General features: G+C 34.1%; 9 protein-coding genes across 11 annotated transcripts in view; all 9 read right to left on the bottom strand.

The window, feature by feature from the left end:
* The window catches only part of LOC135837747 (G-protein coupled receptor dmsr-1-like), a 3,186-nt gene extending 2,674 nt beyond the window's left edge, over positions 1–512 (bottom strand). The window contains exon 1 of the mRNA XM_065353129.1: positions 1–512. This exon is cut by the window's left edge and continues 397 nt beyond it. Coding sequence (XP_065209201.1) covers positions 1–262 — 262 coding nt within the window. The 5' untranslated portion in view covers positions 263–512.
* A 6,351-nt stretch (positions 513–6,863) lies between these two features.
* On the bottom strand, positions 6,864–8,746 carry LOC135837746 (sex peptide receptor-like). Of its 2 annotated transcripts, XM_065353128.1 has the most exons (3): positions 8,265–8,377; positions 7,789–8,080; positions 6,864–7,401 (listed from the first exon to the last, which is right to left on the bottom strand). In XM_065353128.1, the coding sequence occupies exons 1-3, from the start codon at positions 8,341–8,343 to the stop codon at positions 6,951–6,953; spliced, it is 822 nt and encodes a 273-aa protein (XP_065209200.1). In that variant the 5' UTR covers positions 8,344–8,377; the 3' UTR covers positions 6,864–6,950. The 2 variants fall into 2 exon arrangements, with proteins under 2 accessions (XP_065209200.1, XP_065209199.1); XM_065353127.1 differs by having other exon boundaries at positions 7,789–8,746.
* Positions 8,747–16,777: 8,031 nt separating this feature from the next.
* LOC135837745 (sex peptide receptor-like) lies at positions 16,778–18,946 on the bottom strand. The gene is made up of 2 exons (XM_065353126.1): positions 17,693–18,946; positions 16,778–17,231 (listed from the first exon to the last, which is right to left on the bottom strand). The coding sequence occupies exons 1-2, from the start codon at positions 18,334–18,336 to the stop codon at positions 16,787–16,789; spliced, it is 1,089 nt and encodes a 362-aa protein (XP_065209198.1). The 5' UTR covers positions 18,337–18,946; the 3' UTR covers positions 16,778–16,786.
* Positions 18,947–21,757: 2,811 nt separating this feature from the next.
* On the bottom strand, positions 21,758–25,976 carry LOC135837744 (sex peptide receptor-like). 2 transcript variants are annotated; one of them, XM_065353124.1, is made up of 3 exons: positions 24,795–25,783; positions 24,073–24,364; positions 21,758–22,334 (listed from the first exon to the last, which is right to left on the bottom strand). In XM_065353124.1, exons 2-3 carry the CDS (start codon positions 24,360–24,362, stop codon positions 21,896–21,898), a joined length of 729 nt encoding a protein of 242 aa, XP_065209196.1. In that variant the 5' UTR covers positions 24,363–24,364; positions 24,795–25,783; the 3' UTR covers positions 21,758–21,895. The 2 variants fall into 2 exon arrangements, with proteins under 2 accessions (XP_065209196.1, XP_065209195.1); XM_065353123.1 differs by having other exon boundaries at positions 24,073–25,976.
* A 3,693-nt stretch (positions 25,977–29,669) lies between these two features.
* On the bottom strand, positions 29,670–31,645 carry LOC135834486 (sex peptide receptor-related protein 2-like). The gene is made up of 2 exons (XM_065348370.1): positions 30,977–31,645; positions 29,670–30,701 (listed from the first exon to the last, which is right to left on the bottom strand). The coding sequence occupies exons 1-2, from the start codon at positions 31,621–31,623 to the stop codon at positions 30,251–30,253; spliced, it is 1,098 nt and encodes a 365-aa protein (XP_065204442.1). The 5' UTR covers positions 31,624–31,645; the 3' UTR covers positions 29,670–30,250.
* Positions 31,646–38,175: 6,530 nt separating this feature from the next.
* LOC135834484 (G-protein coupled receptor dmsr-1-like) lies at positions 38,176–40,021 on the bottom strand. The gene is made up of 2 exons (XM_065348367.1): positions 39,176–40,021; positions 38,176–39,095 (listed from the first exon to the last, which is right to left on the bottom strand). The coding sequence occupies exons 1-2, from the start codon at positions 39,868–39,870 to the stop codon at positions 38,648–38,650; spliced, it is 1,143 nt and encodes a 380-aa protein (XP_065204439.1). The 5' UTR covers positions 39,871–40,021; the 3' UTR covers positions 38,176–38,647.
* Positions 40,022–43,610: 3,589 nt separating this feature from the next.
* On the bottom strand, positions 43,611–49,677 carry LOC135837743 (sex peptide receptor-like). The gene is made up of 2 exons (XM_065353122.1): positions 48,777–49,677; positions 43,611–48,357 (listed from the first exon to the last, which is right to left on the bottom strand). Exons 1-2 carry the CDS (start codon positions 49,412–49,414, stop codon positions 47,955–47,957), a joined length of 1,041 nt encoding a protein of 346 aa, XP_065209194.1. The 5' UTR covers positions 49,415–49,677; the 3' UTR covers positions 43,611–47,954.
* A 4,413-nt stretch (positions 49,678–54,090) lies between these two features.
* LOC135834171 (uncharacterized) lies at positions 54,091–55,259 on the bottom strand. Its single transcript, XM_065348009.1, has 2 exons — positions 54,619–55,259; positions 54,091–54,541 (listed from the first exon to the last, which is right to left on the bottom strand). Exons 1-2 carry the CDS (start codon positions 55,257–55,259, stop codon positions 54,091–54,093), a joined length of 1,092 nt encoding a protein of 363 aa, XP_065204081.1.
* Positions 55,260–60,505: 5,246 nt separating this feature from the next.
* LOC135837742 (FMRFamide peptide receptor frpr-18-like) lies at positions 60,506–66,332 on the bottom strand. Its single transcript, XM_065353121.1, has 2 exons — positions 65,435–66,332; positions 60,506–61,203 (listed from the first exon to the last, which is right to left on the bottom strand). The coding sequence occupies exons 1-2, from the start codon at positions 66,082–66,084 to the stop codon at positions 60,723–60,725; spliced, it is 1,131 nt and encodes a 376-aa protein (XP_065209193.1). The 5' UTR covers positions 66,085–66,332; the 3' UTR covers positions 60,506–60,722.
* Between the last annotated feature and the right edge of the window lie 4,160 nt (positions 66,333–70,492).

Raw genomic sequence — 70,492 nt, 5'->3', positions numbered from 1 at the left:
CGTGGTCAGCACTGCGAGTATAGACTGGCCATATGCTCGGAATACGAACTAGTAAGACTAGAAAATCCGCCAAGGCTACATGAGCAAATATCAGGTTCGGAGGCGAAATCATGGTTTTTCTCGTGAATACCAATACGTTAAGTAAATTGGAAATCACGCCTACAAAACATATCGGCAAATTGAAGTATTTGTATACGTTGTCTTCGAAATAATAGGCGATTTTGAGTAACGTGACAATACAGTATGGTGCTTTGGTTGACATCTTGGGGTTTTAAAGATAATATGTAGGTAATAGGCATAGGTAATCATTACTTGAAATATGATTGTGAACGCAACTCGTCCAGTTTCTTCGCAACGATGCACAGTTGAAGATTTCATTACTCTCGTGAATGCAAATCCATTGAAAATTATTCGAGTTTTTTTACAACTGTGGGTAATTTCCACATTCAACACGTATCTACGAGTACTAAACACGAAACTGTGTTTGCAGAAGAGCGTTACTTCGCGATCAGTCTCGGCCACGTACTGGTTCATGGCTACATTGGTGCTATAAGTAACTATTAATTTTTTGCTGCCAATACTAATTTCCGGTACATCAAATCATATTTTTCGTAATTTTTTTGTTTTTCCAAGATTTACGACGATATCCCAGGGAGTGACTAAAATGTAAAATCGAAATGATAAATATTCGAAGGTAGTGCCTTCGAGATTTGTTTTGATGGTGTTTTTGAATTTTATATCTACTGCAGTACTTAATAGTTTGTGATTTCCATTGGAAAAAACAATATCGTGTAATTTAGGAACTCCGCGACTCCCTACTAGGCTATGATTCATATTGACACGAAGACTATAACTCGAAACAAATCGTATATTATCGTAATTTCACCGAAATTAACAATTTTTTAATAATTTTTTTATAAGTAATTACAGTGGTTAGATTTTTTTGAATAGGAAAAAATTAATTATGGGTGAAAATCATTGAGAAAATAATCTAAGATAGGTAGCTGGTCTGTCTATAGGATAGAAGCAGAAGTGTGTACTTACATGGTTTTGAGATTCCAGTTGATGTTATATTACAGAAAGGCTAATTTAAAGTGTTTCTGAGGAATAACCAACAACTGAACCTCTCGAGGTGTCCACTTCACATTTGAACAGGATCGATATTTTTGGAGAGAGCCAGATCTGGAAACTCCATAACCAAAACTTCTGCTGCCCAAATTTAACTATTTTTTGATTTTTGAAAAATTTTTGAAATTTCAAAACAGACCCGATTTTTTTTTAGAGAGCTCGATATAAAACCTCCATAATCAAAATTTCTGCTGCTTAAATTTATTTTTCGATTTTTATAACATTTTTGAAATTTTAAAATTAACTACATATTTTTGGAAATTTCTGCTTTAAAAAAAAAATCGATTTTTTCAGCAAAAATTATAAAAATTGGATCTGAAGCTGATATCAATTCCTTAACAGAACTGAATTTTACCTTTTTCGCTCATTTTGGAGCCTCCAGCGCGATTTTCGATTTCTCCAGAACTTTTGAATCTCTTCAGGAGGCGTGGAAATTGATTTGGACTGCCAAAAATCAAGTTGTGGGTTATTTTCAACTTGCTTGAAAGGTGTATTCTCATTTGAGTCGATTTTCAGGTGGACATCTCGAGGTATTTTTTGACCAACATTCTCCAGTCATTATTGAAAACATTTTTGTCAAAAAAAAACGCACTTGAGGTGTCTGCCATGAAAATGGAGACAGAATGTGGATTGTGAATAACTCTTTAAACGGGTACAGAACAAGCCACGACTCGATTTTCAGCTTCTAAATTGATTTCCATGCCGTCTGGAGTAATTCAAAGATATCAAAAATAGCGCTGGAGGCTCCAGAACGACTCGACATGGTCAAAATTTGGTTTGGTTTCCTAGTTTCACACAAAATAGAATCATTCGTGCAAATTTAAAACATTTTTTTTGCAAACAGAAAATTTTTGATCCTTTGAATTTTTTCCTTATGATAAAAAAAACATTTGGGGTATTCGCCTGGAGTCGGTTTGAATCTGGATAAGCCCTTTGTTCGCGAATAAACCAAAACTGTACTTTTTAGTGGCCCCAAATAAATTTTACACCCCTTTAGGAAAAATTCAAAAAGTCTAGAAAAATCAAAAATTGCACTATGGAGGCTCCAGAGTGACTCGAAATGACCAGAATTAGGTTTAAGGTACTAGTTTCAGACAAGATACAATCATTTGTGCATATTTCAAACATTTTTCTGCAAACAGAAAATTTTTGATGCTTTGAATTTGTTTCCTTACGATAAAAAAAAAACACTGGAGGTACCTCCTGGAATCGGTTTGAATCTGGATAAGTCCTTCGAACTAGTCGAGAATAAGTCGCTAGAGTAATTATTTTTAGTGGACCCGAATAAATTTCACACCCCTTATGGAGAAATTAAAAAATTTTGAAAAAATCGAAAATCGCTCTAAAAAGACTCTAGAATGACTCGAAACAGCCAAAATTGGGTTTAGGGTGCTAGTTTCACACAATAAGATAGAAAAGAATCATTCGAGCAAATTTCAAACATTTTTCTGCAGACAGGCAATTTTTAATGCTTTTAATTTTTTAAACTCGAGTGTATGAATATTCTGATGAAAAAAAAGCACTTGAGGTAGGTTATGATATCCGATTGGAATCGGTTTGAATCCGGATACTTAAGCCCTTTGAAAAGGTCGAGAATAATCCACAACTGTAATTTTTAGCAACCCCAAATACATTTTACATCACTCTACAGAAATTCAAAAATTCTGGAGAGATCAAAAACCACACTTGAGGATTCAGAATGGCTCGAAATGGTTAAAATCGGATTGGGGGTGGAGGGGTGGTTTTAAACAAGATGAGGTCATTCGTGATTTTCATATTCTGGTCAAAGAAAGGACTTGAGATGTTCGCCTGGAAATAGGTTTAAATTATTTTGAATAAGCCCTTTTAGCAGGTCGAGAATAACCACAATTGACGTTTTCAGCAGCCAAAATGAATTTTCCACCACTTTTGAGAAATTTAAAAATTTTGGAGAAGTCAAAATTCGCGATGGAAGTTCCAGAAAGCCTCAGCATGGTGAAAATCGGATTCGGAGGGCTGATTTTGGTCCACACAGCCATTCTAGTCCGGCATATGACAATAGGAGTAATTGCACCCCGCCCCCCCGCCGATCCTCCGGGACAACTTTTTTCTTAAAGGGGATATCCTAAGGAACATTTTAAAGCAAACTTGCCAAAAAAAAAAGTTGGCCTTACTTACAAAATGGCGGCCATTTTGATTGACAAGTCAGCCGAAATCGCAGATTTTGCGTTTTAACATAGGACTTGCACGAACTTTTTCAAACTTTACAAAGGTAGATCGAAAGATCATGCAAAAATTTATCACCTGTCAAAATTCCAAGTGCTAAAGTGCATTTTTCGGTTTTTGGTGAATTTTTGAAAATCAAATTTAGGCCAAAAATGGGAGAAAAAATTAAAATTTTCCCAAATTGACCAAGAAAGCTGACATTCGGGATATACCTTATTTTCGACATGTGAAATCGATTAGAAACGGTTTCAAGCCGTTTTGAGCAGTTCTGGAGCCTCCAGCAGATTTTTGAAACTCGAAATTCCCACAAAATTCCATCAAATTGGAGTTGTAAAGCTAAAATTTATTCAAAAAAATAATTTCAATACGCTACGAAGTACTGCAGGTATATTTAAAGTCGTTTTGGATCCTCCAGCGACTTTCTGAAAATTCCTGAAGCCTCCAGCAGATTTTCGAAACTTTAAATTTTCACAAAATTTCACCAAAAATGGAGATGGAAAGCTGAAATTTACTCTACACTCCAATTCTAACACCCTCTGAAGACGACTTCAGGTGGGTTCAAGTCATTTTAGAGCCTACAATGACTTTTTTGAAAATTACTGGAGCCTCCAGCAGATTTTTGAAAGTTTAAATTTTCACAAAATTTTATCAAGTGGAGATGGAAAGCTGAAATTTACTCTACACTCCAATTTTAACACCCTCTGAAGACGACTTCAGGTGGGTTCAAGTCATTAGGGCCTCCAGTGACTTTTTTGAAAATTACTGGGGCCTCCAATAGATTTTTGAAACTTCAAACCCCAAAACAATAATTTATCAAATGTTGTAAAGCTAAAATTTATTCTAAAAACTAATTTCAATACGCTACAAAGTACTGTAGGTGAATTTCAAGTCGTTTTCGAGCCTCCAGCGACTTTTTGAAAATTCCTGAAACCTTCAGCAGATTTTTGAAACTTTAAATTTTCACAGAATTTCATCAAATGGAGATGGAAAGCTGAAATTTACTCTACACTCCGAATATAACATCCTCTGAAGACGACTTCAGGTGGGTTCAAGTAATTTTAGGGCCTCCAGCGACTTTTTTGAAAATTACTGGAGCCTCCTGCAGATTTTTGTAACTTTAAAATTTCACAAAATTTCATCAAATGGAGATGTAAAGCTGAAATTGAGGAGCTTGGAATCAAAACTCACTTTTGACACCAAAAATCGATATACGTTTTTTTACGGATTCGGATACTTCTTCAATTTCTCTATCACCCTACAGAATCCATTTTTCCGAATTTGGCCCCAGGTCTTCACAATTTCATGTTAAAAAGTGCCCTTGGAATCAAAACTCACTATTGACAGTGGCAAAAGTGAGTTTTGACTCCAAGCTATAAAAAACCCTATATTTTCAAGGTCGCATGGCAGTCTACAAAGCCAAAATAATTCAATTGCAACTTCAGAAGCATTTTCTGTTAGTGAAAATTGCGAAAATGGTCATTTTGAATTTGGAAGTTGTGCAACTGAGGAGGTAAAAAATTGAATGTATTGAGCGCTCAAAACTTTTAAATCTCTGCGGAGGTGGAACAAAACACTCTACAGAAAAATGCGGCCGAGGAAATTTGTAGAGAATTAAATTTCCAATCGACATCAAAAGAAAGTAAAATTACCCCACCTTGGAATCAAAACTCACTTTTGCCAAACTTGATAGCCATACCGCAACGATATGGCAACTTGAAAAAAAAATTTCTCATGGAATCCTATTTAGTAGTCTTACTCAAGAGCTCGTCACTTTTTGCGGTGTTTTTTTCATCAACGCACTAAGCAAAATTAGTTATTGTCGACTTTCTCAAAACTTTGTCCGATGGCAAAAGTGAGTTTTGATTCCAAGCTCCTCAATTTACTCTACACTCCAATTTTAACACCCTCTGAAGACGACTTCAGGTGGTTTCAAGTCATTTTAGGGCCTCCGGCGACTTTTTTGAAAATTACTGGAACCTCCAGTAGATTTTTGAAACTTGACATTTCCCCAACATTAATTTATCAAATGGAGTTGGCAAGATGAAATTTACTTTGCAGACTACATGGTGGTTTCAAATGGTTTTGAAGCTTCCAGCTACTTTTAGAAAATTTCTATTTTTCATAAAAACATCATACAACCTTTCAAAAAGTTGCTGGAGGCTCCAAAACGACTTGAAATTCACCAGCAGTCACTTTCGTAGCGTTTTGAAATTAGTTTGCAGAATGAATTTCGACTTTCCATCTTAGTTTGATGAAATTTTGGGGAAATTTCAAGTTTCAAAAATCTAATGGAGGCTCCAGTAATTTTCAAAAAAGTCGCTGGAAGCCCTAAAATGACTTTAAATCCACCAGAAGTCGTTTTCAGAGGGTGTTAAAATTGGAGTGTAGAGTAAATTTCAGCTTTCCATCTCCATTTGATGAAATGTTGTGAAAGTTTAAAGTTTCGAAAATCTGCAGTCGCTGGAGGATCCAAAACGACTTGAAATTTACCTGCAGTACTTCGTAGCGTATTGAAATTACTTTTTAGAATAAACTTTAGCTTTACAACTCCAATTTGATGGAATTTTGTGGGAATTTCGAGTTTCAAAAATCTGCTGGAGGCTCCAGAACTGCTCAAAACGGGTTGAAACCGTCTCTAATCGATTTGACATGTCGAAAATAGGGTATATCCCAAATTTCAGCTTTCTTGGTCAATTTGGTAAAATTTAAATTTTTTCTCCCATTTTTGGGCTAAATTCGATTTCCAAAAATTCACCAAAAACCGAAAAATGCACTTTAGCACTTGAAATTTTGACAGGTGATAAATTTTTGTATGATCTTTCGATCTACCTTTGTAAAGTTTGAAAAAGTTCGTGCAAGTCCCATGTTAAAACGCAAAATCTGCGATTTCGGCTGACCTGTCAGCCAAAATGGCCGCCATTTTGTTAGTAGGGCCACTTTTTTTTCGAGCACAAGGGCCAGAAATGTTCCTTAGGATGTCCCCTTTAAGAAAAAAGTTGTCCCGGAGGATCGGCAGGGGTCGTGCAATTACTCCTATTGTCATATGCCGGACTATTCGTTTAGAGAAACATTTCTCCATTTCCCACCCCCTCCCTTTATTCTGGCCAATAGTGTGTCTCCTGTAAATCGATTCTAACGTGGACAGCTCTTTGCATATTAGTTCGAGAAAACATCGACTTTTAGCTGCCCAAATTAATTTCCATTCCTTCTGAAGAAATTCAAAAATTCTGGATGAAAAATCGATGATCGCGCTTGAGATTGCGCAATGATCGAAATTAGCGAAATTTTGTTCGAGGAAGATAATATTTAGTTGCAGATCCAATTTCCAACGCTCTTACTGAAAAAATACATTGATATTTTTTTTTGTTGAAAAAATCATGCTTAAAACTGACCGAAATAAACAATTATGAATTTTCAAAAATCTAAAAATTTTGTGCTGCTGAAAATTTTCAAATTTAGCCTTTTAAACGCAGAAAAAAATTTAAAGATGTTTTTCGTTTAGGTATTCAGTGTTGAAAATAAAACAACAAGAATTACATTATAATCAATTTTGAATCGATTATTCAATCAATAGGTATACTTAGGTATAATAGGTATAAGTAACTAAAGCTACCTAATTATACATTTATCGAACTACATACATCAGTAGTTGTACATGAAACATCAGTTTCTTTGATATCATCCGAAACAACAGTGGTTTGTTTATTGGAAACTGATTTACAACTAAACATAGACTTGAAAGTGATTCTGAATTGATGACTCAGTGTGTAATATACTACGAATGTGATGGAAATATTAAAATTAACTATAACCTGGAACATTGTTTGGAGCGAGGTGAAACATTCTTTACGAATTACGGTAGCTTTTTCATTGTAAATTATTCGCAGCAAACTTAGTATTCCTTTTGGAAATTCTGCTATGAAAAATAAAGCCACGACTGTGAACAGTATGCTCGTTGATTTGCTGATTTGTTGGTTCATTTTGGCTGTTTTCATTTGATTTCCAACGCTCGCGGATTGAGTTAATTGTTCTTGGTGGGTTTTTCTTGCTATTAAAATGACGATGAGTCTAGAAAAAAAAAACACCAAAAAAAAGAGAAAAAAAAATGAAAAATTACAATTTTGTCGTACATATTTTAAGATTGTGCGATGTATAATTTGAGACTCAGACAATAAGTTTAATCAGAGAATGGATCTCATGGGACAGCGTTCTGAAGACAATCAGATGACCGCCAAAAAGCCTGACAAGAAGCAAGTCTTTAGACTTGAGTCTCAGAATTAATTGCATTGGGAAACAAATTCGTCATCATCGATTATTCAATCCTTCAGTTATTTTAATTTCCAGTTGGAGTGACTTTTTAATTTTTTAAAGCTGCCCTATGGGTTTCCATGCTCTGATGATTAGAAAAAAATCATTGACTGAGTGAGTGAAAGGTTGCTTTGTTGCCCTACTTACCTATAAGTTAACCAAGCTAGCACAACTGCAGGTAATAATCTACCCATTACTCCTTTCACGATGTTCGGTGTTCTGCGCATAATGGGACTTTTTTTATACTTCGGTTTATAAATGGTGGTTTGATTTACATTTTCCGTGACTATTTCACGCGATAAATACGTCGGTATACCCAGCACAATGATGCATATTATGTAACCAGCAATCACCAAATTTCTCGTTATTTTCATACTGCACCATTGACGTTCCTTCAGCGGATGCACAACAGCTATATATCTCCATAAGGTCAGCATTACTGTGAGAAATACTGACATGAGGTGAACCGTGGTTACGAGAGTATTATACCATATTTTAAGCACTGCCCACCAGTAGTAGGTTAATTGTTTTTCAGGATCGTGATAATACGTAAATTTCAGCCCAGCGAATAAAAAACGAGCCAACAGGTCTAGAAAATCGACTAAAGCTAAATGAAAGAATACCAGGTTCGGTGGCGGTGTCATTGGTTTCTTTATGAACACCAGTAAATTGAGGAGATTGAAAATGGTGCCGAAAAAACATATTATTATGGTGGATGGAACGTGCAGATAGCGTCCGTAATATTCGCCGATTTCTTGTAATGCAGCTGGACAATACGATGCTGTTGTTGACATCTTGGGTTTTTGGGGAGCTATTAATTATTCACATTTGAAAAATAATTGATGTGTTGCACTTATGTTAGATGTAGACTATAGTTTACTTGTTTAAAAATGGTTGCATTCAAACTGAACGTAAATTTTACTTTATAACAAATACGTATGTTTTTTACACCAACGAATATAATTTTTCATACATTATTATCAATAATAATCAAGCACCGTACACTTTTTAGAATTTTATATAGAAAACCATGTTTTGATATTTTTTTTTTTAATGCTTAAAATGTTTTCAATAAATTCAAAATTTAACACATACACATACCTATCGTCAATATATTCGCGATTAAACTGAGCTATAATGGTGGCACCCAGTATTGATGTTATTGAGAATAGTAGTTTTTACTGCTATACATGCATATACTTATTTAAATGCGATAATCATACAAATTTCATGAGAACAAAAATTCTTAGTAGGTACCTACCTAAATGTCATGTTATCGCGATCATTCTCAGTCACATACAATGTAGTATAGGTTCAAGTTCTGGAATGTTTGCCAGTAAATATTACGTACTTATCCAAATTTTTGTAATGTTGGCTTATTTCCATTATCCCGTCGTTAATTACTTACAACGACGAACTGCATTTTTAAAAGAAGTTTGGTTTATATATTTTCTATACCTACTTAAACTAGTTTTCGTTGATATAGGTACTCTTATTTTAATCTCTAATTATAATTTTGCAATCGTTCGTTTGGACGAACCATCAAACCGATTTTGCTCGACGATGTCTCATAAAAAATCTTTTGACCCATAGATACGCAGGTTTTTATCAAAAGTTCAAAACGTTCTGAAAGGAAGCTTCAAAAAGCTCAAAAAGTTCAACACAGTATGAAAAACCGAGTCGATGGGTACGCGAAAATACGTATAGTGTACCTAGAAAGAGCTTGCCAAAAAATACTTTTCGACCACATTTGTAAAGTTTTGAAGATAACTTAAAGCTGAAAAAAGTTCAAAAAGCTTCAGATATAATATAAAAAATTAGAATTCTCCACTAGTTACCCAGTGAATATTTTAAACTACGTATGTCTACTTAGAAAGAGCTTCCTAAAAAATACTTTTTTATCACATTCGTAAAGTTTTAAAGAAAGCTTAAAGCTCAAAAAAGTTCAAAAAGGTTATGATATACAGTGGGCCACAGCCCTTCCCCCCTATGAAGATTGGTACATATCGCACCTCGGGAGTAATAAGGTCACATCTCAAAAAAAATTGATTTTGATGTTTTTGCATTTTTGGGGTTTGTATGACCCCCCCCTCAACCAAAAATTACACTTTGAGTTGTGTACATTATGTAGATCTTGTAAAAAATGCAAATGGCCTAACTCAAAATCTCAACAACATTGCAAGTTGTTTGGAGTTACGAGTTATAAGGGTACATCTCAAAAAACTCCACTTTTTTTGAGCAAATTTCGTACATACAAAGTGTTAACAAATAGTTTTGATTGTTTTGAATGTTTGTCAGTTAGAAATAGTCACAAGGAGTGCATTTTTTATTGGTTTGTACCAAATGGAAACATTTTTTTAAATTGATCACTTTTCAGAAAAATGAATTTGCACATATCATGAAATTTTAGTTTTTTGAGAAAAACTCAAAAACTAAGCACTTCAGAAAAAAAACTAACGACATATGTCGATTGGAAATTTAATTCTCTACAACTTTGTTAACGTGAAATTTTTTGGACGCTTCCTTTCGCCTCCACATCAACTTTAATGAAAGGTTATAACTCAAAATGTTTTCCAAACATTGAAATGAGGAGCTGAGAATCAAAACTCACATTTGCCAAAAAAAAAAAACCGTTTTATGGCAGAGTTGGATATACCGTTTTACACTCTATAATGTGACATATTCGGTTTTTTTGGATCAAAGTCATTTTGGTGTGAAATTCGCCTTCAAAACCAAGGGTTAGAATCAAAACTCACATTTGCCATTGGCAAAAGTGAGTTTTGATGAAAACTTAGTTTTGTTTGCAAAATTCCATAGGGAAAAGTTTGATAACAAGCTGAATCTTGGTACTCGGGGGTTTTTTGATACGCTGAACACGAATTTGTGGTGTCCAGGTGAATCCGGTGTACGCTTCCCCCTTTTTTGTGGACCTTAAGCCCCCAAATTTGTTTTTATGCGTTTAAGTCCGAAAATATGCAATTTTATGCAAAATTTATGTTTTTTGGGTCGCAGAATACGAATTTGACAATATTTTTTTTGTAGGGGTGGGGGATGAGGGGGTGAGGGGGGCGAGAAATTCAAAATTTGACTATAATGATGTGTGATATGTCGAAATGTATGTTTTTGAGGGCGTAGATCACGAATTTGACAATATTTTTTCGTAGGGGTCAATGGTGGGGGCTGAGGGGTGAAAATGGTTAAAAATTCAAAATTTGACTATAATGATGTGTTTTCAAATAATCTTTACCACCTTTTTCGCACACATTAATATAGAGAAAAAACACCTTTTACTTGCACGAAACTTTTTAATAAAAATTGAAAAAATTAGTAGACGCGTTTCGGTTATTAAAAAGTTTCTTGCAAGAAAAAGGTGTTTTTTCTCTATATAATGATGTGTGATATGTCGAAATGTATGTTTTTTGAGGGTGTAGATCACGAATTTGACAATATTTTTTTCGTAAGGGTTGATGGTGGGGGATGAAGGGGGTGAAAAATTCAAAATTTGACCATAATGATGTGTGATATGTCAAAATGTATGTTTTTGAAGGTGTAGATCACGCATTTGACAATATTTTTTTCGTAGGGGTGAATTGTGGGGGATGAAGGGGGTGAAAACGGCGAACAATTCAAAATTTGACTATAATGATGTGTGATATATCGAAATGTACCAAGTATGAATAATTCAACTGAAAGTGAGTAATTTTCATCAATTTACTCGATTTTAGTTGTTATAAAGTCATTATAGAGGTTTAATTTACGTTAAAACTCCGTGTTTTGCCTACTCTGCTACATAAATAGGAATAGAACAAATTTTTGCACGTAGATGCACGGGAAATCCCAAGGGCTAGTACTGAAGATAGTGTATTTCTAGATGTCGTTTGCCATTTTTGCCCCCGAATGCCCCGGCGACCACAACAGTCAATTATAGTGAAAAATCATGGTGAATTTTGTTTAAATGTTACAAATTTTTTCTTCCAGGGACTTTGACGGCTCTCCAATAGAAAATTCTCCATCCCCCACCTCTCACCTTTTCTACACCTTCAAAAACTTACATTTTGACATATCACACATCATTATGCTCAAATTTTGAATTTTTCACCCCTTCATCCCCCACCATTAACCCCTACGAAAAAAATATTGTCAAATTCGTGATCTACAACCTCGAAAACATACATTTTGACATATCACACATAATTATGGTCAAATTTTGAATTTTTCACCGTTTTCACCCCTTCATCCCCCACAATTCACCCCTACGAAAAAAAATATTGTCAAATTCGTGATCTACACCTTCAAAAACATACATTTAGACATATCACACATCATTATGGTCAAATTTTGAATTTTTCACCCCCTTCATCCCCCACCATCAACCCTTACGAAAAAAATATTGTCAAATTCGTGATCTACACCCTCAAAAACATACATTTCGACATATCACACATCATTATAGTCAAATTTTGAATTTTTAACCATTTTCACCCCTCAGCCCTCACCATTGACCCCTACGAAAAAATATTGTCAAATTCGTGATCTACGCCCTCAAAAACATACATTTCGACATATCACACATCATTATAGTCAAATTTTGAATTTCTCGCCCCCCTCACCCCCTCATTCCCCACCCCTACAAAAAAATATTGTCAAATTCGTATTCTGCGACCCAAAAAACATAAATTTTGCATAAAATTGCATATTTTCGGACTTAAACGCATAAAAACAAATTTGGGGGCTATATTCTTGCGAGACATGGACCATGAGTGCAGAATGCGAGAACAAAGTATCCGCTTTTGAGATGTGGTGCTATCGAAGGCTACTACGAATCTCATGGAAGGACTTCATTACCAACAAGGAAGTATTAGCAAGAATAGGAGAGGAGCGGAAAGTCGTAGTTGAAGATATCAAAACTAGAAAGCTAAAGTATTTAGCTCATAAAATACGAGAAAACGGTATTTTCATGCTAGCGGTACAGGGGAAAATCCAAGGAAGATCGACGAGAGGGAGGAAACGATCGGAGCTGTTAACAACAAACTTACCAGCCAACTCTCCCTGTAAGACCCTGAAAGAAACAATCAGATACGCTAGATACCGGCTAATATAGATGGACATATACACTATCTCCTGTAAAGGAGCGCGACTACGACGACGACGAAGGTCCACAAAAAAGGGGGAAGCGTACACCAGATTCACCTGGACACCCCAAATTCGTGTTCAGCGTATCAAAAAACCCCCGTGTACCAAAATTCAGCTTGTTATCAAACTTTTCCCTATCGTCGTAATTAAAACAGTGAAAAAAAATTTGATCGCAAATCTCGGAGTCAAAACTCACATTTGCCATTCTTTGTCTGAATTTTAAAGCAGGAGGGAGCTAGGTGAAAATCAGCCAACACACGGAATCGTGTGCTAGTAGCGCTATCTAATGATTCATTTTGGTATTATAAGTTTTTTCAACTGGCAACACTACTAACTCAGTTTTTCGCGTTTTTCTCAAAATCGTTTATGGTGGCAAATGTGAGTTTTGATTCTCAGCTCCTCAAATATTTCCTCTTTAAAATTTTATTTTTCACAGTGTTCTTATGGTAAATGAAGGTAGGATACCAGATCTTTAAAGTGAGGTGCTATTCATTCCTCACAATTAATTATAAGTTGATAAAAATAATGAATCAAGTTTTTAAAAAAAAAGAAAATCACTCTCCTGTAAAATTTCACTTTTTTGAGATATCACCTTATTACTCCCGAGGTGCGATATGTTTTCGAGATTGTAGAGTTCGAATCTGGAGTTATTTTTAGGTGGAGGTGTGGGGTGAGGTGTGGAGAGAGGGAAATTTCAAATTTTGCTTATACCCATATTATAGTATAATTTGTCAATTGAGAAATTTTAGAGGTCGTAGAATTCGAATCTGGCAGCTTTTGACCCTGTGTTTTTTTTCTATGAGTAAATCATAATTTGAAATGAGTTTTGCGAAATTGATTCATTTTTTTTCTGGTAATGTTAACGGAAGCTTTTCCAAGAATTTCCCAATTAAATTAAGATCAACATTATTGTAGTGGAAGAAAACCAAATAAATACTTTAGCGATCCTATAGGTATAAATTCTACCTAATCTATTTTTCAAACAGTCAGCTGTTTCACTTTATATACCTGATACCATTAGCGATCCTATAGGACATCTAATGAAACTATTCATCATAACAATCAGCTGATTTATCAACATAAACAAACTGTCAACTATTTTATCTACTTAGCGATCCTATGGGAAGTCTACAATAACTAATTTCAATATGCTTAGTCAGCTGTTTTATTTTACCTTTAAGGAGCATACTCAATCAGCTGAGATACATCTTAATCAGCTGATACAAATCTCAAACAGCTGAGATAGATTCCTCATCAGCTGAGAAGCTAGTGCACCCACCTTTTTCTGAGTATATAAACTCAGCCAACTCACTGGTAAAATCAGTTCTCTTCGGGCTATCGAAGTCTCTTCTTTAGCCTAAAGAGCTAGGGAGGTCTACCTTAACATAGGTGTAGAATTTCGCTTATGTGTAGACCGCACTTCATTGATTCTCATAGTGGCTGCTTCGGTACCATTTGAGATCTTTGGTTAGCCTTTTAGGGATCTCATTGATTCTTATTGTGGATACTTAGTACCTATTTGAGATCTTTGGTTTGGCCTTTAGGGATCTCATTGATCCTCCCAGTGGATACCTAGTACCATTGGAGATCTTTGGTTTGGCCTTATAGGGATCTCATTGATCCTCCCAGTGGATACCTACTTAGTACCATTGGAGATCTTTGGTTTGTCTGAACGTGCAAAGGTTAAGTTAACCTAACCTAACCTAACCTTACCTACATTTGGGACCGGTTCCCTTAGAACTGTTCGCGACTAAGTATAAGCCATGTAAAGTTCGGTTAAGTATAATTCGCGTATAAACCACGTATTTCGTGTTTCAAAATAAAAACATTAATATAAAAACTTGAAAACATTTTGTGTGTTCTTTCTTCCACTACAATTATGAAGAAATGAAATTGATTGTCTCAGCTTTGATACAGAAATTCTTAAATGATTTTGAATTTTTTTTAATGCCGAGAAATTTTTGAAAAATATACCTATTGTTGAAAGCCTGAAAAAAGCAACGAAACTGTCTTTGAAAAATTATGATTCGAAATCAAAAATTGAATATGAGTGACTTTTTTTTGTACCTTTTGCAAAATCTTATGCAAATTTATTGTTGTCGGCTAGCCCGCTTAAGGATCTATTGCACCTCCCCTGGTCCATCCTTCGGGACAACTGGGTTCAAATCGTTTGGAAGCCTCCAGCGACTTTTTGAAAATTAAAGGAGCCTCCAGCGGATTTTTGAAACTTGAAATCCCCGCAACATTTTATCAAATGGAGTTGGCAAGCTGAAATTTACTTCGCAATATAATTTCAATACGATATGAAATCGACTACATGGTGGTTTGAAATGGTTTTATGAATGATTTTGAAACTTCCAGCTACTTTTTGGAAATTTCAATTTTCCAAAAAACACCATACGACCACTCAAAAAGTCACTGGAGGCTCCAAAACGACTTGAAATTCACCAGCAGACGACTTCGTAGCGTATTGAAATCAGTTTGCAGAATGAATTTTGACTCCCCATCTCCGTTTGATGACATTTTTAGGAAATTTAAAGTTTCAAAAATCTACTGGAGGCTCTAGTAATTTTCAAAAAATCGCTGAACGCTCCAAAACGCCTTCTAATCCTCCTGCAGTTGACTTCGTAACGTATTGAAATTAGTTTGCAGAGTAAATTTCGGTTATCCAACTCCATTTGATGAAATTTTGTGGGAATTTCGAGTTTCAAAAATCTGCTGGAGGCTCCAGAACTGCTCAAAACGGCTTGTAACAGTTTTCAATCGATTTGGCATGTCGGAAATAGGATGCATCCCAAATTCCAGCTTTCTTGATCGATTTGGTAAAATTTTGATTTTTCCCCTCGTTTTTGGCCTAAATTTGACTTTCAAAAATTCACCAAAAATTGAAAAACGCACTTTAGCACTTGAAATTTTGATAGGTGATGAATTTTTGCTTGATCTTTCGATTTACCTTTGCACAGTTTGAAAAAATGTTGTGCAAGTCCTATGTTGGAACGCAAAATCTGCGATTTCGGCTGACCTGTCAATCAAAATGGCCGCCATTTTGTAAGTAGGGCCACTTTTTTTTGAGTACAAGGGCTAGAAATGTTCCTTAGGACTCCCCTTTTAAGAAAAAAGCTGTCCCGGAGGATAGACAGGGGGTGCAATAGATCCTTAAGCGGGCTCCCCGACTATTATTGATAAAATTAAGATCAACATTGTGAAGAAATTGTTGAGTTTTTGATTTGAAAATTATGAATTATGCAAATTCATTAATAGGTAAAATTAAAATCAACATTGGGAGGAAATTCTTGCATTTTTCATTTTAAACTCTTGAAATAATTTCAATTTTATAGAGTCACCTTTTTCGCAAAAAATCCCAAAAAGTTTCAATTTTTTCTCTATTAGTCTCTTTTTTGCCAGAAATTGCTACTTTTAAGTTTTAAATGCTCTCAAAAAGTTCCTTCTTCAGCCCATGCTAACATTCTTAAACCCTTGCTGTTTGTTAAACAGTGTCAAAAGTTCTTGCTTTTTCAAAAATTGACAAAGAATTCAACTTACCAGCAAAATGGTTGAAAATTTTGAGTTTTTTTTTTTAGAATAATATTCAAAAAGTTTCATTTTTTATAATATTACTTGAAGTCTCGTTTTTTTGACAAAAATTGCGAAAAAATATCGGTTTTTTGAACAAAAGTCCTGATTTTTGGTAAAATTATCAAAGTAGATAAGTACATTAGCGATATTTGGTTCGAGCGAGGTAATATTAGTTTCAAAGCCAATTTCAAAAAAATCATAGATCTTCCAAAAATAGTAAATTTTGAGTTTTCGAAAATTCGCAAAAAATCTAAAAATAAATTTGTGCTGCTAAAATTTTCATATTTACCCTTATTGTACCTAAATGCAGGAAAAAATTCAAAGATGTTTTTTGTTAGGTATTCAGTGTTGAAAATACAACAAGAATTATAAACGATTTTGAATTGATTATTCAATCAATATACAAAATGACTAAAAGCTACTTAATTAGATATATTTATTGAACTGCATCAGTTTTTGTACATGAAACATCAGTTTCTTTGATATCTTCCGAAACAACAGTGGTTTGTTTTTGATTGGAAACAGAATTATTACAACTAAACATAGATCTAAACGTGCTTCTAAATTGATGACTCAGCGTATAATATACTACGAATGTGATGGAAATATTAAAATTAGTTATGGACTGGAATATTGTTTGCAGCGAAGTGAAACATTCTTTACGAATCACGGTGGCTTTTTCATTGTAAATCATTCGCAGCAAACTCAGTATTCCTTTAGGAAATTCGGCTATGAAAAATAAAGCCACGACTGTGAATAGTATGGTTGTTGATCTGTTGATTTGTTGTTTCATTTTGGTCGTTTTCATTTGATTTCCAACGGTTGCAGACTGAGTTAATTGTTCTTGGTGGGTTTTTCTTGCTATTAAAATGACGATGAGTCTAGAAAAAAACACCGAAAAAAACGAGACAGAAAAAATTTAAAAATTCAATTTGGTCGTAATGAAGATTGTGCGATGCAAAATTTGAGACTCAAACAATGAAATTGATCAGAGAGTGGATCGCTCATGGGACAGCTTTCTACATACATAAATAAATGCCAGCTTGATGATTTTGAATTTTCCAGAATGTTTAAGTTTGAAAATTTGATGATTTGATGAGAAAATCAGATGACCCCCAAAAAGCGATAAAAAACAAATTTTTTGTGAGCTTAAGAATTATAGTTATGTCCGGGGCGGGGGGGGTCATCATTATAGGCTATTCAATCCTCCAATTATTTTAATTTTCAGTTCGAGTGACTTGAATTTTTTAAAGCTGTCCTATGGGTTTCCATGCTCTGATAAAAATATTTAGAAAAAATCATTGACTGAGTAACTGAATGGTTGCTTTGTTGTCCTACTTACCTATAAGTTAACCAAGTCAGCACAACTGCTGGTACCAATCTACCAATTACTCCCTTCACGATGGACGATGTTCCGTGCATAATTGGACTTTTTTCATAAGTAGATTTATAAGTGATCGTTTGATTTACATTCGTCGTGACTATCTCACGCGATAAATACGTCGGTACACCCAGCAAAATGATGCACATTATGTAACCAGCAATCACCACATTTCTCGTTATTTTCATACTGCACCATTGACGTTCCTTCAGCGGATATACTACAGCTATGTATCTCCTTAAGGTCAACAACACTGTGAGAAATACTGACATAAAGTGAGCCGTGGCTGTCAGAGCATTATACCATATTCTAAACACTGCCCACCAGTAGGTCAATTGTGTTTCAGGATCGTGATAATACATACATTTCAGCCCAGCTGATAAAAAACGAGCCAATAGGTCTAGAAAGTCGACCAGAGCTAAATGAGTGAATATCAGGTTGGGTGGTGAAATCATCGGTTTCCTTGTGAATACCAGTAGATTGAGGAGATTTGAAACGGCGCCGAAAAAACATATTATTATATTGGATGGAACGTGCATGTTGACTTCGTAGTATCGGCCAATTTTCAGTAATGTAGGTGGGCAGTATGATGCTTCGGTTGACATCTTGGTGGTGTTTCCTTGTGATGTTCGTCAATTTTTGCTGATGTTACACCATAATAATCCTGGTGTTGATAAAGTAGCAATATTCAAAAAAATGGTTGCATTTAAAAACTGAACGTAAATTTTACTTTATTACAAATACGTGAGTTTTTTCTACCGACGAAAATAATTTTTCATACATTATTATCAATGATAATCAAGCACCGGACACTTTTTAGAATTTTATAAAATTATTTTGATATTTTGTTCAAATACTTGACATGTTCTCAAAGTTTTAAACACATACACTATCGTCAATATTCGCGATTAAACTGAACTGTGGTGTAGGTAGGTAAGTAGTAGGTATCCACTATAGATATTATTGAAAAAAGTAGTTTTTACTGCAGTACACATATGGTATGTACGTACTTAAATGCAATAACATCATACAAATTTCACGAGAGAAAAATTTTCTTAGAAAATGCCAATTTATCGCGATCATTCTCAGTCACATACTGGTATAGGTAAAGGTATAAATGGTATGTTTGCCAATGGAGTAGATATTATAACTTATCCAAATTTTTGTAATAGTGGCTCATATTTCCATTATACCATCGTTAATTACGACGACGAACTGTATCTTTAAAACTAGTTTGGTTTATATTTTCTATACTTAAACTAGTTTTCGTTGCAATACTCGTATTTAAATATTTTTATTTATTGTGAAGTGTGGCACTATAACTTGATGCATAGTTGACCTTCGCGTACGTATCACCCATCAATAGTTGGTTGTTTTCTACCAGACGAAGGCTAATGCTCTGACCAACATGCTCCTCATGTAAGTGACCACTTGTACTTTCATTCTGTGATCTGTGCTACTGCCATGCCAATTTCGGTAGTAATGTACTGAAGAAATCTCTTCGATCTTGTAACTACGTATTTGCACAGTTTGAAAAATAGGAGCTCACGTGGGATTTTTTCGCAATAATTCAGTACACATTTTATAAACGTTAAACGTAATATAAAAATCTTATTGGTATGAAACTTAATCGAAAGCTTATACGAGTATGTATTACTTACAAGAGAGCGTTTTGAGCAAGCTAGATCGAAAAATCATGCCTTGTAACTCCTTTGACCAAAATTTCGAGTGTTGAAGTTCATTTTTGGAGACTTTTTTGAAAATTCAAAAAGTTCAAAAAAGCTGTTTTAAAGGAATTTTTTTAAACTTTTTCATAAAACATAATTTTTTTGGTTACTTTTGGTACCATATTTAACCAAACTAAAAGTATGTAACTGTTGACTATTTTTTTCAACGTTTCAGTTACTAAAAGTGTTTTTTTTCTTTTTTTTTTTTTTTTTTTTTTTACAAATTTTCAAACATTCTACTTTTTATATACACCTTACCTTGATAAGTTGTCAAAGTCTCGCTTTCTGCCCTAGAAGAAAAATCTCTACCTTTGTCGAAAAAGTCGCGTTTCTTGCTGAAAATGGTCACTTTTTTCGCAAAAAATTTCAAAAAGTCTTGATTTTTTCACCTTTTTTTCACAAAAGTCTCTTTTTTGCCATAAATTGCCAAAAAACTGCCACTTTATTGAAAATGCTTCCAAAAAATTCCTGCTTCAGCTTATACTCAAATTGTCAAAACCTTGTTTTTTGTCAGAAATTTTTGCTTTTTCAAATTGACAAAAATTTCAACTTCCTAGCAAAATGGTTGAAAATTTTTATTATTTTTTTTGCAGAAAATTAAAATATTACTCAAAGTCTCGTTTTCTTGATGAAAATTGCGAAAAAATATCGTTTTTTTGGCTAAAAAGTTTTGCGTTTTGCTAAAATGATCAAAGTATTGTTTTTACTTTTTTTGTGCAAAAATTCTTGCTATTTATCAAAATATTATGTAATTGCTAAAAAGTAACTTTTTTGTTTAAGAATTACTTAGAAGTTTCTCCTTTTTGTCCAAAACTGCTATTTTTTGGTCAATTATTCCCAAAAAATTCTTGCTTTTTGCTAAAATTGCCAAAGTATTACTTTACTGCTTGTCAGAGAAATATTCAAATGTTCTTGTTTCTTCAAGAATTGAAAAACAAAAATCCCTTTTTAGACAGGTGGCTAAACATTATCCTTTTTTGTGAAAAATTCCAGTTTCACGTATTCTAAATAGCCTATTGTTTGAAATCTCACTTTTTGACTGAGAAAAAGTGTAAGTACGTAATTTTTGCCAATAATTATTTCCAAAAAAATAATCCTGTTTTTGCTAAAATTGTGAAAGTCTGGCAAAATTTTACACCTATCCGCATTTCAGCGGAATTTGTAAATATAAATAAGTTTTACTCGCCCAACCCCCCACCACCAGGAAAATCCCGGAGTTGAATTAGACGGATTTTAGAGCGCCCCCCCCCCTTCTCCAAGAAAAATTGCTGATAATTTGTATTTAAAAAAAAAATGTTTTCAATATTACTTCAAAAGTACTTACTTAATGTGTTTTGTGCAAAAATTCTCGCTATGGAAGTATCAAAATTGCTAAAAAATCACTTTTTTGTTCGAGAATTGCTCAGAAATCTAGCTGCTTTTCACCCAAAACAGCCATTTTTCTGTCAATCATTCCCAAAAATCGCGAAAGTCTTGCCTTCATGTTAAAATAGGTAGTCAAAATTTCTTGTCTCTTCAAAAATTGAAAAAATTCTCTTCTTAGCCAAATAGCTAAAAATTGTTGTTTTCAACAAAAAAATTCCAAAAAATTCTCACGTTTTTTTATTGTTGTTTGAAATCTTATTTTTTGACCAATATTGCAGAAAAGTGTAATTTTTTTGTCTATAATAAAATTGTCAAAAAAATACTCATGATTCTTGCTAAAATTGTGAAACTCCGAGAAAAATATTCGCTTTTCAGCAGAATTGGTAAGTAGAAGTACAAATAAGTTTCACTCCCCTCTCCTCCCCCTAAAAAATTCCAAAATAATACCTGTACGAGCTGAAGTTGATTTCATTAAAAAAGTGGAATTTCCAAAAAGTTGCTGGAGACTCAAAATGGCTTGAAACCATTTCCAATCGATTCAGCATGTTCAAATTAAAGTAGAAAATGAATTTTTAATTTTAAACTTCATTTTTAAAATTTTTTTGGAGGCTTTAGAACTGCTCAATTCTGTTTGAAATCGTTTCGAATCGACAACGGAGGAGGTAGAAAATGAGCTGTGTTCCAAATTTCAGTTATCTATGGCAATTTGGTGATATTTCAATTTTTCATACACATACACTAATGGCATCCTGTACGTGTAAATTTGAGAAAAATTGTGCTTCGGAAATTCTTTTATTCGTACTTATTATTCAAAAATTTCGAACCCGTAATTTGAGCTGCTGTAGAACTGCAAAATTTAAAAGATACTCAGCCTGAATTCTTTCAAGAGTCGTTGAAAAGCGTCTTCACAAGTTATAAATATTTAAATTCAACAAAAAAAAAAAATACGATTTATTTTAGTGTTGGAAATAAAATGATGAATAACATTTCAATTTTACATGAATAATTAAGTATGTACTTATCTTAATAGGTACCTAGGTAAACCTGCTAAAAAACTTAAAACCACCTAATTTTATTGAACTGCATGATTATTTGTGCCTGTATCAGTTTCTTTGGAAACTTCTGAAGCAACTAGGGTTTGTGTTTGATGGGAAACAGTTTTACAACCAAACATAGATTTAAAAGTGACTCTGAATTGATTACTCAATGTGTAATATACTACAAACGTGATGGCAATATTAAAATTAGTTATCGACTGGAATATTGATAACAGCGAAGTGAAACATTCTTTATGATTTCCGGAGGCTTTCTCGTTATAAATCGCTCGCAACAAGCTTAGTATTCCTTTAGGAAATTCGGCTATGAAAAATAAAGCCACGACTGTGAACAGTATGCTTGTTGATGTGTTGATTTTTTGTTTCATTTTCGCAGCTTTCACTTGGCTTTTAACGCTTGTAGAATGAGTTAATTGTTCTTGGTGGGTTTTTCTTGCTATCAAGATGACGATGAGTCTAAAAAAAAAAAAAAAAAATGGAAAAATGTCAACTTTGATGTATGTTCAATTTGAGACTGACAAGGCAACTACCTGAACCGGCAGAAACGAAAATGAACGAATCAAAGCTAGATTGAAAGAGGACCATCTCAGGACCCCAAATCCAAAATTTCAAGTGCTAAAGTTGATTTCTCGATTCTTGGTGAATTTTTGAAAATTGAAAAATCCGAGAAATTATCAATTTATATCAAAAATAGAAAATATTGATGAAAAATGGAATTTTCTCAGGAAGTGGCCCAGATGATGTCCCTAACTCATTTATGACTATCGAAATTCGTAAAACCTCAATTCCAGTCATTCTGGAGTCTCCAGCAATTTTTTATTTCTCCAGAAACTTGAAATTGCTGTGGAACGGCTAAAAATCAACTTTAGCACAAATAACTTTATTTGATGCCTATGTGGGTTGCCTTTAACCATTTTTTGCGGTTATCGCGAAAATCGGCGTCTGCCGGTTCAGATGTGTATTTTTGGCCACTGGAAAAAATGACAAAATTTGAAAATGTTAAATATTCCATCTTTTACGATGCTACCTATCCAAAATCGAGCTCTGACCTTTTTTCGACGTTCCGAATAGGTGAAACCTCCATTTCGACCATTCTGGAGCCTCCAGAGATTTTTTATCATTTCTCCAGAAAGTTGAAATTGCTGTGGAACGGCTAAAAATCAACTTTAGCACAAATAACTTTATTTGGGGCCTATGTGGGTTGCCTTTAACCAATTTTTGGGGTTGTCGCGAAAATCGGCGTCTGCCGGTTCAGATGTGTATTTTTGACCACGGGAAAAAATGACAAAATTTGAAAATGTTGAATATTCCATCTTTTACGATGCTACCTATCCGAAATCGAGCTCTGACCGATTTTCGACGTTCCGAATAGGCAAAACCTCCATTTCGACCATTCTGGAGCATCCATTAACATTTTCAAATTTTGTCATTTTTTTCCAGTGGCCAAAAATACACATCTGAGTCGGCCGGCAGACTCCGATTTTCGCGATAACCGCAAAAAGTGGTTAAAGGCAACCCACATAGGCCCCAAATAAAGTTATATTTGTGCTAAAGTTGATTTTTAGCCGTTCCACAGCAATTTCAAGTTTCTGGAGAAATAATAAAAAATTGCTGGAGACTCCAGAATGACTGGAATTGAGGTTTTACGAATTTCGATAGTCGTAAATGAATTAGGGACACCATCTGAGCCACTTCCTGGGAAAATTTCATTTTTCATCAATATTTTCTATTTTTGGTATTATTTGATAATTTTTTGGATTTTTCAATTTTCAAAAATTCACCAAAAATCGAGAAATCAACTTGAGCACTTGAAATTTTGGATTTGGGGTCCTGAGGGGGTCCTCTTTCGATATAGCTTTGATTCGTCATTTTCGTTTCTGCCGGTTCAGGTAGTTCCCTTTGTGAGACACCCATTTTCATCACTTTTTTCATCGAAGAATGGGTCTCTCGGAGACCCCCCCCCCCACAAATGTCATGCTATGTACTTCATCGGAAAATAGGAAGTACCTTGGGGGTTTGAATTTTAAAATGGCCGAAAAATTGTATGTTAATCTTTTTTCAGAAGGGAAATTAGGTTTGGTCAGATTTATTCAGATTTTCCCCATCCCATGCTCTATTAAAAAAATGAGAAAAATCAATATCTGACTATGAGTGACTGAAACATTCCCTCATAAGTAGGTATTGATTTACTTACCTATAAGTTAACCACGTCAGCACAACTGAAGGTAGCAATCTGCCCAATACTCCGTACACTATGGATGATGTCCTGTACATAATGGGGCTCTTATCGTGAGTCAATTTATAAATGGTCGTTTGATTTACATTCTTCGTGACTATTTCACGCGCTAAATACGTCGGAATACCCAGCAAAATGATGCACATTATGTAACCAGCAATCACCGCATTTCTCGTTATTTTCATACTGCACCATCGACGTTCCTTCAACGGATGCACTACAGCTATATATCTCCATAAGGTAAGCATTACTGTGAGAAATACCGACATGAGGTGAGCCGTAGCTATGAGAGCATTATACCATATCCTAAACACTGCCCACCAGTAGGTCAATTGTGTTTCAGGATCGTGATAGTAGGTACATTTCAGCCCAGCGGATAAAAAACGAGCTAATAGGTCTAGAAAATCGACCAAAGCTAAATGAGAGAAAATCAGGTTCGGTGGCGATATCATATGTTTTCTTGTGAATACCAATAAATTGAGGAGATTAAAAATGGCGCCGAAAAAACATATTATTATGGTGGATGGAACGTGCAGATTATCTTCGTAATATCTGCCAATTTCTTGTAGTGTAGCTGGACAATACGATGCGGCAGTTGACATGCTTGTTTTTTTTTTTTTTGAAAGTATGGTTGATTTGTTTGGATTTATGTTGAATGTAGATGTTATTTTATGACGTACCTTGTGTAGTTTTCTGGTTGTTACTCCACAATATATCTTCTTGGATTTTTTTGGAAATTGAATCGCAATATTTTTCAAAACGGTTGCACTTAAACTGAACGTAAATTTTATTTTATGGTAACAAACGCGTTTGTATTTTTTTCCAACGTCCAACGAATATAAGTTTTCAAATAAACATCACGAATAACTAGAATGGTAATTAAACATCAAACTCTTCTTAAAATTTTACATAGAAAATGATTGTTTATGTACTTGTAACATCGTGTTCTGAAAATTTAACATCATATCTCGCGAAATATATAATCAGAAAAAAAAAAACTTTAATTTGCCATTAAACTAACTGCGTACGACCGATGATAGATAGTCTATTGCTTAAAGTAAGATAGGAGTTATCTATCCATATTTTTATGACAATTACTAATTTCTGAGATATCATATTTTTAATCATAATAATGTATTATTTATCTGCGAAACCAGATAATTCAACGTATGAATCGAGGAAATAAATAATTTTCACTGGAACCTCTAAATGCTATAATGATCGATAACACTTAACAAAATTATTAAAATTATTCACTCTCAAATAACGGACACTATTTATTAATAATAGCAATTAAAGGCGATTTCGATAAAAATTATTAATTTAAAATTGAACACACGTGCTCGGAAAGAAGTTTTAAAAAAGTGTATTCTCGCGATTGTTCTCAAACATCTACTGTTGGTCTACGAGTAGGTACCTGTGGTTTTTTTGCCTGTATTATCGAGATTTTTATTACAGTGGCTCATTTTTCATATCGCATCGTTAATTGCGGCGACCAACTGTTTATTTTTGATACTAGTTTGGTTTCCCAGTTCCAAAAACTGGTTTCCGGGATGAAATTAAAATTTTTTTAGCATAGAAAGTGGTACTCGATGCATGATTGACCTTCGTATATCGCCGGTAGACAGTTGGCTGTTTTCCATGAAGTTCACGATTATGTTATCGCAGTACCTAACGAGTTGACCAACGTGCTCTTATGGCTGTATTGATGCTTTGGAGATACTGATGGGGTTTTTTAAAATCACTCAGGGATGAGAGGACACTAATCTCCATAGAAAATTGACTTGGCTTTCGTTCTAAACATTATTGAAATTTTGTTCGGTGGAAATGATGCTGGAAAAGTTGAGGAAGATTGCCGAGGTGCTCATCTTGGATTTGAACAGAACTGTGATTTTTGAAAAGGGTACTCTCTAAATTTGAAACAGTCAAATCAAATTTCACTGCTTAGCAGTCACGACATTTTGCCTTTCTGAAAGCAGTGGGTTTTTACTGCAAAACAGTAGAAAATCTACTGAATTGGTCAGTCAAAATGATTTTTTACTGACCAATTCAGTACATTTTCACTGTTTTTCAGTAAAAAACCACTGCTTTTAAAAAGGCAAAATGTCGTGACTGCTAAGCAGTGAAATTTGACTGCTTCAAATTTAGAGAGTATGGTCCAAAACCTCCATAGCCAAAATGATTTCTCGACTATTGGCGAATTTTTGAAAATTCAATACAGATCTTTTTTGGTAAATTATGCTTTCACAAAAAATGTATAGGTACATACTTATTTAGTGAAAATTGCATAGAAATTAGTCCTAAAACTGATGTCGGCAGTTCTCTCGATCTGAATTTCACAATTTTTGGCTATTCCAGAGCCTCCAGTGTGATTTCCGATTTCTCCAGAATTTAAAAATGTCTCCAGCTGGTGTAGAAATCAATTTGGGCTGTTTACAGTCGAGTTGTGGCGTATCCTGGAAATATTTGAAAGATTTATCAGTATTTGAGATGATTTCTAGACAAACTATCGGGTGTTTTTTTGAACAACTTGAAAATTTTCCAGCCGGAGAGAAATGTGCTGATTTTTTGAATTTTTCCCTCGCGCATATTTTGGTAAAAGACGAAAAGACTAAAAAACGAAAAGATGTAAAGATGAAAAGACAAAAAGAGGCAAAATAGAAAAATGGAAAGACCCGTACAACAATGACCATGCTAATTTCGATGTGAATGTCGACCCATCCACATCCGTCACTTTTGGATGCCACATGTTGATGTGAATTTCGACCCTGTGTCGAGCTAATTGTCGATGTAATTGTCGACTGATGTTAATCTACATTCGTGTCGACAATTGGCTCCACACAGGGTCAAAATTCACATCGACATGGGGCATCCAAAAGTGACGGATGTGGATGGATCGACATTCACATCGAAATTTATGTCGACCTCCTGCTTCATTAAGTTTTAAAATTTGAGTTTAAAAATTTTCAATTTTTTTTTCTAAAAATTATGTTCCTCTGATGTGGCTATGCTAGTGCTGAAAACAGCATCGATGCAAAGTCCACTTCCGAAGAAGTACAGACGAAAAGTCTGTATAATCAAGAAGTTCAACAGAACTCCCTTATATCAAAGATGGTGCAATACTTTATCTGCGAGTACTAAACTAATCCATTTTCATGTCGACATGTCGATGTTAATGTTGATGTGAAATTCGACATCAACAAATACATCCACAATATCAACATCATATCATCTACAACTCCAAACTGCGAAAAAGTGAATAATTTCATAAATTCCCTAAAAAATTTGTTTTCCACATTGAACAAGATCATATTTTTGAATGTTTACTAAAATTTTAAACACTAAAACAGAAATTTTAATTCTGAAAAATTGGTTGACATAGTTGTAGATGTAAATTTCGAGCATCGAATTTTACATCTACATGTCGAGATGGCATGTCGAGGTATCAGAAATAATGAGAAAATTTTGAAAATTTTCATTTACCTGGCTTTTGTATGGACAGAAGATTCCTACTAAATAATTAATTGATCACTTTTCTATCATGTGTTGGAAAAAAACGTAGTCAATGTAAATGGCGACGTCGACAATTGTTGTGCGGGGAAAAGAAGAAATGACATAAAGCCTTAAAGACAAAATGAAAGATGGAAAGACAAAAAAAAGAAAAGACAAAAACACAAAAAGACAACGATACAAAAAGACAATGAGACTAAAAGACAACGAGATGAAAAGATGACAAGACAAAAAGACGACGAGATGAAAAGACAAAAAGACAATGAGATAAAAAGACAAAAACACAAAAAGATGATTGACGAGATGAAAAGATGACGAGATAACGAAACAAAAAGACGACGAGACGAAAAGATGACAAGACAAAAAGAAGACGAGATGAAAAGACAAAAAGACAATGAGACAAAAAGACAAAAACACGAAAAGATGATTGACGAGATGAAAAGATGACGAGACAATGAAACAAAAAGACGACGAGATGAAAAGACGACAAGACGAAAAGAGTAAAAGACAAAAAGACAAAAAGACTAAAAGACAAAAAGACAAAAATACAAAAAGTCAAAAAGATGGAAAGGCAACGAGACGAAAAGACGACCAATAGACAAGACGACGAGACGAAAAGACGACGAGACAAAAAGATGACGAGACGAACAGACAAAAAGACAAAAACACGAAAAGATGATTGACAAGATGAAAAGATGACGAGACAATGAAACAAAAAGACGACGAGATGAAAAGATGACAAGACGAAAAGAGTAAAAGACAAAGAGACAAAAATACAAAAAGTCGAAAAGATGGAAAGGCAACAAGACGAAAAGACGACGAATAGACAAGACGACGAGACGAAAAGACGACGAGACGAACAGACGACGAGACGAACAGACGACGAGACGAACAGACGACGAGACGAACAGACGACGAGACGAACAGACGACGAGACGAACAGACGACGAGACGAACAGACGACGAGACGAACAGACGACGAGACGAACAGACGACGAGACGAACAGACGACGAGACGAACAGACGACGAGACGAACAGACGACGAGACGAACAGACGACGAGACGAACAGACGACGAGACAAAAACAAAATGAGAAGAAAAGATGGCGGGACAAAAAGGACAAGAGTAAAAGATGATGAGACAAAAAGACAAAAAGGGATGAGACGAAAAGACGATGAAACAAAAAGACAACAAGACGAAAATACGAAAAGACGACAAGACGAAAAAACTAAAAGACAAAAAGACAAAAATAGGTACAAAAAGTCGAAAAGATGGGAATATAAGACTGTATGTAAGAACCGAATTTCACATTTCGGCCATTCTAGACTCTAGTGCCTCCAAAGCGATTTTTGATTTCTCCAACAGGTGTGGAAATCAATTTGGGCTGTTGAAATTTGACTTTGTTAATTTTCTTTTGTGTGTGTGTGTGGGGTGGGGGTGGGGGGTGAGAGAGGGGTGAGTGGAGAGCTTCCTGAAAATTTTGCTGAAAAAAAAACTAGTGAAAAAGGTGATGAAAAAGTACCTGGTGATTTTTTTCAAAAAAAATTAATTTGTTATACGTAGATACCATGTATTGAGATGTCCGCCTGGAAATCAGCTCAAATGTGGATTACTGGTCAAGAATAGAGCCACAATTCAATTTTTAGCCATACCCTTATTGATTTCCACACTTTCTAAAGACATTTTAAAATTGTGGAAAAATTAAAAATCACACTAGAGGCTGAACAATGCCTCGAAATTGCCAAATTCGGATTCGAAAGGCTGGTTTGTGGACAAGAAAAGGCGATTTGTGCAAACAAAAATTTCTCTGTTTATAAACAGAAAGATTTTGATTTTTTGAATTTTTTCCTCAAGGTAAAAAAATGCATTTGAGGTATCCGCCTCAGTAAATCGTCTCAAATGTAAATAAATTCTTTAATCAAGTTGAGAATAAATCACGATTCGATTCTTAGTTGCCCAAATTAATTTCTGAGTCTTGTGTGTAAATTTTCAAATTCTGGAGAAATCGAAAATCGTGCTTGAGGATCCAGAATGGTCACAAATAGTGAAATTTGTTTCAAGGGTGTTATAGTTTTTCTTTCGTGACTAATTTCCATCATTTTTACAGAATAATTAAAAATATACCTGTATTTTTTTTTCTTTCCAAAAAAGCAGAAATCGTCAAAGATGGTCAATTTTGAACTTTTAAAAATTCGCCAAAAATCGATTTGACAGCTGAAATTCTGGGTTATGGGGATCTCAGACCATAATTATGCTCTTTGCAAAAATCGCGGTTCCATTTAAATCAGAGGTGAACACTTCGAGAAGTTTTCTCAAGATACATATCTACCTACGTAAGTATTCAAAAGTTTATAACCGTGGATGATGTCTAACCTCACGCATTGCCAATTACAATAATGAATCGGTTTTACTTTTTAAATGAAATTAGCTCTCTAGCGGATCAAAAAAAACTCACCATTAACAAAATTATTGAAATAATTTACATGAGTTCAAGCTACTGCATCTGTGAAACTGAAGTAGGCATGCCTCGTTTTAAAAATATATTTAGAAAAAATGAAAAAATTCGAATGATCTTGACTTTGTTTTTGATTTGAGTGACTGTGAAATAAGTGAAGATCGTTTTAGCTAAATTTTTACAATTGAGGAACCTGTATCGATTTTTTTAATACTACTTAAAGTTAGATAGGTACTCGTTTGTGTTTGACGAGAAGCATTACTACAACTGAACAGCGATTTAAACGTGAATCTGAAATGTTCACTTAAAATATAATATACAATGAAAGTGATCGCTAAATTGATATCAGTTATCGTGTTGAATATTTGTATCAGTGAAGTGTAACATGTTTGATGAGCTGTCGTGTGAAATATTCCATCGAACTCGTAAACTGCTCTCAATAAGCTAAGGATTCCTTTTGGAAATTCAGCGATGAAAAATAATATCACTACTGTCAGCATTATTGTCGTCGACCTGTTGGTCTGCTTCTTCAATTTTACGTTTCTAATCCTGTTTCGAGCGATTGTGGATGGAGTCATTTGTTCTCGATTAGATTTTCTTGTTAATAAGGTGACAACGAGTCTGAAAATCGGAAACAAAAATAGTCAAGTGCTTTAACAATTCACATCGGTTCACTTTTCACAAATTTTTATCTTCTGAAAAAGCTACAAAATCGCTCTTGAAACAACTTTTTGATTTTCAAAAATCCAAAAATTAACCTAGGGACTTGAAATTTTGGTTAAGTACGTAGGGTGTATGACAAGTTCTTTTTTTCTAGCTTGATTTCAATTAAATCGCAGAGGGTCAATTTAGAAGATTCTCTTTCAATTTGACATCAATAACTGAGATATACTCACTTAATGGTCAATACAGCTAGCACAATTGCTGGCAATATCCTGCCCAGAAATCCGTACATAATGAACGCCACCGGAAAAGCTATTGAATTTCGTTTATAATCGACTATATAAATACTCGTATGATTTATGTTGATGGTTTTAACATTACGCGACAAATGCATAGGTACTCCAAGCAAAACGCAGCACATCACGTAACCAACAATTATCACTTTGAAAGTCATTTTCATATTGCACCAGTAGCGTTCCGTCAATGGATGCACTACAGCTATATATCTCCATGCAGCCAATTGCACCGTGAGAAATGCTGATATGAACTGAAAAGTGACTATGAAAGTATCGCAATAAATTGTAAATACTGCCCATCCGTAAGTTCTTTGTTGGCTGTGGTCATGTTGGTATCGGACGTATTTAATCCATACGAGTGGAATACGAGCCAGTAGAACTAGAGAGCTCACGAAAGCTAAATGGGCGAAAATCAAGTTTGCTGGTGAAATCATAGTTTTCCTCGTGAATACAACCAGGTTGAGTAGATTGAGAATGGCACCGATGAAACATATTTTCGTACTGATGAATCCGTGTATATTCTCTCTGAAATATTTACCAAATTCTGGTAACGTTGATCCACAGTATGGTTCTTCAGTTAACATCTTGGTGTTTTTGAAGGCGATTGTCAATTTAAATTTAAATTTTACTTCATTACTGATGCGTCTAAACTCGATTGTTTCCACTTTTCAAATAGATTTAAGAAAGAGGACATTTTTTTAAAAAATGGTTTCAAAATTTAGCCACATATTACGCGAACTTATTATTTTATTAAGAAAAGAAGAGCGTCATTTTGCGAGTAATCTCGACTATGTACTGGTCTATTGCTAAATAATTGGTGTTTAAGTATCAAAATATTCATCAACACACGCTGATTTCGGGTAATTAACTTGGATAGGTACATCGTGAATAATTGCACTACAGGGTCTTGCAGAAGTCACGCAGCCGATTTGTATTTTTAATTAAAACACTTTGCACTAATTGTTTTATACTTTGAATAATAATTTTACAACTAAGTAAGTATAGGTAATAAAGTACAAAAGAGTGTAATCTGTCTGTGCCATGAACTACTGAATACGTTTCTCCATTCGTAAAAAATGAAAATATAAAAAAAAAAGTGAGCGTTGCATGACTTATGCTGAGCCCTGTATTTAATCGACTATTTTCTTATGAGATAAGCTAATTTAACGGAGAAGTATTTGAATTATCTCATTTCAAACGTAATTTGTAAAAATGTTGTTGAGTAGGCAATTGATCATAAAATATTAGAGGATGTAAAAACGACGATTTTCTGAAATATTCTTTTTTTTTTTTCTTAATTTAGTGTTTTTTAGTAGAAATTGTGGAAAATGGTTCTGAAGCTAATATTGACTCCCTAGAACCAAATCACTTTCATCGTTTCCGCTCATTCTGGAGCCTCCAGCGCGGTTTTAGATTTTTCTAGAACTTTTGAATTTTTCCATAAAATACAAAATTAACTTGGAGAGCTATCGAAATCGAGTTCTGATCTATGTGTATTCTCAATCGTATGAACGAGTTTATCTACAATCATGGTGATTTCCAGGTGGACAATTAGAGTACTTACCTTCTTTTTTATTTTGTCATGCTGATCTGAAAAACATACTCGAGATGCAGTTCAAGGACAAAGCTAATAAAGATTCGTGAGACAGCTTGCTTTCTTAAATTCTGATCAATTCGGAAAATTGGGAAATGGAAATGCTAGAGAAGTCGAAAAAATCCATTTCTAAATTTTGTGAAGGCTTTTTGAAAAACTAAGAAATTTGAATATCAAGTATCTGAACCCTAAACCGTTTGAAAATTTTTAAAAATTAAGATTTAATGTGTGCATTTTTTCCTGAATTCTCTCTCCGTTGATCTTCGTTCGATTATTTTTCAATTTTTGGTGATTTTTTTTAACGTGGGTCGAAAATGGAGAAAAAAAGTCAAAATTGTACTAAATTAATCTGGAAATCTGATATTTGGTCAGATTCATTGGAAACAGATTTAGAACGATTTTTAGGAGTTTAGAAGCCTCAAGCAGCAGACTTTTGAAAGTTGAAATTTCAACCGAATTTTACCAATAATGAAGTTGAAGAGCTAAAAGTTGCATTAAGTATACCCCAATTTCAGCTTGCTGGATCGAATGAAGCTGGGTTTAAGGCGTTCTAGAGCCTCCAATCATATTTTGAAAATTCTCCAAATCAGCTAAAAGACCTCAAAAATACCCATTAACGTTCTTGAAGCCATTTTATTACAGTTTATTAGGATAATAAAAAGTTTTTTTTTCAACTTTTTTTTCAAAAATTCGATGTTTCCAATTCTTGTCTCTACTTCTTGAAGAATAAGAAAAGAGAATGTCTACGATATCAACGGTGAATAATTTACAGAAGTATTCAATCTTTCAGTCTTTTCAAAATGGTTTTCATGCATTTTACGGTTGCAAAGGGTCATTCCATGCCAAATCGGCGGATTTTTGCACGAGGGGTCTTCGATTTTTTTCAAATTCAGATCATGTGTAGAGGTCATCAAATAATGACGAATGACGCAAACCGGACATTTTTTCGATTTTTTTTGACGGAGCTGTGGCGCTTCAAAGTTCTGCAAAATGCCCGAAAATGGAAAATTTCAGTTGCAAATTGCTCCGGTTGTACGTGGTATAGAATTTTGAACTTTTTTTCAAATTGTAGTACTTTGAGAGGGTAATCGACGAATGATGTCAAAATCAGTGTTGCCACTTTCAAAAACCTAAAAAATTGATTTAAAAACTTATAATTTAAACATAACCACTATGTCCACCAGTAAAAATTCTGAAAAAATTCTCAGTTTTAGTACTTTTCAAGTAGAATAACATATCAAAAAATTGGAGAGGCCTTTTTTTTCATTTTCGAGAAAAAAAATTACAAGTTTTACAATTGTTGCAAAAGTACCATCAGAAACCTAAAAATTGAAAATTTTTGCATTTTTAAAATATTTTACCAATTTGTAGACGAATTTGTGAAAAAAATCCCCCTCCCCCGCAATTTGTCAACAAATTGACGAAAAATGCAGATATTTCGCTCTTAAAATAAAATTACAGCACGAAAAATCGAACTTTTTGTCAATTCGTTGACAAATTGCGGGGGAGGGGGATTTTTTTCACAAATTCGTCTACAAATTGGTAAAATATTTTAAAAATGCAAAAATTTTCAATTTTTAGGTTTCTGATGGTACTTTTGCAACAATTGTAAAACTTGTAATTTTTTTTTCTCGAAAATGAAAAAAAAGGCCTCTCCAATTTTTTGATATGTTATTCTACTTGAAAAGTACTAAAACTGAGAATTTTTTCAGAATTTTTACTGGTGGACATAGTGGTTATGTTTAAATTATAAGTTTTTAAATCAATTTATTTTAGGTTTTTGAAAGTGGCAACACTGATTTTGACATCATTCGTCGATTACCCTCTCAAAGTACTACAATTTGAAAAAAAGTTCAAAATTCTATACCACGTACAACCGGAGCAATTTGCAACTGAAATTTTCCATTTTCGGGCATTTTGCAGAACTTTGAAGCGCCACAGCTCCGTCAAAAAAAATCGAAAAAGTGTCCGGTTTGCGTCATTCGTCATTATTTGATGACCTCTACACATGATCTGAATTTGAAAAAAATCGAAGACCCCTCGTGCAAAAATCCGCCGATTTGGCATGGAATGACCCAAAGCCTTTGACTGAAATTATCGAATTTTTGCTTTCTACCAAAAATAGAAAAAGATCTTAAATTTTTTCAGAATTGTGATCTGTCACGAGAAAACCAACCTAGTGTCCAAAACGTAAATTTTACAGGAAGGGCATTTAAAGTTTTGAGTCTTTGTATCAGGCGATCTAAAATTTTTAGGTCCGTGAAACTTGCACCACTTTTGGCCCCCATGAGTGCCAACATAACCCGATATTTTTTTTTCAGAATCATCACATTCAAGGTTGCCAAGTCCAATAATCAAAATTTCCCAAAATCAATTTTTTCAATTTTTTTGAATTTTTCGCCAAAAATGTTGCAAAAACTACCCGAGTATGAATTATTAATGAAGAATAAGTTATTATTTTTAAATTTATCAAGCCTTACTCGAATTTCAAAATATGGCACAAATCCTCCAAACGTGGGCCGATTGTTGCAAAAATTTGCATTTCGACTCCCCAGAACATACCTTTCAAGATGATCAAAAAAAATGTTTTTTTCAACTTTTACTGTAGTTGCTCTATTTTGTGACGTCAGATTTAGGGTCAAGAGAATCGTTCGCGAACGTTTCAACCCCCACAGTTGGATTCAGCACCCTAAGTACAACTAATATCTACTTAATAAATTGAAGTGGTGTTTTCTTGGTAACGCAATCACTGCAAAACGGCTGGACGGAAAATTTTGAAAAAATACTCGAAATGTTCAGCGTGATGCGTAGATGGTTGTACTGGAATTTTTTTCGCGATTAGAGGCCTTAAAAAGCTGTAATTAAGCGTAAAAGTTTTGATGACGTCACCAATATCTTTGAGCTTTCATTTCGCTGCCGAATATTTCGGATTTATTGCTAAGCATTTTACAAAATCATCAAAGCTTCTCTACTTAATAAATTGAAGTGGTGTTTTCTTTGTAACGCAATCACTGCAAAACGGCTGGACGGAAAATTTTGAAAAAATACTCGAAATGTTCAGCGTGATGCGTAGATGGTTGTACTGGAATTTTTTTCGCGATTAGAGGCCTTAAAAAGCTGTAATTAAGCTTAAAAGTTTTGATGACGTCACCAATATCTTTGAGCTTTCATTTCGCTGCCGAATATTTCGGATTTATTGCTAAGCATTTTACAAAATCATCAAAGCTTCAATTTTTAACATAGGTATGTACTTAGAGAATAGGAGATCGAAGGTGAATCTATTCCTGAAGAAACTCGAAATGTATGGGTGAGCTCATTGGCCAATCATATCTCTTCAACTTCATTTTTTTTTTTTTTTATTTAGTCAATTTGGAATTTTTACTCCTTGCATAAAAATCAGTTTAAAAACGGGAAATGTGATAAGTATACCTATCCAAAATGGTTAGATTTTTTTTTTGATTGTCAACTTAAAATTTTCACACAATACAAGAAACTTGATAAAATTGCCAAGTTGCCTTTATGTAGGTAAAATGCTAATCTTGCCCTAATCTCATGAATAGATGCACCATTATGCATGGCAGAAAAGATGCAAGATTGAATTTGGACATTCTAATTTTGATAATTGAAAGAACAATGTTTTTGTTATGGGAAGAATTTGATTTTTTGGCTTGAAAATAGAAATTTCAGTTCTAAAAAACGAAAGCAAAAAGACCCAAACAAAGTGAGGGTAAATGCTCTCAGAATTGTAAAAAAAATTTCTATGTGAGAAATTTATTTATCTATTTTTTTGAATTTGAATAACTAATAGATTTGGGAAAAATTCGAGTTTTTGGCTTGAAAATTTAAAAATTTGAGTGATTTTTTGTAGAAATTTCAGTTTTAAAAACCATAAGCTAAAAGACCTAATCAGGGCAAAAGCTCTCAAAATTTTGTATTTCGAGAAGTAAAAAAACATTTTTTTTCTGGTAAATAAATCCCTTTATTAATACTAAAAATTCTCAAAACTTAACGATTTCGTCGAGTCTGGCAAAACATTTTCAAGATTTAACAAATTTGGGGAGGGAGGTCTGATCAAAGTTTATCCCCTATAGTTTCGTGTATGTCGACCTTGAAGGATCAAAAATTAACTATAAGCTTCAAAACGAGTTGGAAGCACTTGCACTAGATAATACATATAAGGTATTGAAATTAGTTTGCATATTGAATTTTAGCTTTCTAAATCCATTTGATGAAATTTTGTGGGAATTTCAAATTTCAAAAATCTGCTGAAGGATCTGAAAATTTTTTAAAAATCGATGGAGGCTACAAAATGACTTGCACCTACCGATTGGAAAGATGGGTAAACTTATAAGAAAAAGTCAATTGCGATGCTGCGATTTAACTACAACGATTCACTTTTGTTCTGAATACGATTCAGAGTCTGATTCTGAATCCGATTCAAAATTAATTCGCAATTCATTTCTGCGATTCGAATCACACAATTTTTAATTTTGACTATCGACTGAAGTTGGAAGGGGGATACTGGATATGGTCCAATGGACTTTGGATTTTCAAAAATGCCATCCAAATTTGGGATTCGTCCAGGAGAAATGGACCTTACGATGAAATCACAAATTTTAAAATGTAGCCAAAAATGAAAAAAATGTCAAAAAATACCAATTTTTTATAATTTCTCAGTAACTATATGATATTTTGCGAGATTTTCTTCCAATACTATATTTATGTACTACATATCTTCATAAAAATTTGAAGGTTACTTCAATACGTACATTATCAAATTCTATTCCCTGCCCGAAGGGCAGGTAATTTTGCTTGTCCACCATAAAAAAGATTTCGATTTTTTGGACACTAAGCTGGTTTTCTCGTGACAGATCACAATTGTCAAAAAATTTCAAAAAAAAAACTTACATTTCTGTATTTTTCCCAAAAGTCTTGCTTTGCCAAACATTTTCAAAGAAGCTCTACCCCTTATTAAATTTGCTAAAATCTTAGATTTCTGCCTAAAATTGTCAAAAATTGCAAAAGGGTAGGTACCTACCTATATACCTACTCATTAACATTTTGCCAGTTATTTCTAAAAAAGTTTTGCTTTTTTTTAGGAATTGACAAAATTTGCTTTTTTGCCAAAAAATGCCAAAAATCTCACTTTTTTGCTAAAAATGAATGAAATTTTATGTTTTTTTTTTCCACAAAACTTCCATAAGGGTTCAACTTCTTTTCTTCAAAAATTGGTCAAAAGTCTCGTTTTCTTGAAAAAATATCCAAAAATTTCATTAAAATAGTCAAAATTTTACTTTTTTTGCCTGAAATTGTCAATAATTTTCACGTAAATGTCAAAAATTTTCAAAAAATCTTGCTTTATTACCAAAAAGTTATGAAATAATCTCTGCTGTTTGGCAAAAATTCGGAAGAAGTATCATTTTTTCTTATCAATTGCCAAGATCAAAAATAACATAATAATTTCATAAAATCGCTACACTTACCTACACAAGTTTCAAATTTCAAAAAAAAATTAATGCATTTGTTGTGCAACTTTATGCGCTTTATTGAAAGAAATAAGAAAAAAAATGAAAATATCACATGAAAATAATCAGTATAGTTTAACTATAACTACTCTTTAAAAAAATACACCAAATTTTACAATACATTCAAAGTTACTAATCAAAGCCATCTCCATTCAGAAAAATACAAATATCACTGGACCGATTTAGTAGGTATAAAATCAATAATTTTTGGCGAACTTGTTGCCAAATTTGGAAGCTTTTATTTCCAATTCCAAGCTCACTTTTAAAAAATGTAAAACTGCATCATTAGGGTTATTAACTACTTTTCATAAGTGATGAGCCTCAATTATTCCAAAATTCATAGTGTTAAAATACAAATAATTCAGTCTCGGTTCGTAAGAATCGATTTGGACTCAAAACACGATAAACTTAATTATTGTAAAGCCATAATATTAGGTACCTACCTACCTATTCGATTTCGATTAATATAGAAATTGCATTCGTTAAACGTCATTCATCGGGTAATTGATCTAAACGAAGTTCTTCGATATGACGAGTACGTGAACCTAGAAGGGATATTTTTTTGATAAGAAATTGTATTTTAATACTTAACAAGAGTTTAAACGTCAACCTGAATTGTTGACTCAAGATGTAATATACTATAAAAGTGATGGATAAATTGATATCAGTCAATGTAGTGAATATTTGCACCAACGAAGCGTAACATCGACCTTGAATTTCTTCGGACTTTTCATCATACTCGTAAATCACTCGCAGTACGCTTAGTATTCCTCTGGGAAATTCGGCGATGAAAAATAAAACCACCGCCATTAACAATATCATCGTCGACCTATTCGTTCGTTTTCTCAATTTGAGGTTATGCAAATCGCTTTCAACGCTCGCGGATTGAGTTAATCGTTCTCGATTGCCTTTTCTTGCCAGTAAGGTAAAAACGATTCTAGAAACAAAAAAATAAGAAAAAATCAGCTTATTTGTGCCTTTGTTCCAATATCGATAAGTAACTCGATACCTACTTACCTAAACGTGAACCCTGCCAGTACAATCGATGGAAATAATCTGCCTATTGGTCCATAAACAATGAATGCCACTTTGAACATAATCCTACTTCTTTCGTAATTGAACGAATAAATATTCATCTGATTCATTCTCGTCGTTTGAATACTCCTTGAAAGAAGCATCGGAACACCGAGCGAAAAGCAGCATATTATGTAACCAGCAATCACGACATTTCGAGTAATTTTCATATTGCACCAATGACGTTCCATAAACGGATGCACTACAGCTATATACCTCCATGTAGCCAAATGCACTGTCAAAAATATCGATACGAACTGGAAACTGACTATGAACGTATCGCAACATATCAGAAATACTGTCCCTATGTAAGTTCGTTTTTCTCCAAAATCACCTTGATCCTGAATATACAGCATCCATACGAATGGAATACGAGCCAGTAGAACGAGAAAATCCACCAAGGCTGAATGAGTGAATATCAGGTTAACTGGTGAAATCATTGCTTTCCTTGTGAATACCAATAAGTTGAGTAGATTGAAAATCGAACCTATGAAGCAGATGGTTATGGAAATGCAACCGTGCATGTTCTCTCTGTACAGTTCCCCAAATTCTGGTAAAGTGATTCCACAATATGGTACTTCAGATGGCATCTTGAGTTTTTGAAAACAAGGATCAATAGTTGAAAAATGAGGGTTCATTTGACCTACTTTGAATATACCTGTTCAAATTTTACTTCACCACTGATTCCTTTACCTAATCATTTTGGAATCGAGTTTAATTTTCTGATCACCGGATCACGAATATTTTCTCGAGTTCAATTACAAATGCGAATTCAATCAAAATGTTCATTTTTAAAAAATATTATTTCAAAATTGACACAATTCTCGCGCACATATTTTGTACTGACGATCGTTAATTCGCGATTAATCTCTGCTACGATACTGATTTAGGGCTGTTGGCGTCATTAAAATGTTTATCAACAGTCACGGATTTCAGATAATGTTTTTATCCGTCGCATTATATTTTTGTTATGATATTTTATTTTTTTTCAGCGAGAGAAAAGTTTGATTTGTCTAATTCCGGGAAATGATGAATATTATTCCGGTTATAATATTTTAATCTTTGCAAGATTATACGATGAAGGATTCCCCAAAGTGTCACCAATCCCGGGGAGAAGGGGGTTGCGATAAATCCTTAGTGAAATTTCATGATGGATTTAATTGTGTCAACTTCAATTTTTTTTCAAATTGGGCTCATTTTCCTTGAGAAAATTTAAACATGACCATTGACCAAAAAGAGGCAGAATACTGAAATTTGTACTTATGCCATGTCTCTCTTTTGGCTTCTCAAATCGACTGACTGCAGTTTCAAGCAAATCTACAGCATTCAGTGGATTTTTAAAAAGTCATCACTCATCACATTGATGCGTAACGTAATAATGAGGATAAACAATAATTACATATGTCGATTTTCAAACCCGAATTAAAAAATGCACATAATTATGTAAACCTTAGATCCATGGAAGTTTGGTTGAAAATTTTATCAGCTGAAAATGTTTCCCGAGGAGAGAGTCAATTTATAACGAAATTCAATTTAAAACTTTGAGAAGTAAAAAAATGAAATCAAAAAAATTGACTGCAAACGAAATTTCAATGTTTTTGAATTTAAAAATTTCCATTTTGTGTGAAAGAAATTTATTGAAATTTCAGTGTGGAATTTATGGCTCTTCTCCCTTCCACCGCCACAAACCAAGGCATTTTTGGGATAAAATTATAGGCGAGTTACTTGGGAAGAAATTATGTAAGCAGGGAAAATCAAAGAATTGCCAAAAATCTTGGGGTTCTCCTTATTGAATTATAAATTTTCAAAAATTTTCGTCTTCGCTTTGCTCGGTTCAGAACATTTTTTTTTCCTTTCTCCGACCAAATATGGGTTGGTGTCGGTGGGAAAAAGGGCAAAATAACGAAAACGATGTGCGAAATTTCTGAATTTGATTTTCAAAGTCTAGAAAGCTAGGGGGAAAAACGCTAAAAATTGCGAATTTTGTATTTTTGATTCCAACACCAACCTTGAAATAGAACAATTCAAATTTTTTGTCAAGTAGGTATGAAGCATCGTTTTTGAACATGTGAAATTCTTCAACATTTTTGTTTCCAATTCCTTCTTCCGAAATTCGTTTGAAACACGATCTCGCTGATTAGCATGAAAAATACAGAGGGGGGAGTTTGGGGTAAAAAGTTGAGAAAATCTTTCAAAAAAAGTTGAGAAAATTTCAATCTCACTCGCTCCTTCTCGACATATCACTTCGTCGCACATTTGTTGTACAATGTACAATAATTGTACATACATACCTACGTAGGTAGGTACCTATTGTATGAATTTTGATTTTCGCTGTACATAAGTATTTAGAGAGGAAGTTTGGTACCTAATTCTCGATTAATCTCATAATCAGGGTTAGTCGCGTATAATACTGACCTTGGACTTTTAAAGTTGGGTATGCAGATTTTTATCAATGATGACTGATTTCCGATTCTATAATTTTGTTTGTGCGATGTGAGATTGTCTACGTAGGTATTTTATATTTTTAAAATAAAATGCTTTCGTATCAAATTTTTCAGTGCTACGGAAGAATTAGTTTGCGCTGCCATTACCAAAGTATGAAAATGCAATGATGATATTCATGAAAAGGATTAATCATTTATTTGTTATAATAACAATTGCTTGCACCATTTAGCCCCTTAAAATCTAACAGAAGTAGAATTAATCTTGTAGGTCTAGGTACATAATTTATAATAAAAATTGAACTACATAAGTACATATATGCCTGCTTATTAGATACCTACCTAACTAATTTATTCATTTTCCTATTTATATACCTATGTATCTACTTATGAACTTTCCTACTTGATAAACATCGAATTATGTACTAGGTTTTGTGGTGTAGGAATTAGGAATAAGAGAGAATTTTAGAACTAGGAACAAATAATGAGAAGATAGGTATTAGGAAATTTTATGATTAGGAAATATTGGGATGGGTTTGGATTAGGATACGACAAACCTACCTAACCACATAATACAAAAATGCTCTATTTTAATTCAAATACACGAAGATCTGTTTCAACCAATACTCAATCGAAAGAAAGGGATTTTATTTACAAGGTAGGTAGAACCTACATCATACACAATCTTAGTTGGAACGTATCCCAGTGTAAAAATAAACTCGAAAAGTAAATTGAATTTACATACATTTCTAGACATTGCAAGCAAGTCGAAATAGTTGGAAATCTACTAAATCTATACCTAGATTATTCAGATTGAATCACTGTATTAAATCCTTACCTAGATTATTCAGATGAATTCTAACTACTTTACCATTAACCTAATCATTACCTTGACCATATCAATCGTAGTTGGACTGAATCTATTCATAGATTATATCGTAGCCCTATACTTTGAAATAAGAACCTAAATGCTGACCAACATTTTGGCTAGAGGATTTCCCTCAGCCCTGCCGGTAACTCGACCAGGAAACTTACTCCATTAGAATTGATGTCCAATTAATTAGTGAAATAAATTCATAGCAACACAAAATAACACTCGCGTTACCGGAGAAATTATATCATTTTAATAAGTTCAATTTTAAACAAAATACTCGAATTCAGCCATGTAATGACTGGTAAATTTAAAGATAAAAAATTACAGAAAAAATACGAACGCACGTTCTTAATCAAGTGAAAAAAACATACTAAGGAATAAGTGGGTATTACCTATTGTCATAATCACTCGAGTTTCCCACCATAGATTTTAACCTTGAAATGGGCTCATTGAATTTATGTACTAAGTTTTGCCTAACTATTTCTATTTAGGCTCGTCTATAGCACATAATTTCTCCCCCTGCCAAAGAGAAAATCTATGGAAGGGAAAACTCGAATGCAAGACTGAAAGATTACGTTAAACTATTGAAAAAATTAACAATTAACAAAAACTATTGAAAAAACAGCTAATCTAAACTCGAGTATGATTAACAATGAAAATGTAAAAAACAAAGAAAAAACAATAACAAAAAGAATAACATGAGAACGACTATCGCCAGAAAACACACCATCCAAAAACGAAAATGAAATTACAATACAATAAGATTCACAATGATAACGTAATAACTCGAAACGGAAAATACAAAAGAAAAAACCAAAAATTTACAAAAAGGAAAAATTTTGAAATCGAATCTTATTTCTTCTTTTTAATAAGATATTCTTCTACCGGATAGAAGTTATCTCGTACTCTAAACCGATCCATCGCTCGAAGGCTTCTGAGAAGACCAATCATTCGAACTCGTGGCACCTTTTCTTTACACCTGACCGTTCTCGAATAGGGAATTCCCGGTGGTCCTCGAAGATTGATTGAAACAGCGACAGGATCGTAACTTTTGATCAGTGGACCGATGTCTCGTACGCCAAAGATTACTGTACCGTGATGCGCTTCTACTTTCTTCGTAGTCTTGAAATTAGCGACATAACACGGGAACCAATGAACATCGTTCTTGTTACGTTCAATACCGGGAGTCAATCTTAGTGGTACATTGACCTTTCGTCGTACTACTAACCGGAAATCATCCTTCCAAGGTACGTAAATAACCTTAGGATGGTGAAGGACTTCAAACTCGAAAGAGACATTCTTGTCGAAAAACTCGAGTGCGGCAGTATTAATCAACGATACCTGCAGCGTAGGATCGATGATTATTTCGACATAATCGTTGGCTATTTTCCCCAGAACAGTGACGAGGTGTTTCATGTTGGTCTGATTCTGGTATGACCATCTGGGACGGAAAACATGCTCACGTGGGTAAACCTCATCTCGATAAGTCGAACGGACCAAATTCAGATGATTACGCCAAGTAGTGGCCTCGATTTCGATTCTTGGCCACTCAAAAGACTGCCGTTTCTCGTAATATTCAAATCTCGGAGTCACGATCTTAAAATGAACATATGTTCCTCGTATCAGTGCTTCCCATAGGTCAATCGCTAGATGTTCGAAAACTCGGTCCGAAGGATCCCACTCGAATTCATATGGCTGATAACTATCAGGCCATTGTTGCGGAACGTATGGTCGGAGGTTGCATTCAGGAATCTCATCGTCGCCTATCAACTCTTGTGTGAAAATTTGAATTCCATCGATTTCCGCGTAATTCAGTCGAGGAAACTTGGCCGTGACATATGCTGGTTGTGGTGGTGGAAGAACGACGGGAACCACAGCAGCGACGGGAACAGCAGCAGCGGCGGCTTGAGCAGCTGGTTCATTTTTATCAGCTAATGGAGCTGTTTGTACCGATTCTTCGGCATTATTGTCGGTAACATTATCGACCTGCATCGACTCGTCGATTGATTGAGTTGCCGTTGCTGATGGAGCAAACGTTGAACTCAAAGTGGCAGCGGTGACGTCAGTTGAAGTCGAATGTCTTAGGAACTTTATCACGAAAACGGGATTCCTTAAAGAAACCTTCTGGAAATCGAGGTGATCGTAAATAATATAGAGGAGTTGGTCGAAATAATTTCGCTCGTCGACGCTCTTTTTTCTCTTCTGGATCTAACTCGAGTGAAGAAGATGAATCAGAATCGAAATTGTCGAATTGTCTTGATGTCTCGTTCAATCGATCTCGAATACCGCTTAACTCGTTGTCAATCGAATCGTCAGCTTCTTGATCAGGATTTTCGAATTCGTTCAAATCGTCGAGAGAGATTTCGAGTGCAATATTACTGCTATCGATAAAACTGATAACAGCTGGATCGTGAAAATGAGCACTCGCAGATGACTCGTTGAGTTCAATATCAGGTTCGTTTGAATTATTCACTGTTGAATAAGCTTGATTATTAAACACTCGAGTTACCATATGGCAATGTTGAGTCAGCATTATGGTCCCTAACTATCTAAAAAATCCCTAACTAAGGATCCCTAGATTCCCTACAGACCAAGGTAATGATCTCACAAGTAACACAACTAACACTAAATCGTTTGAAAACACTTGATTATGCATGAGAAAACCAAAGAAGAGTACATACCCACGCAGGCGCCAGGTTGCTTAATTACAACCAATTTTGGCATATCAAATATTTTCAAAACGAAACACAATACATATAAGAAGAATCAAAATAATGGTAAACAAAATAACTAGATCTAATTTTACCTCAAAAGAAGCCATAATCGAAAATAAACAAACGAGATAATATTCCAATATACTAAACAGCTACGTATTCGGCTGGAACATCAAAATACTCGAAATACGACAAGCTCACGAATCTTTCGAACTTCACTTCACATACGAAAGTTTATTAAATCATTAAATAGAAAACTCGAATAAAAATACGATCGCAATAATCGAATCAATTTTAGCAAAAAGTAAAATACCGCACTAAAAAACCATACGCAAAACGCAAACTACTCGAGAGATGTTTACAGTACGAAGGAAAAGATAATACTCAAACCGAATGCGTTTCAGATTGCGATCGAAGACTCGACTAGAAAGATAAGAGAATAACAAAATGGCGATCTACAAAAAATAATACAATAGCTAGAAACTACGACGAACGTTTCCTAGAAATTTTGTTCAGCCCGATGCCGATTCTTCTACACTAACACAAACACATATCTTTTTGTATTTTTTATTAATTTTCTTAGAAAAACACGCATCTTAATTCTAAAGGCATAAGCTGAATATGTGGATATCCAGACATATGGGGGTAAGGGAGAAGGAAATTTAGCGGCCTTTATCAAAAACCTATCCTAGCCGAAGCTTTACATAGTACCATTCGTAAAACTAGTTGCAACATGTTTTATTATACGTTAAAAATACTCGATCATTTTTTTGGTACTCGGAGGTCTTGATGCAATTACTCGATGTCGTTATCTCGTTGATGGTGGTACATTTCATTACATGTACTATACCAGAACGACTAGTACAATTCGAAGCTGGTTTCTTCGTGTATTTAAAATATGCTTTCTAACAAACTGTTCCCTAAGTGAAGTAGGTACCTACTACCTATTCGATACCTACTCACAGGCGGACCGTACTTCTCATCAGGCGAAAGCATAGCACAATAGATAACGCGCTCGAGTTACTATTCTAACGGCCATATTTTATTGGTTGAAAGAAATCTTCGTGTCCAACATGAAACACATGTGTAAAGTGGAATTTTGACACGAAATTTTCTGAAGATGAATTTTGAATAATTAATACCTAAACTCATTAAGCCCTAGCCCCACGTTGGGCGCCAATTTTTATATTATGTGGTGTAGGAATTAGGAATAAGAGAGAATTTTAGAACTAGGAACAAATAATGAGAAGATAGGTATTAGGAAATTTTATGATTAGGAAATATTGGGATGGGTTTGGATTAGGATACGACAAACCTACCTAACCACATAATACAAAAATGCTCTATTTTAATTCAAATACACGAAGATCTGTTTCAACCAATACTCAATCGAAAGAAAGGGATTTTATTTACAAGGTAGGTAGAACCTACATCATACACAATCTTAGTTGGAACGTATCCCAGTGTAAAAATAAACTCGAAAAGTAAATTGAATTTACATACATTTCTAGACATTGCAAGCAAGTCGAAATAGTTGGAAATCTACTAAATCTATACCTAGATTATTCAGATTGAATCACTGTATTAAATCCTTACCTAGATTATTCAGATGAATTCTAACTACTTTACCATTAACCTAATCATTACCTTGACCATATCAATCGTAGTTGGACTGAATCTATTCATAGATTATATCGTAGCCCTATACTTTGAAATAAGAACCTAAATGCTGACCAACATTTTGGCTAGAGGATTTCCCTCAGCCCTGCCGGTAACTCGACCAGGAAACTTACTCCATTAGAATTGATGTCCAATTAATTAGTGAAATAAATTCATAGCAACACAAAATAACACTCGCGTTACCGGAGAAATTATATCATTTTAATAAGTTCAATTTTAAACAAAATACTCGAATTCAGCCATGTAATGACTGGTAAATTTAAAGATAAAAAATTACAGAAAAAATACGAACGCACGTTCTTAATCGAGTGAAAAAAACATACTAAGGAATAAGTGGGTATTACCTATTGTCATAATCACTCGAGTTTCCCACCATAGATTTTAACCTTGAAATGGGCTCATTGAATTTATGTACTAAGTTTTGCCTAACTATTTCTATTTAGGCTCGTCTATAGCACAGTTTCTTATCTATTAGTAAAATAAAGCACTAATTTTTTTTCACAAATACGTGAGAACATACCTAAAAATGAATGCAAAAAAAATGCAACTTACTTATTTAGGAAAATTTTATACCTACCTATGAATTTTTCCAATTTCAGAAATTGAATAAACTTGAATAATGAATAAAATAATGACAGTCTAAGTTTACATTAATACATAAATAATCAAACATTAGGTTGTAGTTGTATGTACATACACATAGACACAGTGGCGTAGCCAGGATTTTCTCAAGGAGGAGGCAAAACCAGATTTTTAGGCATGAAAAATCGAAATGAGAGGTAATTTTCCGGAAATCTATTGTAATGTGTGGTGATTTCATGAAAATGAAGGCAAAATTACTGCTTGAGCGAAGCGAGAGCGAAAATTTTTGGAAAAAATGGGTCCAAACAACGAAAAAACGTCCATTTTTGCATGTTTTCTTTCAAATTTTCGCTCTCAAGGGGGGGGGGGCATGGCCCCCTTCGCCCCCCATTGTCTACGCCACTGCATAGACATCGAAAAATCGCCTTTCATTAAACTTCATCAGTTTTCGTAGCCGTCTCATCATCTTCAACATCACCCAAAGTTACCGGAGTATGCTTTCGGTGAAATAAGGATTTGAATGTTGTCCTGAATTGTTGACTCAATGAGTAGTATACCAAAAGCGTGATGGTCGAATTGATATCACTCACTGTATAGAATATCTCAGTTAGACTGAAACATTGGGGCGATTCATATTCGTAAACTGATCGCATTAAACTTAGCATTCCTTTTGGAAATTCTGCCAAGATGAATAATGCCACGACTATCAACAATATCGTGGTTGACTTATTGGTTTGTTGTCTCATTTTGACATTTTTCATGTCACTTCGAACGCTCGCGGATGAAGTCAGTTGCTCTCGATGGGGTTTTCTGCTCAATAAGGTACAAACGAGTCTAAAAGCAATAAAACAAAAAAGAAGCATGATAATGGTAGCCTAAATGTAGGTTGAAATCTCAATAATACTAGGTAATAAGATACATACCTACATTATTGTTTTAAAATTTAATTACTTAGATTCCTTTCGTCATACGTTGCAAAAAACACTCCCATATAGAAACCACATTTTGGTACATCAATCCCAAAATAATTACTTTGAAAGCTTAAAAATTTTTCGCATCCTAGTAGTCCTCTGGACCAGTTTTATTTTTAACCCTCTTTACCCAATTTCGGTTAGATCAGGTCAGATGAAACTGGATTCAGAAAGTTTTTCAGATCTGAGCTAATCTGATTTAGCTATGTAATCAGATCCTACCATTTTCCGCTGGATCATTTAATTATCTACATACCATGGATTCTTTTTTTGTTGACTTACCGTAAAGTTAACACTGTGAGCATGATTGACGGTACTAGTCTGATCACTATTCCATTGATGAACAGTACTATTGAATCCTGAATCGGACTTCGTTCGTTGATGTCTATATAATGGTAGGGTGCGTCTTGATAAATTACGGTTTTTATTTCACGCGACATGTAAGATGGTACAGTGAACAAAACAAAGCACAATATGTAACCAGCAATCACCACGTTCCGTGTTCTTTTCGTATTACACCAATGGCGTTCCTTCAATGGATGCACTATCGCTATGTATCTCCATACGGCCAACATTACTGTCAGAAATATTGATACGAACTGAAACGTAACTATGACTTCATCGTTATATCGTTGAAAAAGTGTCCATACGTAACTTCGTCCAATGACTCTATAATCTTGAATGTACCACGTCCATATGAATGGCACACGAGCCAGTAGCACCAACAAATCTACAAAGGCCAAATGAGCGAATATCAAGTTCGGCGGAGAAGTCATGGGTTTCCTTGCAAATACCACGATGTTGATTAGGTTGGTAATCATGCCTACACAGCAGATTGGTATGCTGACGTATCCAAGTATGTTATCTCTGTAATATTCACCGATTTTTACCAATGTCTCTCCACAGTACGGCGCTGACATCTTGACTTTTTAAAGATGATTATGAAATTTCGAAAAAAGATGGTGTTTAAGGTAGAATATAAGTTTCACTTTATTAACGACGCGTCTATCTTCTCACGAAAGAATAAAACTTTTCAAATTTACGTAAGCACCGGGTTGTGAGTGAACGAAGACCGGCTCCAAATCAAATGCAAATAACTACAATTTTCTTTTCAATACAGTTTCACAATTTGAACATATCATACGATTTTTTTTGTTGAGAAAAACGTTATTTCGCGATCAATCTGGGCAACGTACTGGTCCATAGCTATTGATGTTATCCAAATTTTTATCTAAAATGACTTCAATTTCCGATCCGCGCTTTGTTCGTTTCATTTTATAAGAGATTAGCTGACTTTGTCAAATTTTACCGGAAGTGTAAAAAATCAGTTTCCTTTGCTGCAGCGTTTAAAAGTTGCAAATAATTATTAGATTAGTTCACTTTGTCAAATTTTACAGGAAATGTAAAAAAATCAGTTTCCGTTGCTGCAGCGTTTAAACGCTATTATCATGCTACATACAATCTCCAATTTCAACGTTCTAGGTCAAATTAGTGAAATTTCGATTATTTTATGATTTTGATTTTCCAGTATCGAACTAGTGATATACCTATGTATTTTGACATGCTCCCTCTATCTTTTAAAACTCGGTCAATTTTTCAAAACTACTCGTAGATGGGTACTAGTGTAAAGAAACCCCCAGATTTTTTCAAAAATGCTGCTTTTTTGAGGGCTCATTTTCACAATCCACTCCATTGTTTCTAGTAGCTATGTAGAAAAAGCAACCTATAAAGTTTTTGCAAGTTTTTTTTTTGTGATTTTTCACTGACCAGTGACCTGCGACATTTTGAAATTTTCAAGAGACCATTTTGTGATGAAATTTCATACCAAAATTGGCAATTACCAAAGTGCTAAAGTCTTAATCTCTTCGAGGAAAGTTTTGACTCATGGATATGTTTTTTACTCTAGTTGATTCGATTTTATAAAAAGAGAAAATTTTGTAGTAATTCAAAAATTTTTCCTTGACAGCTGTCAAAGTTGTCAAAAGAAGTAAATTAAATTCTGTGTTTTGGGACATTCAACTTTTGGTTTGCAGGTCATAAAAAAAATCAAGAAGAAAAAAATCGATGCTGATAATTTGTGTAATTTTCAAACGATTAAATTTTACATAATTTTTTTAAAATTTTATTTTTCTCGTCTATCTGCATCTTCGAATTTGGTCTTTTTGTATGTCTCCACAGTTTTTTTGAGGTGATACTCTGAAGAGGGGGGGGGGGAGGTTGATTTGATTCACCAGGTTTTTATACTTTAAATTTCCAAAGTGAGTGATTAGATGACTCAAATTCATAATTTTTTTTTCAAATAATTACATTCTAACTTTTTGATACAATTTTTTGATTGAAAATTTTTGAAATTTATTGTGTCAGACAATACGTTGGTCGTAGATATTCAACTTTTTAAATTTTGGCACTCCTGAATATTCTGTATCTTTTTCACTATTTTAGCAAGCAACTTTTGAAAATCAAAATTCTTTTGTGAATTCAACAGTTGGTTTCGGGGGGAATTCTCAAAAAGGTGGTACATTTTGATGCTAAAAAAAAGAATAATTTTTTAAAAAATGTTTCAAATTGAATTTATAAATATGTGTGTTCTTGACCCCAATTTTGATATTGGTCTCTATCAATCTCCTACAGGGAGGGGGAGGGGGCTCAACGATTTTGGAACCACGGCGTACAAATTTCCTTCCATTGTTGTGGTGCATTTTTTTTTTTTTGCTGTAGAACTGATATTTTGACTTGATAGTTGATAGCATGAAAATACATTCGATGACTAACTATGGTAAAATATGTACTTTAAAATTCATCAAAAAATATTTCCTAACATCATACTTTTAAAATTTTCTACACCTTCATTGTCCTCGTCGTGGCTATTTCCTCGTCGTGGCTATTTCCTTGCCGTGAGCAGGAAAAAATATGGAATTGAAAAACGTTTTCTGGAAAAATTCCAAGCACTGATATTATAGTACTTGGCCATCGAATATATTTTATTTGTTTTCAGGTGAAAATATCAGGTCTGATCACGAAAATAATGTGCCACGGCGATGGATATTGAATGCGAGACGTGATATAATTTCACTTCATTTTCAATTTTAGGCCGGTTACATCGATAGTTTTTGAGCATGGTAAAAAAATCTGAAAAATGACCACGGCGATGGACGCTAAAGTCAGCGACAGACTTTTAACCCCCCGTGAGGCCATTTAATCAATGTTTTAAAGCCAACCGATAGCGTCGAAATGTCTGAAATTTCATCTAGAACAACACTGTATAGTTACCACCTTTTTTTGGACAAAACGCATGTTTTAATCATAAAAACGAGATTGAAAAAAATTAAACATGTGCTGGGACAGACCACGACTAGGAACTTTTGGCCATTCAACCGATTCCATGAGGGGAGGAGGGGGTTCAAACAAGTTTGAATGATTGAATGGGTGCCTGGGTGGTATTGAACCAAGTTCTGAAAAATGAATCACACTTATTATTATTGTTTACTTTCGAAGAAATTGAAAGAAATTGTCGGAAGATAGAAATTTTCCAGATTTTCGAGAATTACCCTGATAAAGTTGTAAATAAGATGCACAATTCATCCAAAATTGCGAATTTTCTCCCTAGTTTTCTCACATTTTTTTCCATAATGGTTCTCAAGAAAAATACACACAGAGAAAACTGTTACAAATCACAAGTTTTCTTGCGCCCTTGCTTCATCTTTTGGGCTACTTGTCTATTTTTTAAATTTTTTGAAAAATGATTGTTCAAAAACAATGAGATGGTTTTACAATATTTTGAGTGAGGAAAGAAATGAAAATTCTCTCGTTCTTTTGAATAAAATGATGAAATGAGGAGCAGGGGCGGGAAGAAGAGGGTGAATATTGAAATCTTACGTATCTTCCTCAATAAAAATCTTTTACGAACGAATTGAAATTGGTTCACTTTATTTGAAACATTTGTATGGTAATTGATCTGTATACAATTGAACCGAATCAATTGATTGATTTTTTGGTGAATCATTCGCAAACGGATCAATTCATTCACGATTGATTTGGTTTTTGTGAAACTATTATATAGGAATTGATCTGTTTTTGATCAAGCGAAGTGAATGGAATGGAATCATTCTCAACCGGTTGGCGATTGAACAAATTGATTGATTTCTAGGTGAATCATTCGCAAACGAATTGATTCGTATAAGTAACTCGTTCGCGAACAAATCGATCAATTTACTTACTTTTTTGATGAATCATTCGCGAACGAATTGAATTTCTTAGTGAATCATTCGCGAACGAATTCAATAATTCTTGATGAATCATTCGAGAATGAATTGATCAACGGTTGGTGAATCATTCGCGAACGAATTGAATTTTTTAGTGAATCATTCCCAAACGAATTGATTTGTATAAGTGACTCGTTCGCGAACGAATCAATTCATTTACTTGATTCTTGGTGAATCATTCGCGAACGAATTTAATCATTCTTGATGAATCATCTGTGAACGAATTGATCAATAGTTGGTGAATCATTCGCGAACGAATTGAATTTTTTAGTGAATCATTCGCAAACGAATTGATTTGTATAAGTGACTCGTTCGCAAACAAATCGATTCATTTACTTAATTTTTGGTGAATCTTTCGCGAATGAATTAAATGTTTTAGTGAATCATTCGCGAACGAATTTAATAATTTTCGATGTATCATTCAAGAACGAATTGATTCGTATGAGTGACTCGTTCGCGAACGAATTTATTCATTCCTTATCTTTGTAGAATCATTCACGAAGAAGTTGACTATTTAGTATTTTTTGGCGAATCATTCGCAAACGAATTGATTCATAAATTGAAGAATTGGTCGTTCGCGAATGGTTCATTCAAAAAATGAATCATTTCGTTCATGAATGATTTCCTTAAATGAATCGATACTCTCACGAACAATTCACTGAGAATTTTTTTTTGTGTTTATTTTGAAAACAGATCAACTTGTGAATAAACGATTCATTAGGAATAGTGGAGGCTTTTGTGAGGTTTTACGTTTCATCGAAATAAAAATACAGTTTAATTCAAAAAAATAGTCCAAAAATCATAAAAATGTCTGGAGTTTGGATTTCGATCTTTTGAATTTATGAAATTGGCAGTGAAGGGCGGGGAGAAGGGGGTGATGTGCCTTCATGGAGTAAAATATCAGAAAAATCTCCCACCTATTGAAATATTTTTAAAATCCGGAGAAGCTTGAGGACATGATTTTTTTTTTTTTTTTTGGGAGGGGGGGTTAAAATATGAGTAATTTTGACGACATTGGCGTGGTATGAAATGCCATTTTGGGAGCACGAATTTATTTTTCTTGATTTTTAGTAGACACCCTGACTACAAAATTCAATTTTTGAGTATTTTTTTAGCAACGGTTTTTGATTTTTGGTATGGCCGGAGCCTCCCCAAATCACCAATTTAACGGAGCGAGAAACGATGAACTGCTTTTCATGAGCAACTCAAACAGAGAGGGTCCCGCAGGGCATTTCGAAGGTTTCGAAAGCATCGCGAATAAAAAAAAATAGGTAATAATAATGCGGTATTCATTTATGACGAGGAAAACGACGAAATGCGTAAATTTACATAAATTAATACCTCTGTAATACCGAACTCTTCGACGTGTGTTTATTACTCAAAGCATTAAGAGTGGTTTGTTTCTGATGAGACACAGTATTATCGACGTTACAGTTAAACAACGATTTAAATGCGATTCTGAATTGTTGACCTAACATGTAATACACCATGAACGTAATCGATATATTGATATTACTCAATGTAACGAATATCGCTATCAATGAACTATAACACGGAGCCGGAAGATCCTCGTACATCAATCGAAGTATAACTAGTAGTCCTTTTGGAAATTCGCTAGTGAAAAATAATGTCACTACTGTCAACAGTATTGCCGTTGACTTGTTGGTTTGTTGTTGTCTGATTTTCGCGTTTTTCATGTTTGTTCGGATGTTTGATGCGGATGGAGGTTCTGCTGTAGTTGATTTCTCTTGATGGGTTTTTCTCGCTAATAAGGTGGCAACTATTCTAAAAAAAGAAAGAAAGAAAAGAACTGCGCTCTTTCACTGTCTCATTTCTTCGTTAGGTAGGTATGCATTACTTACCTAGAAGTAAGTGCTGCCAAAACAACCGATGGCAATAGTCTGACCACCAATCCATTGATGATTTCGCCTGCGGTAAATATTATGATATTTCGCTTGAACGAAGCTACGGTGTTTTCATTTTTATTTACTGCTTCGATTTCAAACGATAGATATTTCGGTATAGTGAATAGACCGCAACACGTGAGGTATCCAGCAATCACAACATTGCGGGTGATTTTCCTGTTACACCAGTGTCGTTCCTTGAACGGATACACTACAGCTATGTATCTCCATGCAGCCAACTGCACCGTCAGGAATGCAGATATGAACTGAAACGTGATTATGAAATTATCGCCGTGAGTGTAATATATTGTCCATCCGTAGCTCAGTTCTACGCTGAAACCACTTTTAGGTTGAATGTACGTAAGCCAAAAATGCGGTACGCTGGCCAGTAAAACCAAGAAATCTACGAAGGCCAAATGAGCGAATATGAAATTGGACGAGGAAATCATGGCTTTCCTCGTAAATACCAGAATGTTAAGCAGGTTGAAAACCAAACCAACGAGACAGATTGGTAAACCGATGTATTCGTATATATTCTTGACGTAGTAATTGCCGATATTCTGTAACGTAATTCCGCAGTATGATTCTTGATTCGGCATTTTCGTTTTTTTGAATCGTACAATTTTCAAAGTTGTATTTTTTTTCTAACTGGGTGTTCTGTTTTCTGCTTTCAAGCGGAAGAAATGTTTCATGTAGGTAATTTTTATAATGATGCGAATAGCGAACACTTTTCAAAATATGATCTCGTAAACGCGGATTAAAATTTGATACATGAACTTTTTAAAATCGTAATTTCCATATTTAACACGTAATTACGCGAAACTTTTTTTGAAAAAGAGCGTTATTTCACGATCAATGTCGCCAACATACTGGTTCGCAGCTTGACGCTTTATACGTTATTGGAATATGACTGATTTCTGACATCGCCTAGCCGTTCGTTTCGATTGCTTACGCATTACTTTTTTATTACCGGTGTATCATCAATTTATTATCTAGGTAGTAGGTCTAGGTACCTACCTACGACGCGGAAGAGGTCATCGTTATACCCTGTGGGCATGTTTGACACTCAAGACGCAGTGTCAGCGGAAAAGTGCCACAATTCGGCGCTGAAGTATCAGGTTTTGGCAATCAGTGTCGTATTATGGCACTCAGTATCGAATTAGGACACTCGAGTGTGAAATTTTGGCACTGGTGACATTCTCCGATAACACCTGTATGAATTTTCACGCTGTAGTGTCAAATTCAAGAGTACTCCAGTTTTTTAACGTTTAGATTGCAAGTTTTTATACTTACTCATACCTACATAGTTAGATACCGTTATTATTGTTGTATAATTTGTACAGAAATGCGAAAAACTATATTATTTTGTTGTTTAAAACTTTGTTTCAAATATGTAAATTTCCATTTCCAATTTCCATTCTTCTTTTCATGTGTTTACCTATCTATAATATGTTTAAATTTCAGATTTCAGCTGCAATTATTTTTTTTTAAATTGAATTTTGATTTTAAAAGTAAGTTCAAAAAATTTAGGCATCAAAAAGTTTAAAATCGAGTTTGTTGATTTGATAGGTAGATTTTTTTTGAGTGCCTTTTAAAATGTTGGAAATTGCCAAAATTTTCAAAATTATTTTTTTTTAAATTCAAAGGAGATAAATCTAATTTAATTTTGAAAAAATAATCATTTTTTTCAGAGGAAACTGAAGTTGAAAAAAAAAAACATTGAAAATAGCAATAAATTTCTGTTTATCGAAATTATGAAGCCAAAAAAAATATCATAGGATTTTTACCAACTTCACTAACTTCAGTGGAACCTTTCATTTACAGTTGAAAGTCACTGGGAAAAATGTTAAGCTCGGAGGTGCACTTGAAATAAAAATATGAGTTCTCAAAGAGAACGTATTTGGGTAATTCTCGAAAAAAATTAAATTTCAGTACTAAAATTTTTCAAAAATGAAAACCTTTTTTTGAATTTTCTTTCATCAGGGACTTGATTATAGGCATACCCAGGACCCCTAAAATGACTTCAGGCCCAAGTCATCTTCAATGGGGGCGGGGGTAGGGGCTCCAAAAAAATCGGTGTCACTTGTTGAAAAAAAGGGCTGTTCACTACTTTTAGGTAGGTATAGGTATAACTGGAGCAGTTATTCGTAGCTTTAGCTCACAAAAAGGTCATCAAGTAGGTACCAGGTACATTTTAATGGGAGTATTCAAACATGATAAGGTAGGTACTTTCCTTGGCCGTGGACAAAAAATCACAATAGCCACGACGAAATACCAAACTGCACTATCCACGACGTAAGAAAAACAGAACTAAAATTTGTTTTACTGTCAATAGAATCAATAATTTTTCAATTTTCAAAGTTGTGGTCATCAAATACTTACCATTTGAAAATTTTCTTTTTTTCAAGAAAAAAAAATGTCTCTTTTAAACATGAGAATGATAAGCCACGGCGATAGATCTGGAAAATGGAAATCTGTACAATTTTCACAGATTAGGTACCATTCGGAGAACGGGTGACTATATTTCCTCAATGATTGTGAAATGGGCACAGCACTGCTATCACTGAAACAATACAGTGTAGCCATTTCACCGCAAAAAAAGTCGAATAGGAGAGCCAAGAAAAAATAAACAAAAATTGGCCACGGCGATGGAGCAAAAACTGGTTACATCGTTTTATGGCCTTGGTTTCAGGGTATAAGTATCATTCTGAAAATTCGTATTGGTTCTATCATTTACCCTGGATCAGGGCTGTTAAATTACCGTAATTTATTCGCTGGTAAAATACTGTATTTTACGTTATTTATGGTATTTTACTAATTTGGATACGAAGAGTTATTTTTTGTAGTTTGACTTCGAAGTTCTGAACTTCTGACCTGCCTCTGAAGTAAATTTTCATCTGTTTTGGGTGTTATTAAAGATTATAGAAAATTTTCCATGGACATATTTTGGAAATTTATGGGGAAAATTTTTGGTAACTTTCAAATCAAAAAATGTCCATGGAAATTTGGAAATTTATGAAGGAAAGATGAAAAAAAGTGTTAATTTGGCTTTTTGGTAAATTATGGTAAAATATGGAAATAAACTTTTGGTAAAATACCGTAAAATACCGCCGTAATTTACCTACATAAATTACCTTACAGCCCTGCTCTGGATATCATACAATAATATGAATCCTTTTTTTTTTTCTCAGAAAAAGTGATAGTGTAATTAATTTTTGAAGATGAAGTTGAAAATTTGAAAGTGGTTACAAGCCACGACGATGGAATTTTCAGGGTTGGGGGGACTTGACCCATAGTGGAGGGGGGTTGGGGGACGTGAAACTATATGCACGTGATGCCCGAGTTGGTATCTACACAATGCCACCGAAAAAAAAAATGTCAATTGTAAATAGTATTCAAGTAAACCACCTGCTATAGGTAGATATGATTTTTAAACTTTTTTTGAGAATTACCCATTTTTGAAAAACTCGTCATTGTTTCGTTCTACTTTTGTAGCTCTTACCCAATCTCTTTTGGAAAAAATGACTCATTTCCAAAAGATGAGTAATGAAGATTTCGCGTCGACTTAGACCATAGTCATCAAAATCCAAAAGCACTAGATAGTTCTGCTGACCAATTCTCGAAACATTGAAAAGTATTATTCTTGAAACTGGGGAAATATTTTGAAACGCAATGAAGCCAATTTTTTCAGCACACTTATAGTCAATTTCGAAAAATATAATTTTTTTTTCAAAAAATCTGTTTTTCATTCTTCTTGAAAGAAATTTTGGATTTTTGGGGGAAAAACTCATTTCCAAAAACAGTTTTTAGGATCAGCTTTTCAATAGTTTTTGAAAATGTTTTCCGAATACGAGAAAAATTGACTTTAAAACCTTAATGCAACTTTTTTCTCAAAAAAAGTTAAACCCTCAATAAATGCTCCTATAAATAGGTAACTTACTTGAGAGTTGCAATCATTTTTTTTCAACAATTAAAAAAAAATTCATTTTTTTTTTGAAAAATTGTAGCAGATTAATGTACCCCTCTTAAAGTCGACCCCCTGAATCGATTCCCACCATTTTCCAGCCAATCCAGAACCTCCAGCAAAATTTCACTTTTCTTCCACACGAAAAATTATCATTTATGAAAGTGGCGAAATATTTTGGAAAAAGTGGTACCAATTTTTCGGTCATTTTTGACAATTTCAAAAAACCTAAAAAAATTAGGTGGTAAGTACTTGATGAGTTTTTGGCAGATTTTGTTGATTTCTTGAAATAGGCAATATTGATCAAAAAATTGGCACCACTGCATATTCCAAAATATTTTCCCACTTTCAGATTCGACTATGTTACTGGGTGTCCAAAAAATATTCCCTCAAATTTAAAAATTGTATAACAATCGAAATCTTCTCTCGCATTTCTTTGAAACAATTACTCGAACGCTCACTTTTTCAATGGCCATTTTGATAAAATAAAAATCCCTAATTCTTGGACACCTTGTATACCTGATGGTACATATAAGTACATATAACCTTTATTCGTTGAACTTCTTCCCAGCCCAGGGGGTTATTGGCTCAAGACGTCGAGTGTCATGTGCTACGTTTACTTTAAATACTTTTTTTTTAACTAATTCGCAATTGTATTTTTTTTTTTTGTTGCAGGTGAGTACAAATCTGCAAGGTACGTAAGAGTTGAAAAACTAGTACCTACTACCTATACACTTGTCTACGTTCGAGTTGGTAAATTATGTAGTTTACACTTAATATGCATAATATTATACCTCTTTTTAGAGTTTTTGCGCGGAGCGCGAAAAAACTATTAAAATCACTTTTTCATAGTCGTCAACGTCGTCATCGTCATCGTCGTCAACGTCGTCGTCGTCGTCGTAGCATTTTAATTATTAAAATGCTAAGCAATATGCATAAATAATTGGCTACGTTTATGTTTTTATCTGAATTTTGAATCAAGTTTAAAATATTATTGTTGTTGTTTATCTTTCATTTTTTTTTCAACAACGAAAAACAAATCGAATCGGTGAAGATAGTAATTTTCCAAAATAAAATATAACGATACTTCGTGTAGCAAAATTCCAAAGATTATTTTGAATTTAATAAATTTTATAAAAATCGGGCATCTTTCTAAGTATCTATACAAGAATTGAAACGGTAAATTCAGAAAAATTAATAATTTTTCAAAATAAAATAAATTACGATATTTCGTCTATGTCTGAGGTGAGATTATATTGATCATACCATCAAGATTTGTTGAAGAACTATTCAAAAGCATACAGCATTAGAATTTAGATCACCCAATAAGCAAAAGGTAAATGCAAAAACTCTCTTGCAATCAGCGAATAGCTGATGGCTTGTTTTGTATGCATCGTTTTTATTGACGCATTAGCTACCAAGTATTTGTGTATTGGTGAGAAATTCTGTGCTTCATTCTCGAGAATGGCTGGGTTTTAGATGAGCTTTATCTGTTTCTTTCATTCCTTCTCAGAAACAGAAACCTTATCCGGATAGTTAGGTATTTATACTAAGAAATTTATCGATTTTTTTCCAAATTTTCAAAAATTAAATGAAATGTACAAAACTATCTCGGTAACTTGTTTCATTCATCATTTCTTTCAAATTAAAAAAAAACGATAAGATGTCAAGAACATACATATTATAATTTTTTCCAAGTCATGTTGTCGAAATATTGGATTGATCAACTTTTTTGCAAGTTTTCAAATCGAAAAACTTTCTTGTTGATTTTTCTGTTTTTAGTTGAAAATTTTTCCAACGGTTTAATGCCTTCCCTGCAGCCGAAAATTAACTGCCGTCTCGTTTTATTTCATCACGTCATCAGTATCATAAAAATAAAAATTTGCAATCAGTCCCCATGCAGGGTTGGAAATTTTATTCTACTAATCAGATATGTACATATAAAAATTTAAAAAAAAACTTTACAAATTTACAATTAAGTATTTCTGAACTAAAACCATGGTATGCATTGAGCTAATTGTTCATTTTGGCTTCGCTATGTATATGTACCATTGTACCTACTATAGAAATTCTAAATGATCGTTTAGGTAGGTAAGTACTAAACTTCATCAGTTTTTGTCTCTGTATCAACATTTGCTTCACTACTACTACTACTACCACTACCTTTACGTTTACCTTTACAAGTAACACGAGAAATAATACGACTAATAATTTTATAAGCGCAACGAGACAAGAGTTTAAACGTGGCCCAGAATTGCTTACTCAACGTGGAGTACACTATAAACGTGATGGATAAGTTGATATCAGTCAATGTGGTGAATATCTGTACCAGTGCAGCGTAACATCGACCGTGAATTTCTTCGGATTTTTCATCGTGCTCGAAACCCACTCGCAGTAAATTCAGTATTCCTCTGGGAAACTCGGCTATGAAGAATAACAGCACTACTACCAATAATATGGTCGTTGATCGGTTGGCGTCTTGTTTCATTTTCACGTTTCTGGCGGTATTTTGAACGCTTCCAAATTCAGTGGTTGATTGTTCCTGATGTGTTTCTCTTTTTAATAACGAAATGACGAGTCTGGAAATTAAAAACAGAAACAAAAATCAATTAAGTAGGTACCTACGTAAAATGTTGTATTGTTCTTACTTTGAGCCGTATCGAGTAAGAATTTTTGATCAACGTTTATCAATTGATTGAAAAGGTGAAGGGAGGGAAGGGGAGGGAAAGGGGAGGGTAAAATCAATCTAGGAGAATAATCATCTACGCTACTGTACCATAAAATAGAGGGTTTGAAGTTACTTAATTTGTGGAATTTTTTGAAATTTTTTTGGGGGATCCCAAAGTTTCTCTCACAATTTTGATTTTTTTGGGTATCAATTCAAAATAAGTAATTGATTTCCAGGTAAAAATGAGTACCTATGATAAATAGAGCTGGGATTTTTATGCAGAAATGTGATGAAAATACATATGCAATATTTTATGCAATCTTCTCAACTAAAATATGCAAAAATCACCCAAAATATGCCAAAAATATGCAAAAATGTCAGTTCGAGTGACGTACTTCTGAAAAGGATTTTTCAGACAGAAAAATGTGAAAACTGTTAATTAAAAACAAAATGAACGCAGTAATGATAAAAAAATACTTCTTTTTTTGAAAAATTAGCAAAACAAGCCATTTTTTATGATAAATTCACTATGAGAAAATTTGTTCAAGTATAAAATTTTAGTAGTGTCGTGATTTTTTGAACAAAAAAAGTCTTGAAAATGTCAATTTTTGCAAAATTTTCGTAAAGTATGCAAATGCAGGTTTCCCCCCTAAAATATGATAAAATAAGCGATTTGGTCTAAAATATGCAAAATATGCAAAATGATATTGGGATCATTCGCCATGAAATTTCGTGATTCGTGGAGATTTTATCAAATATACACTTTTTCTAATCCATAAAGAAATACGTATGTAAAGCATAAAAATCCCAGCTCTAATAATGAATATTGCTCTACTTCTAATTTCTCGGTCGAATGAGAGTTTAGTGAGGTTCTTAACACATTTAAGTGTTTCATCTTTCGACTCCGATAGTATGCTAATATTTCAGAGGGGGAGAGGGCAGGGTGAGCCTCCAGCCTCCTAAATAATTGTGAAGTAAATTTGACAATTTTTATGACGTTTCAAGACATTTTCTAACAAATTACCTGTTCTTAGTTTTGTCTAATTGCAATTCTTTCTTAACTATTAACTTTTGACAAGTTTCGCAACAATTTGAAATTTTCATAGCGATTTCTCAAAACTTTGTATATTTTTAGAGATTTTTCGGTAGTTGTCCTTGAATTCTCTGAAATCCCATTTTTTATTTATTCTGGATGCTTATTTTGAATTACAAACGAAAAAATGTGACAGTATGAATTTTCAAAAATTTACTTCCCTGAATTCCACTTTGGGGGGGGGGGGGGTTCTGAATATTTCAATAAAATCTAGACGTTGATCACCTCCTCCAACTGGCACAAAATTTTGTGAACTGATCAATAGGGGAATCGAAAGAGGACACTCAAATATACCTCCAGCCAAAATTCCAGAGGCTGAAATTCATTTTTTGATTTTTGGCAAATTTTTGGAAATTCAAAGCCAAATTTTTTTCAAATTGATCTAAAAAACAGAAATTCGGGTTATACTTCAGTTTTTGACCTGCCTAGTCAATTGGTGACGGTTTTAAATCGTTCTGGAGGCTCCAGCGGATTTTCAATTTCTCCAGTTTTCCAAAAAAAAAAAACACCTGTGAATAATGTGATAATGAAATTCAAATTCGGCGATGTGCCATCTTCGCGACCCTTTCGATCGATTTTGGCACGTATTTTTATGCTAGTTCAAATCCAAATTTTTCTTCCGATCCAAAGAATATTTTGAAAAAAAATGCAAAAATCATCGTTTGCGAACGCAAGGGTTAAATTTGGTATGCACCTTATTTATGACCTCTGGGGTCAACTGGTAATGATTTCGAATCATTTTGAGACCTTCAGCGGATTTTTATGTAGGTATTTATTTCTTCAAAACAAAATCACTGGAGGAAATTTTGGATTTAAACGGGCTCAAAAATACGTACTTTGATAATACGTGCCTGAATCGACCAAAATGGTCGCAAATATGGTAAATCCGAGTATATAGGTGCTGAATTTCATTTTCACCCTATTTATAGCCTTTTTTCAAAAACTGGAGAAACCAAAAATCCGCTCGAGGCTCCAGAACGGTTCGAATCTGTCGCCAATGGACTCGGTAGGTCGAGAAAATAGAGTACGAACCAAATTTTAGCCTTCTTGTTTTGTGCATTCGCAAATCATGATTTTTGAATTATTTTTCAAAAATAATCACTGGGGAAAATTTTGGAACTGAACCGACGCGACGCAGAAAGATTTTGATAATACGTGCCCAAATCGATGGAAAGGACAGGGTGTCTACAGGTAGTTAAAGTAGTGAAAAAGTAGTGATTTTCAGAAATTTTGCTTGAAAGGTTGTAAAAAATGAAAAAAGTTGAAAATACAATTTTCCACGCATGAAAAAATATGAAAATTACTCCTAAAAATGAAAAAATTCTCCATCTTTCATGCTTGAAAAAAGTTATTCTCGAAATAATTCATTTTCCGAGCTCGTTCATTTTGTACCTACACATTTTTAATACGTAAGTAAGTACATAATTAAGTATTAGAAATTGTAACAACTTCTGGGTCATTCCACGTCAATTGGACCAAGAAGTGGTAGGTGGGTTCTTGATTGGTAATGTCGACCCATTTGACCCCTATTTTTACGTATCTGTTGAAAAAGTTGAAAAACCCCTTTCACTCGATAAAATAAACTCATCACAAAAAAATCAAAATTCGAAAAAATTCAATTTTCAACTCCAAACATCAAAAAAAGTTTAAATTTATTCAGTTGTCTTATTTTGACATCTTTCTGACGTATTTCACGAAAAAGTTGATGAAAAACACACTCACAGCAAAAAAATTAAAATTTGTTTGTTTTTTGAATTTTTTCGAATTTTGATTTTTTTGTGATGAGTTTATTTTATCGAGTGAAAGGGGGTTTTCAACTTTTTCAACAGATACGTAAAAATAGGGGTCAAATGGGTCGACTTTACCAATCAAAACTCTTTTTCATGTTTTAAATCAAAAAATCACATTTTTTCGCAAACTTTAAATTTTTTTAAATCGACTTTGCGACAAGTTACAATCACAATTTTTTAATATGTTGTTCAGCATGAACAGTTGTCTATAATATATTTTTTTCAGAATTTTTGAGACTCGGAACAATATGAAAACTACATTTTGAAACTTTTTGAGCTAATTTTTTGCAAGAAAAAAAGTGGCAACACTGATTTTTATGATATCACCAGAAAGCCTTTTAAAACCTCTAACTATGGGAAAAAGTTTCATTTTGGTAGGTATCGCGGTTATCGAGTAATCCGCTGCTGAAATGGATGATATTTCACGTTCACTGAAAACTTTGACACCCCCTGGCTGCCGTTAAAAATGAGCTAGAGGGCTGCGATTTGCGCCATTGGTCATCCCTTCGGAAGGTCTTTCCACAAGAAAAATTTCAAAAAAATCGCCGAACCCACCTACCACTTCTTGGTCCAATTGACGTGGAATGACCCTTCTACATATAAAAATGTAGCGATGGTTTTATACCTAATCCTTGAATTTATTTCAAGTGAAAACGTATTCCACAAGGTAAAAAATTGTCAAGTCCCAACCAAAAAAAAAGAAAGAAAAAATTGAAAAAAATTGATTGAGGGGAGGGGGTTAAAAATATTTTGGATCTTAGTGATTTTCTTTGAAAGGTACCAAAATGGTAGTGATTTTTGGCTAACAAATTCCTGTAGACACTCTGAAGGGTCGCAAAGATGGCACATACGAGTTTATAGTTGCTGGATTTCATTTTCACCCTATATATTTACGGTATTTTTTTGATACCTGGAGAAATTTAAAACCCCTCTGGAGCCTCCAGAATGCTTGGAAACCATCACCAATGGACTCCGGCAGATCGAAAATAGGACATACAATATACATCCAATTTTAGCTTTCTTAGGTCAATTTGCTAAAATTATGATTTTTTTAAAATTTTGGCCCAAATTTGAATTTTTAAAAATGAATTTCAGTGCCTGAAATTCTGACTGGAGGTATATTTTGGGGTCCTCTTTCGGCTTCCTTCCGTCTAGTTAAAAAAATTGTATGCTGGTTAGGATACTTCCATAGTCAGGAGAGCTATTGGGTATGTAGGTGTATTCTACAAGGTTGAACAAAGGGGTAAAAACCAATTTACCTGATAGTAAACCCTGCCAACACAACTGATGGCAATAACCGAATGATAACCGCGTGAATGATGTCTACCGTCGAGTGTTTAATCAGTCCTCCTTCCTGTATAGCAGCTAAGCTATAGGTTTCCGGTGTTCCCTCAGTCGTTTCAATTCTCAGCGTCAAATATTGAGGTATCACATACAAAAGAGTGCAGACTACGTAACCAGCAATCACCACATTACGTGTCTTCTTCATACTGCACCAAGAACGTTCCTTGAGCGGATGCACTACCGCTATGTACCTCCACGCAGCCAGCATCGTTGTGAGGAATATGGATGTGAACTGAACCGTTACTATGAAAGTATTGCAGCATATGTAAAACACAGTCCAGCCGTAAGACTGATGGATATCGAAACCACTGAGAGGTCGAACATTGACCAGCCAAACGTACGGGATACGAGCCAGCAGCACTAGGAAATCCAGAAAGGATAAATGAGCGAAGATCAGGTTCGGGGGTGAAAGAATGGTTTTCCTGGTGAATACGGTGATATTGAATGAGTTGAGAATCACCCCTATGACGCATGTTGGTAAGCTTATGTAAGCGAGCACGTGATCCTTGTAGTATTTACCGATGTTGAGTAATGTTGCACCGCAGTATGGCTCTGGAGATTCCATCTTGACGAAAAATTGCTGCGTTTACATATAAATTCACTCACTTTAGAACTAGAATTTTTCAAAACCGAGTACCGGGCACTTTTCAAAATTCGATCGTTCTCGCGATGAACGCGAATTTACGAGAAATTTCACGCAGATGACGCGATGACGCGATACTATGTCGGTATAGATCATTACTACGTGATCAATTTTAGCCGCATACCTACCGTTACCTATACCTACTAATTCGTGTTGGACATGTATTTTGTGTTTATCAATATTTCTCTATCTTTCTGTTGAAAAAAAAGTTGAAACCCGTTCAACCGCTTCTAAACAACTTACGGTTTCGATGCCTCCTGTAACGAGATTCGCTTTCGCAGGAATTAATAGCTAGGTAATAGGTATGTAAGTATACATAATGTGCATGCTCGATGAGCTAGAAGAAGTGGCGATGGTGAGTTGTAAATACGTACAAGATATTTTTAAAAACCTAGTGCTGCGAGTTCTTTCAAGTTGTAGTAAGTAGCATGTTGAGTATTTACGATGAGAAGTGTTTGTGGTAGTGAGTCTTTAGTATTGAGCAGGTATGCAAAGACTCATTATCGAAGTACCTAAGACTTACTACAATTTGGGCATAATAGGTATAATCAATGATTATCGGTACGATATTATTGCTTCGTAGGGCAGTGGTCGGTAATACGTCCTTCAATAAGGTGATTTTAAATTTTAAAAACTGACTCTAAGTTTGTTTGCACATTTTATGAACCATTAATTTGACGTTTTCTTCATTAAAGATTATTAAATTGTAAATTTTTTGACAAAATAAGCCCACGTTTTTTTTTCGGAAGATTGGGCTTACTCACTGAAAATTTGAATGCATGTTTGGAAAAACGAAGAAGTAAAGCTAGCTCATTTAGGTAGCTTCATGAGTTGATTTATCGTCAACTGTTTTCCAACAATTAAACATAGGTACTCAAAAGTTTATGATTATTTGTTTCTTTTTCTATGTCATGATATTTTTTATTCAAAAAAAATTGAGAAATCACAAATACATAATAGGATTGTACATATTTATACTGGGTTACTTTTTAAACATTTACTTTTTCAAGTTTTTTCACTTCCCTTTTTTTTTCAAAATTTTACTTAGAATTTTTGAAAAAAATTGGTCTTATTTAAATGGCCTCACTGATTTTTCAGCGTTACGAATTTTATTTTTTTAGATTTGATGATCGGGTCATTCCATGTCAACTCAACCAATGTTTTTGGGTCATGTCCTTCGATTTTGCTCAATTTTTTTTACAATATCTACCCACCCAGTAAGTAAGAAATCCGCAATCAGTTTAGTCCCAGCCCTCTCAGGGGACGGGTGGGGGGGCTTCCATTATTTTCACATTGTCTCGAGGTACTCAACTTCAGCAGCCCATTCCTCCAAAACTATGATACTTTGATCAAAACTGATTTCACAGTTCGAAAGGGCATTGAATTATAAACTTTTTAAGTATTTTGAAATTTTCAAAAGTTGAAAGTTGAACTTTCAATTTGAAAGTTCAAATTCAAAATGGCGCTGTAAGTGGGAGCTACCATTTAAAAATTTGAAAAAAATTTCCATAGATGTACATTTTGATATTTCTTCGAAATATTAAGGTTTCGAGATGGGACTCTTGATGGAGGGGGAGCACCCCCACCCCCAATTTTGAGTGAAACTTTCGAAAGAAAATCTGGGGCATGTGATATATCGAATTGTATGTTTTCGGCAACGCTGAACACGAATATGACGTCAGATTTTTGATTGGACCCCATTCACGGCCCCCGGCACCTTCCCAAAGGGGGTAAAAATTCAAAAAAGTGTTTTGTTCGTGCGACACATGAAATAGTATGTTTTTGGTGACCCTGAACACAAATATGACATCAGATTTGTGATTGGGCCCCATCTACGGCCCCAAACAATTTTTTTGAACTTTTACCTATTGGAGGAGGTTCTGGGAGCCATGGGTGAAGTCGATTCAAAAAACTAAGGCAATATTCGTGTTCAGCGATATCGAAAACATACACTGCATGTGTCACACAAATGTAACCATTTTTTGGGGGGAAGGGGTCACCCCATTTGGAGAGGTGCTGGGGGCCGTGGACGGGTCCAATCACAAATCTGATGTCATATTCGTGTTCAGTGTCACCAAAAACATACCATTTCATGTGTCACACGAACAAAACACTTTTTTGAATTTTTACCCCCTTTGGGGAGGTGCCGGGGGCCTTGGATGGGGTCCAATCAAAAACCTGACGTCATATTCGTGTTCAGCGTTGCCGAAAACATACAATTCGATATATCACATGCCCCAGATTCTCTGTCGAAAGTTTCACCCAAAATTGGTGGTGGGGGTGCTCCCCCTCCGTCAAGAGTCCCATCTCGAAACCTAAATATTTCGAAAAAATATCAAAATGTACATCTATGGAAATTTTTTCAAATTTTTAAATGGTAGCTCCCACTTACAGCGCCATTTTGAATTTGAACTTTCAAATTGAAAGTTCAACTTTCAACTTTTGAAAATTTCAAAATACTTAAAAAGTTTAAAATTCAATGCCCTTTTGAACTGTGAAATCAGTTTTGATCAAAGTATCATAGTTTTGGAGGAATGGGCTGCTGAAGTTGAGTACCTCGAGACAATGTGAAAATGATGGAACCCCCCTCCCACCCACCCTCTGAGGGGGCTGGGACTAAACTGATTGCGGCTTTCTTACTTACTGGGTAGGTAGATATTGTAAAAAAAATTTGAGCAAAATCGAAAGACATGACTTTCAAAATCGCCTTTTTTTGGTTGAGTTGACATGGAATGACCCGATTTTTATTCAAGAATTTTCTTAGGTTTTTACTAATTTTAACAAGTATTACGAGTACCTTCATATTATTTTTTAATTTCTCGATGATTTTTAGTGGATTTTATCCTGTTTTGATTAATTTTTACATCTTGAATTATGATGATGTTTTTTACAAAGTAATTTTTTCACGATTTTGTTCTGAATTTCGACTACATATTTATTTTTTCCTGAATTTTATCACCTTGAGTTCTCGTGATTTGATCATAAAAATTTTCTTTTTTAAGCTTGTGTGATTTTATTGATCAAATCTTAGTCGGAATTTCTCCTTATTTTCGTTTGATGACTTTTGGAATTTTATGAGGTTTCTTTTTCTCCGATTTGGCAATTTTTCGTTTGAATTTTTGTTGATTTTTCCCAATTTTAACGAGTAGCTGTATCATTCTTTTGAATTTTTGTGAGTTCTCTTTTTTAGTTTTTCGACGATTTTCCCGGAATTTCCATTTTTTTTCTCTTCAAATTTTAGCAAAGTTTCTCCAGTTTTTGACTTGCCTCAATTTTGACTGAAACTTTTTTTTATTTCAACGGTTTTTTTCATGTTTCGTCGTGCTTCAAAAGAACTAGTGTTTTTTTTTTTGATTCATTTTTGTAGAATCGTGATGTTGCTTCTTCCAAAAGTTATGATTTCCTTCAAATTTTGACCATTTTTTCAGAGATGGAGGGGGGGAGCTTTATCTAGATTTGACGAGTTTGTTTTTTTTTATTTTCACTTTTTGTGGTGTATTTTTTTGCATTTATACTCGTATACTTTATTAATTCTCGTGAGTTCTCTGTTCTGAATTTTCAGTGATTTTTCCTGAATTGAATTTTCGACAGTTTTCCACTTTCATCATTTCCATGATTTTTTTTTGGTAAATTTTATTGATTCGTTTTCTGCCTGCATTTTTGTTCTTAATTTCAACGAAACATTTTTTTTTTTGAATTTTTGTGATTTTTATAAAATTTTCTCCCAAGAGTTCCCCTCGTTCATGTTTTTTTTGAGATTTTTCAGAATCTGTTTTGCACTTCAAGACTTGATGATTTTATTTCGAATTGTTTTAAGTGCCTTTCTAAATTTTTTTTCACATATTATTCTATTGAATTCTCATAGATTCTGTTTTCGGATTTTTCTACGATTTTCCTCCAATTTTCATGTTTTTTTTTTTTTTTTTTTTGGGTGCCTAAATTTTTGTGAACCTTCTGTAATTTCATCGTAAAATTTCGTGTGGTTTTTTCCCCTAATTTTTATGGCGTTTTTTCTTAAATTTTAGTAGGTACTTTTTACTCTAATTTGTTATACTCTTAATCAAATTTTCATTCTAGAATACCTACTCGTGATTTTTTTCAACTGCATTATTTTGAAGATTAACTACCTGTCTATCTGGACGAAAAATTCGAAAATTTTTTAAAAATAGTACTGACTCATTCAAACAGTGAGGTGGGGAAAATTTTTTGGATCCAACATTTTTCCTAAAAATATCCAACAATGTTTACTTGTTTCCAAAGTCCGAGAACAGAAACGTTCCACCATTTTAAACAAAAAATAACGTCTGCTGAATTCAAATCAGTTAGTTTC

The sequence above is a fragment of the Planococcus citri genome, chromosome 2 (genome assembly GCF_950023065.1).
Source record: "Planococcus citri chromosome 2, ihPlaCitr1.1, whole genome shotgun sequence".
Taxonomy (NCBI): Eukaryota; Metazoa; Arthropoda; class Insecta; order Hemiptera; family Pseudococcidae; genus Planococcus; species Planococcus citri.
This window is presented reverse-complemented; position numbering and strand designations above follow the sequence as displayed.

What these genes read in the sequence shown, in the direction of transcription:
- LOC135834484 (XM_065348367.1), bottom strand. Translation starts at nt 39,870, where the DNA reads ATGAACCCTCATTTTTCAACTATTGATCCTTGTTTTCAAAAACTCAAG. An exon ending in CTGGCAGGGTTCACGTTTAG is followed by an intron (nt 39,096 to 39,175) that starts GTAAGTAGGTAT and finishes TTTTGTTTCTAG; the next exon opens with AATCGTTTTTACCTTACTGG.
- LOC135834171 (XM_065348009.1), bottom strand. Translation starts at nt 55,259, where the DNA reads ATGCCGAATCAAGAATCATACTGCGGAATTACGTTACAGAATATCGGC. An exon ending in TTGGCAGCACTTACTTCTAG is followed by an intron (nt 54,542 to 54,618) that starts GTAAGTAATGCA and finishes TTCTTTTTTTAG; the next exon opens with AATAGTTGCCACCTTATTAG.
- LOC135837745 (XM_065353126.1), bottom strand. Translation starts at nt 18,336, where the DNA reads ATGTCAACCGAAGCATCATACTGCCCACCTACATTACTGAAAATTGGC. An exon ending in CTGACTTGGTTAACTTATAG is followed by an intron (nt 17,232 to 17,692) that starts GTAAGTAGGACA and finishes GTTTTTTTCTAG; the next exon opens with ACTCATCGTCATTTTAATAG.
- LOC135837746 (XM_065353127.1), bottom strand. Translation starts at nt 8,435, where the DNA reads ATGTCAACAACAGCATCGTATTGTCCAGCTGCATTACAAGAAATCGGC. An exon ending in CTAGCTTGGTTAACTTATAG is followed by an intron (nt 7,402 to 7,788) that starts GTAAGTAGGGCA and finishes TTTTTTTTCTAG; the next exon opens with ACTCATCGTCATTTTAATAG.
- LOC135834486 (XM_065348370.1), bottom strand. Translation starts at nt 31,623, where the DNA reads ATGTTAACTGAAGAACCATACTGTGGATCAACGTTACCAGAATTTGGT. An exon ending in CTAGCTGTATTGACCATTAA is followed by an intron (nt 30,702 to 30,976) that starts GTGAGTATATCT and finishes TCCGATTTTCAG; the next exon opens with ACTCGTTGTCACCTTATTAA.
- LOC135837743 (XM_065353122.1), bottom strand. Translation starts at nt 49,414, where the DNA reads ATGTCAGCGCCGTACTGTGGAGAGACATTGGTAAAAATCGGTGAATAT. An exon ending in CTCACAGTGTTAACTTTACG is followed by an intron (nt 48,358 to 48,776) that starts GTAAGTCAACAA and finishes TATTGCTTTTAG; the next exon opens with ACTCGTTTGTACCTTATTGA.
- LOC135837742 (XM_065353121.1), bottom strand. Translation starts at nt 66,084, where the DNA reads ATGGAATCTCCAGAGCCATACTGCGGTGCAACATTACTCAACATCGGT. An exon ending in TTGGCAGGGTTTACTATCAG is followed by an intron (nt 61,204 to 65,434) that starts GTAAATTGGTTT and finishes TTTAATTTCCAG; the next exon opens with ACTCGTCATTTCGTTATTAA.
- LOC135837744 (XM_065353123.1), bottom strand. Translation starts at nt 24,716, where the DNA reads ATGTCAACTGCCGCATCGTATTGTCCAGCTACACTACAAGAAATTGGC. An exon ending in CTGACGTGGTTAACTTATAG is followed by an intron (nt 22,335 to 24,072) that starts GTAAGTAAATCA and finishes TTTTTTTTTTAG; the next exon opens with ACTCATCGTCATCTTGATAG.